At 44.0% G+C, this 68,101-nt stretch overlaps 3 protein-coding genes across 4 annotated transcripts; 2 read left to right on the top strand and 1 right to left on the bottom strand.

The window, feature by feature from the left end:
- The first annotated feature begins 30,892 nt into the window (after positions 1-30,892).
- Positions 30,893-59,105, top strand: notch3 (notch receptor 3). Its single transcript, XM_029508628.1, has 33 exons — positions 30,893-31,148; positions 32,215-32,287; positions 42,448-42,590; positions 42,697-43,032; positions 43,689-43,811; positions 43,913-44,146; positions 44,237-44,392; positions 44,502-44,687; positions 45,755-45,868; positions 46,943-47,056; positions 49,085-49,318; positions 49,491-49,601; positions 49,705-49,897; positions 50,007-50,152; positions 50,361-50,594; positions 50,720-50,872; positions 50,997-51,225; positions 51,364-51,565; positions 51,691-51,847; positions 51,934-52,121; positions 52,211-52,343; positions 52,444-52,701; positions 52,788-52,900; positions 52,996-53,519; positions 53,611-53,937; positions 54,030-54,178; positions 54,267-54,492; positions 54,588-54,678; positions 54,788-54,956; positions 55,086-55,390; positions 55,508-55,655; positions 55,765-55,862; positions 55,953-59,105. The coding sequence occupies exons 1-33, from the start codon at positions 31,088-31,090 to the stop codon at positions 57,480-57,482; spliced, it is 7,458 nt and encodes a 2,485-aa protein (XP_029364488.1). The 5' UTR covers positions 30,893-31,087; the 3' UTR covers positions 57,483-59,105.
- Positions 59,106-60,126: 1,021 nt separating this feature from the next.
- On the bottom strand, positions 60,127-63,635 carry LOC115047635 (retinol dehydrogenase 8). 2 transcript variants are annotated; one of them, XM_029508708.1, is made up of 7 exons: positions 62,984-63,635; positions 61,975-62,122; positions 61,706-61,867; positions 61,431-61,610; positions 61,250-61,343; positions 60,918-61,101; positions 60,127-60,805 (listed from the first exon to the last, which is right to left on the bottom strand). In XM_029508708.1, the coding sequence occupies exons 2-7, from the start codon at positions 62,069-62,071 to the stop codon at positions 60,608-60,610; spliced, it is 915 nt and encodes a 304-aa protein (XP_029364568.1). In that variant the 5' UTR covers positions 62,072-62,122; positions 62,984-63,635; the 3' UTR covers positions 60,127-60,607. The 2 variants fall into 2 exon arrangements, with proteins under 2 accessions (XP_029364568.1, XP_029364567.1); XM_029508707.1 differs by having other exon boundaries at positions 60,128-60,805; positions 62,956-63,635.
- Positions 63,636-65,688: 2,053 nt separating this feature from the next.
- Positions 65,689-67,795, top strand: soul5 (heme-binding protein soul5). Its single transcript, XM_029508714.1, has 7 exons — positions 65,689-65,813; positions 65,933-65,992; positions 66,176-66,257; positions 66,356-66,476; positions 66,986-67,122; positions 67,194-67,357; positions 67,456-67,795. Coding segments are annotated over exons 1-7 (678 nt in total). The 5' UTR covers positions 65,689-65,811; the 3' UTR covers positions 67,568-67,795.
- Positions 67,796-68,101: the final 306 nt, after the last annotated feature.

Genomic DNA, 68,101 nt, shown 5'->3' with positions numbered 1-68,101 from the left:
TCCCTGAGGAGGGGTGAACCATAATGACGGCCTCCTCAGACACATTGCGCAGCCCTGAGCCTCCCTCTCCAGCTGGCCCCTTCAGCCCATCGGGCTGGGACCCCCTGGTCCACGCGGGGAGAGGCGTGAGGTCTAGCCAGGATAGCCTTAACACATTTTGTCCGGTGTGCACACACCCCGTCCCCGTCTGATCTCGCCATGTTTTGCCTCGTCGAGGGGGGATAAAATCACCTCAAGGACAGTGCAACCGGTTGCAGACCTGTGGTTTCTGTGCAATGTACAATGAGCGCAGTGCCTCAGCTCTGTGTATGTGTCTTCATCAGAGGCGACAGCTCCACACAATGGAACAAAGATGCTGTCAATCACAATCAAATGGCTGTGTGTGCAGGGGGGGTGGAGGGGAAGGGGGTTAGAAGATCCAAGGAGGTCGGGGGAGGAGTCTGTGTGTCCTGAATGTTCAGGGGGATGCCAAGGTCCAATGTGGGACGCTGAAGGCTAAGGGCAGGGGGTGGGGGGGTTCTGGGCCAGCAATGGGTGGGGGTGTGTTGCATTTGGGAAAATGAGAATCGGGGTGCCTGGGCTCTGAATGGAAGACCTGTTTGCTAATTGAATGCACCCAGGAGTTAGAGCAAAGTCTCAGTAAACAAGAGGTTTTATCAAACTATTGTTTTGTACCTTTGTTTCACAATGAGGAGCGTAATTGCTGTATAATGTGGTTAGCATGACGTGATTAGGTATTCCCTTATTTGTAACCCTGACACAGTAACAGAGCGGATAAGTATTCATTAGCTCTTTCTACATGTAGCCTCGCTGTATAGTCACCAACATGCCACTTAGATTTTTGGGTAATGACTATGTAAAGAGAAGGGAGAAAACGTTTTCCTGTCATTAGTACACATGTTTTGCACTTAGTCTGCTTCTCTGTTGGTGGGTGAGTGCAGGCTCAGCCATTTTAGCCTATGTACAGTCTCCTTTTCCAGAGAACCACACCAAAGCCTGACTCAAGAGAGTGATGAGACAGACCGCGGCGTCAGGGATCAGAAACATGAAGGGAGTCACAGAAGTATGAGACAAAGAGAAAGTGTGAAAGGAACAGACGACGCAAACGAAAGACAGAATGGTCTGAGTGCAGAGGCATGCTGGTATTACATGTAAGTGGAGCTGATGTCTAGACAGAGTGCTTTGGACTGATCCCAGGTCAAGATGGATCTAAATCAGGGTCCAACTATCTGTTTCTGCTGTCACTCCCCTGTGTGGCTGTGTAGAACCCAATCTGAATCATTTCAAAGAGAGTCACAGAATGGTAAACAGAATCACCATATGACAGATGAATGTTGAAAAACAAGGTGAAGGTCAGCCACCATTTAACACGGCCACATGTGACAGAAGATGTGGCCACATGGGGCATATTACTGCTATCCACTGAGCTGATCGGGGATTTGAGGGGAGCTATCAATCTTTATATAGTCAAAATAGGAGAAGCCAAAGTTGGCCTGTGGCTGCTCCGGGGCAGGCAGGTCTAATAGGGCAGCAGAGGCCACGGGGCAGAAACAAATACACAATGTCCATCTCGCTTCCCTCTCTGTCTCCGAGGCTCACTGTCTGTCTGCCCTCTCCTCGGTCAATCTCCATAACTCCTCTGTGCAGTGACCTTGCACAGACCCAACATGGGTCACTTGTTTATCCACACATAGAAAGGGAGGTGGGGGTCATCATCTCTCTTTCTGAGTAGCGCTGCTTGTTTGCAAGAGCATTCAGGATCTTTTGGAGGTCGGTACATAAATCAAAAACAATCTTGGCTCTCGCTGGCCAGTCGTATAAATTGTTTTACACACACAGAACTGCTATTGTCACAATCCCTCCAACATTAGCGTTGTTCTTTTTCCCCTAATGCTTCTCCGGCACATAAGCAATCCAACAGGAATTTCCAGACTGGGCACCAGTTTTCCCATTACCGTATTGTTGTGTTCTGCTCTGTTCACTTTCTCAAAATTACCAGTTCCAATGACTGTGAAACTGTGATTAGAGGCTTCAATCTCTGCACGGGGATTACAACGCCCCAAAAAGAGGCTGAGGGGGTGATTGTTCTGGGTTTAGAGATGATGTAATCTGACCTGGGATAACACAATCCTCTTGCTTGTATTGTGGACAGTAACTTCAGATTGGTGTAATATTTCACAAGAGGAGTCTAAGAGCAAAGCTTCTGATATCGATGCATGGATTTTTGTCAAAACCTGAAACTCCCGTTTGTGGGCAAGAATAGCTAAGGGCCAAACAAAACAAAACAAAAAAAACTTAAGTCATCAGATAGTGAAAAAATAAAAAATAAAAACAGACATGGCATTGGTACTCACAGAGCATGCAAAGTGGGCAAGCTTGTGAAACAAATCGCTGTTTTCTCACCGTTCTGTGTGCTCGCATTTCTTTCTCTACCATATCATCTTTCCTTTGGTTTCCAACCTCTTCCAGCATGGATCAGTTGTTTCTTTCTTTCAATGTTGTAATTAGATGTCTGGGAATCCCGCGTCTGGGAAGTGTTCATATTTTTGATTTACAGAAAAAATAACGATGTGCTTCGCCTTCTGGTGTGACCGACACCAAGGCAGGAATATTTTACAACTGAGAGATGATTATCCTTTTACTGTAATTAGTTTCCCAGGGATAGCTGTGCTTTACTCTTGTGCCACCAGCAGCCTTTGAGTGAGTTTAGTGCGTATTCTGTATGTGCATGTACGAGCGAGGCAGCGAGAAAGACAGATACTAGATGTAGTAGCTCTACCTATGCAATAACAGGTTGTTTAGGATTCTTTGTTTGTTAGCCGGTGACCTCATCAGAGAGTCTATCATTATTGAAATTTGTCCTTTCCTGGCAACTATGGCTGTATCCCAGACAAATTCCCCCGCCAGACAGAAAAACCTCACCGTAGACCCCATTAGTACTTCCATAGATCTCATCCATTCACTGTCGCCAACCAAAAAGATGAGAAACCAAACAGGGTGTGGGCACACCCATGCCAGGAAGCCTGTCTTAGCCCAAAGAGACCACATCATTGTTTATTCAGCTTGAGTGCATCACGTCTTGGCAGCCAAGATGAGAGTGAATAGATATTCAAAATGTCAGTTAATAACATGGATTCAAGTAAAGGCTCAGTTAAGCAGAGGAAAAATGAAATCGGGTCTTGTGCACACTTTCATGCTCCTAAACTCCAGTTGGCATGCTGGTCATCTGTTTCATTCAAAAGCAGATGAACGGTAAACTTTGCGCCGCATTCAAACACCCAGGCTGATTTTTTTTTTTTTTTTCTTTGCTTCATCAAAACAAAAGAATGCCTCCGTCTATTGACCGTGAAACGATGTTCGTGGACTTGTCCCGAGTGAAGAGATGTCTTTGTTGGTTATCTCCATTGGTGAGCCGCCTCCACTTGGCTCAGCCTAATCAGAACACAAACACGCCTCTGTCATTTGGCTGCTCTCCCTCTCACCCTTCATCTCTCCTTTCTCTGTCACCCTGTCTCTTATTTACTGGCATCACAAATTAGATTCTATTTCTATCCTTCTCTTCCTTTCATTTTCACTTCTATTTTTTAACACATTCTCTTTCTCCCTAGCTTCTTATTTATGTGTGTACGTGCAATAGGAAGGAAAATCACACCATAGTGTTATTCTCTCTGGCCTTTTTCCTCCCACCTTCGTCTCTGATTTATTTTTTCTCTTTCATCTTCCCTCTATCTAATCTATTCATTGAGATGGTGGATGTCTCTCCCCACGGCACAGCGACTGAGGCCTGGCATACATTAACTTTGCTTGTCTGTGCGCAGCCTGGTTTCGGTTGCTCGAGGGGAAATGTTGTGATGTAAAGAGAATCCCTGAGGGAGAAGACTTATGTTGGATTCCTGATGAATACCGGGGGGGTTCATATCCTGAATAGGTTCCAGTTTACAGTTTCTTTACCTTAAAGAAATGTACAAACACTATACTGTCCCCTTCAAATCAATGCTAACTTTACTTCACTTTTTCTACCACTCTAAAACTGCAAGCACATTATTTGCTTTGCAAGTGCTTAATTTTGGAATATTCTGCCCTCAGCTGTCCATATCAAAGTACACCACGTGCCAGTGGTTCAGCACATTTGAATCCTATAGAAGAGCTGTACACCGTGCTGGAAAGTATAGAACTGCGAGCCCTATGTGCACATGTTAGTTCTTGTGGTCGCATTGATGTGGGCACGACGTAACTCCTCGTTCTGCATGCTGTCACATCTCATAGGAAGAAGGATTATTTTTCCTATGCTCTATACACAACCCAGAGCTTGTTCTCTGCTGACTGTACTGAACATTTTTCCTTTTGTTTCACAGATTTTCAGTCATCACAAACTATTTTTCACTCTGTACATAGTCCAGTATGTTGGAAAATTAAAAATGTAACACAGTAGAGGGAATAAAAGGGGGGAAAGCACATTGTCTTCTTTGAGATGACATGTATGTGCACATGTACACTCAGTCATTCATCTTCTTCAGCTCAACACATCGAAAGAGACAAAGACGAACAACCACTCATACTCACACTCAGACCTACAGACAATTTAGTGTTACCAATTAACCAAAACATGACACTGGGAGAACATGCAAACTCTGCACAGAAAGGCCCCAGGCCAGGAACCAGCGCCTCAACCTTCTGGTTGTGAGGCAACGGTGCTAACCACTAAGCCGCCGTGCTGCTCTGGATGTGATGTAATAAAACATATCTGGGTGCAGTTGATTGTTTCCTAAGACACAGCTTTTGGGATTTTCTTAATTAATAATAATCATTAATCAATAGTAATAATTTTCCTCTTTTTTATATTGCCTGTATAAATTTACATTTACATTTGATACATGTTACATGTGCCCACACTGTATTTTGCATAGGCCGGGGTCGAAGCGTAGCTACGCCATTTCTCTGTGTCGTATCCAGGTTCTCACTGCGTCCTCCTGAGTTTCCTTTGGGTGCTCCAGTTTCCAACCACCCTAAAAAACATGCACATTAGGTAATATGAACACTCCCGCCCAGCCAACAGCCAATGGCCGCAGAATTGGAAGTGAGGCTGCCAACTGCTACTGAAATATCTTAGGCTGAATGCAGAGGACAAACTGTTGTGGCAGAAAGAGATGGATCAAAAGAGGAATCAGATAGTCCGGGCACAGGTGTCAGATGGGGAATCTTTTTATTCATAGCAGCCCTACTAGTGACGCAGTCAGAGAAAAAAACCAGCATTACAGATCATGACCCTATCATGACCCATGACCCTAACCCTAAAGACAGGCTGTGTGTTAGTATTGGATAGGCTTCATGCTGATTACCAAACCTTTTGGTCACCATTCTTTCCAAATATTGGGGAAACCATTTCTCAATTTCACTTATCTTGAACTTCAACCTAGTAGGTTATGCAACATTATTTATGTGTGGTATACTTCACTGTCTCCGGGCCCTCCAGATGTTTTCTGGTGGTTGATCTGAACTGTTCAGGTAATGGTGAGCTGGCCATGGCAACCAGACACTCACACTGATGTCTGAACAGGCCCTGGACCCTGGACCCTCTCACTCCCCTACAAAACTCAAACACACAATGAGACACATTTGTGAGAACATAAATAAGACTACTGTGTGCATGAACATTTTCCTGTCTTAGGCATTTCCATAAAGCTTGTATCTGTAACTGTCAGAGAGCCATATTATGAGCCTCAGACAGTGATGTCACACAACGACCCTCACTTATATACATTATTTTTCTCAAGAAGTGAGCTACAGCATTTAACAACAAGACTTAAACAAGTTAGGAAATGTCCATGTTAGTTGCTGGTGCACTGTTGTCACCGTATAGGAAAAGTAACATGGCTGTAATCACTCATTCATTCATTCATTTAATTGATGTTGATTTACTTAATATTTATTGCCACATCAGATTGAAATAGCCTGATAGTTTTATGATTTAAAAGTAACAGTAACTATACTTCTGTCAGTTATTTTACTCTTTAACTGCCAAATACTAGGCCCCCCCTGTATTAAAATCCACAGATCAAAGAACATTTTATGAACATTGCAGAATGCATATCCCATATCCCAGAGTGTAGCTATGAAAACAGTTCAACGAAAAAATATTTCTGATGAAATCAGACATAAATGTTTCTGCTGCACATTAGAGAACACAGACCTTTCAACCAAACCAGGCCCTCTCCATAGTTCCCCTGACCTGCGGAGAATGGCCTAACTGTGGCATTTGCTGAAGGTCAGGTCTGCCATGAGTACTGGGCAGGACCCCACTCATGTGACCGCCCACTCCCTTGGATTTTTGCCAGGAAAGAACAGAGTCATGTATTTGGTCCGTGGTGGGAAAAGCATCCTTTGGAATGCGACTTTGAGAGCACCATGTGGGACCTGCAAGAGGGTCTTCCCTTTCTCAGCAAAGAGACTTCTCCTCCTGAGGCTGTGGGAAGGTCAGAGGTCAGATGTACCCAGTACCCACTCCCTCAGCTGCATACAAAACCCACAGCTGATGTTGCAACTCCATCCAGAATCCCCTTAGGGCAGCAGTTGGGGGGGGGGGGGGCTGCACAGCGACCCACACAATTCTTCGAACAGCCAATCTGTTTGAGCACAAATACACTTTATGCGGAACAGCAGGTGAGTAATGGTTACTCATTGCATGAAACTGACTGTTCAAACTTGCGGTTAAATTTTGGCCGTGTCCAAGGAGTGTATTGTGTAAGTTGGATTCACATGAATGTGTATTATGCAATTTGTATGTTGCTTTATTTTCTATTCTGTCTATTTAAATTTTGTAGCTTTGCTTTGTGATTATTTTCACACAAGGTGAGCGTCCTCCTATTTTTTCTTCGCATAGAGCAAGCCAACCAGTGAAACCACTTTGCTCAAAGTCCAAGCCAACTGAAATAACACACAGGGTTTAAACCGAAATCTGTTACAGAGAATGTATGTTTCCATGTTACCCTCAGACGCTGTGTTTATGATCATGTTCGAAAACCCACTATTCCAGTCTCTAGAGGAATTGTCAGTGAAACATGGGAGAATATTCCCTCCAACTTGACCTCCATACACCCCCCTTTCTCCTCTTACAACACAAGCTCTCACAGGAAAACAATAAACAGATGAGAAGGATGGGAACAGCACTTGGAAAGAGCAGCCAGGCACTCAGGCAGGCAGGCATCGTAGCTTTGGTTCCCAGACTGGAGGGGGAAGAGGGCAGGCCTCAGCTTGACTGTCCCAGTCACTGAGTAGAACCAGAAAAACTGGACAAAATTCACTGTTACCTGTCACTTTCATCCTATGACTTACTGGCTGCACACGCCTCATCGCACAAGTCTGGACACACAAACTGAGAGTAAAACAACCCTTTCTACACTGAAACCAACAGAGAGGATTAGTTGCTGCGGCTTGTGTGCCGTGCGTTTTTGTGAATGTCTGTGATCGAGCATGATAGCTGATTGTGAAAAATTGTGCACACAGTTGGGTAAGAACAGCCTTTTATTCTCTCAGGTTTGTGGCATAGAAACAGAGACTATTAACTGCTCAGTTTCATAGTAACCCCCCCACCCCCACCCCTGCCCGCCGCACCCCCCCCCCATCCCCAAACTCTGTCTCTCCCTCTCTCTTCCCTTGAATTGTCGCACGCACACACATACTGAAACAGGCTTGCACAACTCTTTCCGTGGCAGATACACAGAACCACAAAAATACTGAAAATGATCCTGTCTGTTACAAACGCATAATTCAGAGACGTCCAGCCTCGCTTGGCCTTATCATCCACGACAAAGTTCAGAGACGCTGCTCTCCTTGGCACTCGAACCCACAGGCAATTCTACTGGCCCCCCCCCCCCCCCTCCCTTTGTCTCCCTGGTTCTCTTTCTGTATTCTGGCAAGGTCCGCTTTTGCAAATTAAACACAGATCTCCCATAGATGCTCGCTTGACAGCTCCTGCTACGTGCCAACACTACTAAATGTCTGGAGGTCAGTGGACCTAGGAACACGGGATTATCCCCACTGACTCATTTGAGCCAGACAAGTATTTCAGTTGGCTCTAACCGTATATGTCTTGTGTCACTTGGATCCATTTGTTGGCCAGTGACAGATAAACACAGCAATCATAGTAGGCTAGTGATGATTGCAACCGGGTCGACATCACAGAAAAATTGAATGACTGACTGGATAAAAATGTCATGTAGACATGCATGCTGATGAACGCACACAAACACACACACACAAAGTATAGACAGAGGAAGATACACAGAGAAAGTGTTGGCCTCATACTGTAAGTGAGTACAGACACATAATACAAGCTGATGCAGTGACACCACAGCAGGATTATGACAAAATCAAGAATGTCTGGACATGATCAGTGCACACTTGTTTGTTTGTGAGTCATGTGTGTGTGGGAGGCTCCAGTCCTTCATGTACTTCACTTCTTCTACAGAAGGAAAGGGATTGTTCACCTGTTTGCCCCACTCTGGGTCTTGAAACGTGTTTTTCTGTGTGTGTTTGAAAAACACTGTGTGCATGTGGAAGCAGAGACATGCTTCTTCACAGCCCATAGCTAGGGGCCACTTCACACACTGGATCTTAGGAGCATGTAGATATTTGCTGCAGAGACAAAGTTAGAGAAAACAAAAGAAAAGAACAGATGCTGCCGTCAAATGTGGCTCCATGTGCATTAAGGGTTCGCACATATACACGCGAGAGGATCCCACGGAACAAAAGCTCATTGAAAATGTTCAGAAGCCACAACAGCCTGAGCCACGTGACGGCAGGCTGGTCACTGTGGTGAGTGTGGTGGAGGGTTTCGGCAGGGAATTAGGTACTGGGAACAGGCCCTTGTATGGTGAAAAGATACAGACTTCCATTCCTATGTCCTTACAAAAGACTATTTTGGGGCATTTTGAACTCTCCCACGCAAGCACAACAATTTTGGGGTTAGTTCATTTATTTATCTTTAATGTTTTTCCATCTAATGAAGCCCAAGAGAGGGACTGGTGTAGTTTTTTTTGGCCTTTATGTTAGAGAGAAAGGGGGAGAGAGGACGGATGTGAGTGCGTCTGCATGCCTGAGTGTGACTGTAGTCTGAACAATCGTCTTTCGGCACTCTAGCGCCTTAACCCACTGATGCAGTGGCTCAACCTTCATATCTGTACCTTATTGCAAAGATGCATATCAGCTGTGAGACACAGAGCCTAATGCCCTGTTAGTCCGACAGGGTGAGTTTCTAGCGCTGCGCTGGTTTGAGCTGGATGTGGCTGTGATTTACGGTTTTTTCCCGTATACAGAGGAGGGAATGGGGAGAGGCGGTGTGTGAGAAAGCCTGGGGATAGAAACTTCTCTCACAACCCCACTGCAGAGGGCCAAGAGTGAGGTTATAACCTCAGTTTCTGCTCAGCCTTTTTTTCTATGAATGCGAGTGTGCTACAGAAACACACACACATAGATTACAGCATAAAAACAATACATGCTCATGGCAAAAGCTCCTCTATTCTTGGAGTAAGAGTTTCTGATTTGTTACTAATATTAACATAGTTTCAAGAACATGGATTTTTTTTTTTTTTTTTTTTGCCCCACTTTTTAGAATTGATTTTGTTGTTGTTTTTGTTTTGTTTTGTTTTGTTTTGTTTTTTCCACTGTTGCTGTCACAGCTATAATAATTGCTTTATTACTCTTTCAAACAAGTTCATATAACTCGTCTTGACATATTTATTTGTGGTCTTCAGATTGTTTGGCCATAGTTGACATTTTCAACAAGGCAATGCTGCATTTACTCTCTGAGCAGCACCACAAGAATCTTGGAAGTTTTGATTGTCATTGTGCTGCTCAGTAGCAGCAAAATAAGTAACATCATTTAGACCTCGTCACTTCTTTTTCTGTTATTGAGTTATCTCAATGTAGTCTGTGTCACTACTTTAGTCCATTTATGTTTTAAGTTGTGTTGAAAGTGCCACTGTGGGCAATTGGGATTGTGAGTTATGGGCCATTTCAGGTTTTATTAAATGTTTCTGTGAGACTGAGACCCTCATAGGGATGTATGTTTTTTTTTAAACAGTCAACCATATGAGATGAGGGGCTTTCAGCAGCAGTGATGTGTGACAGCCTGGTGGCAGTTTGGTTGTTGGAACCGAGGAAATATTATAAACATTATACTTTCTATTCCACTGCACTTATTTCACAACTTCAGTTGGCAGTAACTTCCATAATAAGAACTTTCAACAATGAAAAGTGAAAAACACCACCCACTGTTAAAGATTAAAACGGTGGTTTCTGTCTATGAGTCGTTAACAGCTCTACTAAAATGTGATTATCCCCTTTAAATGAGTCATGGTTCCATTACAGTAAATACTAAACGGATCCAACATCTCACCACAGAGTAAAAATTTGAGAAAAAGTTACAGTAATGCACTGTGAACAGTTTGGTTGTTGTGGGGTTTGTTTTTTTCTTACCTCCTCTCCCATTAATTATCCCAGGACCCCTCAGATTTATCTAGTGTTACTATAAATAAAGCCGCGTATCTGAAACTAGCTCCCCCTCCACCAGATACAACAGTAACATGTAACTACTTACACAGTTCGCTGTTACTGAAGTCCAATTTTATGTGTGTTATTGCTGCATTGATTCATTTATTAAGTGCAAAGATCTGAATGTGTGCTGAATCACTGTTGATGTTCCCTTTTTTGTCCTACAATTAATGATTTTACTATTTGATAGTGTTTAATAGTGTATATTTTTTTATCATTGTTCGTCATACGCATTTATTTTCACAACCATTATAGTTTCATATTGTATAAAATGCTACAGCAGAAAGGTGGAATTAGACCAATGAAACTGGAAAAAAACTGCACATTGATTACCTTCTTGTAATTGCACTAGATACAAAGGTTAACGCATTATAGCCAAAAGGATATTTTTATTGTCAGTCGTTGAACATGATGTCGCAAAGTAGTTTTCATTTACTGGTTAGTTATCTTGTTTGGTTTCCTCTCTGTTTTGACTTGCTGTTAGTTATGTTAGTTTTGTGGCTGGTTGTGGTAGACTAACATCACCGCAACTGATGCATCCTATTATTTCATATTCGTGGTATTTCAACGCCGTTAATGTCGGGTTAAAGGTAAAGGTTAAGGTTGGGTTAAGGCAAAAAGTGTAGAACCAATTTTTGTGGTAGTTGCAGTCTATCATTACATATCCTTTTTCAGATAGCCCGTCAGAAACTGTTTGACCACCAGGACTCATCCAGCTGCACATTGAACTTACCGATAACAGTGCAGTCCTCCTGTTCTGTACTCTGTCATGTGTACTGGAGAAGCATATTCTGCCTCCTTGCTTGACCCTGGGTCTTCTCACAATTAAGCTTGTACACACTTCCATGAACCCTGATGTGGGCATACTACACAGTACGGGAGATAAGACTGCGGTTGCGGTGGAGCCTTTCTGATGTCAGCTTTATCACAGAGGCCCCCGTGAATGGGCCAGCATAGTTTCGCCGAAAGTGTAACAATAACACACCTATCACACTCCATTCGCACTCTCTGATTCTGTGCCGGGACTACTCCAAGGGATAAACTGTCAGACTATCTCACAGAGATCAGGTTCCATAACGCACCATCAAGCCTAAAAAAACTCACTGAACAAGATAAAGCTTGCACTGTATATACATTTACAAAGGGCAGGAATACACAGATACACAGTATCTGTATAGTGTTCATGGTAAGACTAATCGCTTGTACGACGACAGCTAAACTCCAGCCAAATGTTTATTCTAACTCTACAACACAAGGCATGTATGCAAACGTCTGTGTTGCTCTATCCTGCTGCACCATGCTCTTCCTGGAGTTCTAACCACCCTGTAAACACTGGCAGGAAGTGATTTCACTAAGTGGATCTATTTCATTCTGTGGAGGAGTCAAACTCACATATCCTCAGGGAACAGACCTCTGACCCCTTTGTGCAGTCAGCCAGGAGGGTCCTACTCCATGCTCTTGCTCTCTTTCTCTTCCTTCCTACTCCTCCAGTCAGCTTGTTTTCTCACTGGAGGCTCCTACTCAGTATGCATCCCACAGAACAACACTGCCAGAGTGTTAACTGCATGGTTGATGGGCAGCCTGACAGGTGAAATGAGAAATACGACAGATTATTTCACTGCAGAAGTGAATTTTCCCAGTGTTTGGGGCCCCTATTAGGATTGAATGAGCATGTGTGTGTTTGTGTGTGGGAGGAGGAAGAGAGAGACAACTTATGGTTGCAATTTACAAAATGCTTTTTTTAGTCACTCTTAAATGTGGGAAATTCAATGTCAACGTCAGTGAGCCCCGGGCGTCTGTGGGAAGGCAAGCTTTGGGATCTGGGAAAAGAAGGAAGTTTAGATCTCCTGATGGAATTCTCTCACTTTCAACTTAGAGGGGTCTTCTGGTTTTCGGGGGGGCCAAAGGTTTGCTGAGAGTTAGGAATGCTTATTTACATTAGATTGATTCAGTCTGTCACAGTAGAGAGGGAGGCATACAATGTGGATCTGCAGGAAACGGAACATGCAGCCCACACCACATGCAGTTCTCTGTAATGTGGGAATCTCGAACCACATGACGCTGTAAATTCTGGAAGAGGGCCTGGAACAGAACCACAGATTATAGTTTAACCAGGGGGTAAAAGTCGAAAACTCTGTGCAATTTGGTACAATCTCGCTGTGTTTTTGTGTGAAAGAGAAAGAGAGGGCGAGAATGAGTGTGAAGAAAGTGAGAGATAGAGAGACCATGCATAGGCTCGTAATAGAGTAAACTGCATCTTAGCCTTTCTTGCTGGTTCCCAGAGTCTGAGCCAGCTGGATGGTAACTGTTGAGTCTTTGCTACACAGCTGCCCTCCAAACTGATTAGAGGGAGCTGGCTCACTTCACCAGCAACCATTGTGTGTCGCTCTGTCCAATCTGAACTTGTAGAAAACATAGAAAATACTTGAAAGATGGCTGGTGCTGTTTTTTCGCTGTCCATTGCCCTCGACACATTTGTGAGTGATTACCATCTGTGAAATTAGAATACCAGGAGTTTGTAAACAGAGGGGGATTAATGTGCAAAATGATCAAGAGCATTTCTTAAAATCCAATTTCAAAAGAATATAGTTGACAGATGTGACAGTTGACCAATGACATTGGTGAAACGTATCTGTTGCGCCCATGGCTTTTCAAAAAGTGGCTGAAATGCAATCTGTCCATCTGTACAGGGGCCGAAGCAGTCTGCTCTCGCCAGAACACAGCGCGATGAAAAAGAGCATCAAATCGGCGTGCTAATTCACGCTAAATCCTCTTAAAAGACCCCGTTCCTTCCTGTCACTCACACACAGACAAGGGTCGCAACCTCCAGAGTGTATGGCTACAGAAGTTTTAAAAACCAGAACGAAAACGTCACAGTCCAGCCACAGGCCTCAAGCTGCAGCATAAGAAATAGGATACCCACAAAACGGACCTGCTGCACAAAAGGGATGGGGGGGTTCAAAGAGACGGGCATACAGATGAGAAGTCATGTTGAGTAGGAAACGTGAGTTGGGCTGATGTGGATGTTGCACAGGCTTTGTTGTGGAGCTCAAACCTGGCCACAACTGGGTGGGAGCAGGTGGCGAGCAGATTTGGTTACCTACAGTAGAAAATGGCTACGATTTCAAAGTGCAGTTGGCTGAAACCAAGCGGCATGAAGAAAACTGGGTTTGGTTTAAACCTCCAGTATTTCCCTCTACAGAAAGCAAAGTTCTGAGCATCTTTTAAGATAGTTGGATTGACTTTTGAGGGAATGTTCTTCAGAAAAAAACAGAACACGTCCTAATTGCAAAGTGCAAATCCCATTCGAAGAACCTATTTTAGAAAATCAAGTGAAGAAGCAATATTTGATTTAACATCACCCTAAAACCGGTTTGTGGCCGCAGAGTAAATACTGATGTATTTATTTATGACTTTGCATGGTGTGAATCTAATTTTCAGGCTGATGCTCTGAGCCTTTCCATGACTTTGTCCACCACTGCCACTATCAGTGTGCATGGTTGGTTTCAAGTTGGCTAATCAGATTCAGTGTTGGTCAAGTTGTGTTATCTGGCCTGCCACGGTCCACCGGTCGGCCCATTCTGTGAGCTCTTAGTGGGAGTGCAGTTTCCATGCAGTCATGAACTATAAAGGGGAAGTCGTGCTGGCCTCCTGCAGCACTGTGGGAAAGTGCAGCTCTTGCGTCCTCTGCTTATTTGGACCAATCTGGTTATAAATGGACATTCACAAGCAGGCAGCCTTGCAGGCACAGCCCAGAGCCCTCCACTCACATTGGCCTCTTTAATATTCCCCATTTCAAGAGACCAGGGTTCTGACGGAGAGGTGCTGAGAGCCAGACATTTTTCCATTCAACAGAGCAGAAAAAAGGCCCGCCAAAATGTTTACCACTGTAATTTTGACTGATTGTTTGAAACACTTAGTCCCCAGAGATCATGTCCAATTTGTGATTTACTCCCTGTCCTCTCCGTTTTCAAATCTCTGCCTTCTCCCTCTTCGTGTTCACTTTATAAAAAGACAAAAGGAAGGCTTTGATAGAAAAATAACGAACAAAAGAATCTGACACAGTTTAGAGCTGGTGAATGTTTTGACACATGTTCGGTTATATGGCGCAGACTTGAAGTGCAACTCCACAAGACTGTTTTGAAATCAAGCAACCTTGTGCAAGATACATTCCTGGAGCAGCTACATCACCATAGACATATTCCATATCATTAGATTACAAGCCTGCTAAGGTCAGAGCAGCCACAGAGGAGCTTCATTGTTATGTGTGGTGTCAGATCAGAGGCCAATGGGAGGGGATGGAGGGAGTTCTGGCCTGTGTTCCTGGCCGAGCTTCAGACTGGACCCACGCAGCTGCACAGGCAGAGTCCTGAAGAATCATGGGCCTCAGCTGAGCCCCGACAGGTGCTGCATTAAAACCGTCCCGAAACCGCTCTCCTTGGCTTACTGCTGATCTGCTCTTGCAGACGCCCATGGAATGGCACCGTCTTTGGCATGCTGTTAAACCCAACGCCGACCTGTGACGAAAGCACAGGCCGGCGTTACATGAAGCTTTGAGAAGGCCACCAGAAAGAAGGAGGACAGAAGTGAAAGAAAAAATGAGGGGGGAAACTAATACTGCAGTGAAGAAACAGGGATACGCTTTGATCTGAGGATCGTCCTTATTCCCTTTTCCTGCCTTATCTTTTGCATGAGTGCACTCTCACTGTCATTTCAGTCATTCAGAAAACCCAATTCTTTCATACATATTCCCTCTTCACTTTCACTTGCTCAGCATCTCATTAACTCGAACTCTGATGTGAAACAACAAAGCAGCACTAAAGATTTGACTTGAGGAAATAGAACAAAGTGCAATTCCCCCGTCTTCGAGAGAAGTTTAGTCTCTGTTCCTAGAATCCCTCAGTTGGATGCAGCAGCAGCAGCTGTCACTGTCACTCTCGCGTCCCTGGCACAGAAGTGAATTATGTGTTTAATGGGTGATTAGTGTCAGATATCTGGCTGTTGTTGCCCAAGCCCCAAGTGTGGGAAATAGTTGTGCTGGTTGCACCTGATCCAGGGCTCAGTTTAGAGTTTCCTCCCATCTAAAGAGGAATACAAGGATCCGGCACACACAAAGCCCGACTTAGAAGAACAACTTCACAAAATGGTATTTCATTAAGATAAAAACTAAAAAGCTTCTACTCAGCTGCAGCCTCTCGAGCCATCACTCGGCCAAAGGGCATATTTTCATTGTACAATATCTCAGCTTGGCTCAAATTGCCTGTGAAACTGAGGCATGCATTAGGGTCAAACAAGGTGAATTCATTGGCTGATTTTATAGCTGGCGTTCCTGATGTGCAAATAACTAGACTCCCCAAACACTCTGGTTTGTCACGGTAAGAAACTTTTTTTTTTTTTTTTTTTTTTTTTTTTTGATTGCTGCAGTACATTATTTGTATTAACAGCATTTCTCGAATGTCAGTTTAATTTAAAACTTACAACAAGTTGAAACAATAAAAAAACCTTGAAACAACAGGATCCCATTGTTTAGTTTTTTTTTCCTAAAGATGACTTTTTCAAGGGGATTACTGTCTAACAGAACAATAGCTCAAATATTCTCCGTCCATTTATCTACAATATCAAATTTACTGGTCTTGGCTCTCTTCCTCTGTGTATTTCGCAAGGATTTGCAAACTCAGCCCCCTGCTGTCTCTCCAGCAGCCATGGTCTGAATCAATCACAGCCCTGACAAAGCATTACCACCTAATCACCTGCATGTTGCACAATAGTCCATTGCAGCTGTTTAGAAAACACTGGGCGATGGAAATAAACAGAAACACAGTCATTCCCATTTGGTTGTTCGGCGAAGCAATGCACATGCAGATTTTTTTTTTTTTTTTTTTTAATCTGCTCCATTTTTCTGCATTTCAAAGCCACTTCTTTGTCTCAGTTGGGCTCTCTCTCTGACTCTGCTGGCACAGCAGCATGTGAATGATGCCCCTCACCACAGCTAAGAGCAGTGGGTAGATGGCAGTCTGCGTGACGGCTGTGGTGTCCTCTCTAAAGACAAAGGGAACTTGGCAAACTGCTGTGCTGCGGCTGGATCAAACAGGCCTTGTTTATTGGACCTCTCCTCTTTGCTCTGCGCTCATCAGTGGCTGTGTTGTGAGACTGCAGCTTGAAGTGTCTGAGAGATCTGCTCACTCCTCGAGGACAGGAACCACTCAGACCACACACAGGGTCACTTCAGCTGCCACAAAGGAGGACCAGAGCAGAGACCAGAGCAGAGACGGACGCACTCACTGTCTTTATGACTTCTTGAAGTCACTCAGTTTGTATCTGTATTGATGTAAAGCAGCTTTAAGAAGGAATTTCTTTCTCTCTCGCTTGACCTTTTCTTCAGTTTTAGCCTGTGGTGTTTTACAATATCATTTTTTCTCTCTCTCACTCGGCTGTCTTCACCAACCCCCTACCTTATTTTCTTTCTGGACTAATACTCACTTTGGAAACAATGTCCTGCTCCTGAGTTCGTGTTTTCCCATGGCGCTAGCAGTGGAATGTGTGCCTGTTAAAGGTGATATATATTTGCTTTCGGGCAAAGAGAGAAGCCCTTCATTACTGTGCAATACGGGAAAAAGTTGAGGTTGAACACTCACAGTTCCCAGAGACATTATTCAGCAGCCTTCATACTGCATCGAGAGATGATATCTGAGAATCATACATTTAAGATTCCCTGTGGTAAATCTTATAACAACATGGCAGCAACAACCGGAGAGGGGAATACGCAAGACAGTGTGCTGAAGAGAACGAAAGTGATAAGAGAGCGATAAGAATCAACCTGATAAGCTTGAGACGAGGATATGGATGGAAAATCACGTATGGGTAGGTTGCTGACATATTGTGAAATCTGCCATTGGGTTCTCAGAGACTCAATGGCACTTGGGGCTGAAACATGTATGGCGCAAAAGATTTGCATGTAAAATTCTGACTCAAGAAGGAAAAGGAGAAGGCAGTTAGGGTTTCTTTCCTATCTGAGCCCCTTCCCTCGAAATGTTGTGTGTTTGACTGACAGACAGTTCTTGTTTTCCCACATCCTCCTATCTCTGCCCTTGGTTCCCACACTAAGCACTATCACTGATGGGAAAGATCCAAAAACACAGGGGCACCCAAAACTTCCAGGATTCTTGTGGTGTGTACAATTTAAAAGGGGAAAGAACGAAGGCAGCACAGTTTCCATAGTTTTGAAAAGGTTTTGATTTACACTCACTCAAACTGAATTTAAAATAAAACTAATGGGGTTTTAGGGGCTGAATTTGATTAGAATCAATTGGAAATGTTATAACATTGGGCTCTATTGCAACCAGAATCTGTTGTTCTGAAGCCAGAAATTTTATTTTGTCCCCAGTTTTTAACAGAATCTAGATTGCCTTACTTTTCAGATAATTACTCAACCACTACTGCTTCAAAAGTACTGTCTAAGATTGTCAGCTAAACATTGAACAGTAATCGCGCTGGCATCCATATTGTCATTTATTTCTGCAGTCATTGACAAGTTTTATAACTTGCCCTTTGGATGATGGAGCTGTCAAGACCATTTGTGGCTCATCCACAAGAATGTTGAAACACAGCTACAACTTTTTGAGAAATGTAAAAACCAAATAGTGTTTATTGGGCTTGTGTTGCACTTTTGGAACCAGAGCACAATTGTTTGGTTTCACAAGACTCTGATAAGACCACATGAGCTGTTTGTAGTAGTCTTATAGCATTTTTGGACCCTGCTGGCCACATCTGTTCTTTTGGAGAAGGCTAAAGTGCAGCAGCTGCTAAATCACTGTATGTCACATTGACAAAAAAACTTCACGGCTGAGGTCAACATAAAGAGTAAAATTGTAGTCTTAAGCTGATTTGGTCATTAGCCCTATGTGATGTCCAATTGTGCTCAGAGGGTGATATTGACGTACATTATCTCATATTATCTAGAAAAGACAACATGGGGAAGAAGTTCTCACTCAAGAAAATGATTTTCATGCATGCTCGAGCAAGGCCACTGAGCACTGTTATCTCTCCCACATCGATCCCAACCAGGGCGAGCAGCTTTTCCCACACAGTCCCTTCACTCAGCAGCATAAGCAAATACACACAGCCTGCCATCTGCACGTGCAGCCGCAGAGCTAGGAGACACACTGAGGCCATTTACTGAAGCATCAAAGCTACTGAAACGTGCACATTGCAGCCTGGCCGTGACATGTCTGGTAAGGGAAGGGGTATAAAGTCTCATTAGGGTATGAGAGAAAGAGTCACAGACAAATGTGGAGAGCTGGATGTGACTGAAAGGTGGAAAACATTAGAATGCACAGGGTGCCAGGCTGAGTCACTTGCAGCAGGAAAGCCAAACATCGGCCCACACAGAGCATGTGTTTCTGTCATCAGCAGGATTGTATGCCACGAAGGCCTGCCACTTTAGAGGTTTTTGCTTTGCTTTGAACATGGCAGCGTTCGAGCTGAATCCCCCATCAGCGCAGAGAGATGAAACGCATTTTGCCCTTGTTAAAGCAGTGGTGAAGCTCTTGTGTGAGCCACATGTGCGCAGAGAAGACCAAAACATAAAAAAAAAAAAAAAAAAAAAAAAAACAACCCTCAAATCCAGAAAGTATAACAATGAAACCAGCACCTGTTCAAAGCATTCACTCACCTTAGCTACATCCACACGTCCACATTTTTCTTTTAACTTTTAATGAAGAACATAAAGCAATGATATCAGCACACCTAGGAAGTCATACGTAGATGCACAATAGCTGTTAGCAAAAAGATAAAAAATTAAATTGGTTATCTGAAAAGCATCAAAGGGAGAACTAAGTCAGCTCTTATTGAAGTCTACGGGAAAATGCCTTCTCATTCGATTTATTTCATCAATAAACATGCACGTGATGTGTTTAGGTTTCGATCACTACTTTCAAGTCTCCTTCAATTTCACATAACGTCGCTTTTAAAATACATTTCTCCCATTCAGAGGAAAACAGATAATGAAGCAGGGCTAAGTGAGAGTGTTGCTACCGTGTGAGACTGCTCTGACTATCAGGGTAGAGCGCAGGGAAAGTCACAGCCACCTCTCACTCCTGCTCTGTTTTTGGACTGTTTGTTTTTTTCAGACAAAAACTAAAAAAAAAAAACAAAAAAAACTTGGGTTGTGGCTGCGAATTTACAAGCTGGATACCATCAAGGTGGAACTTCTGGACAAATCCTCAGACGAGTTCAGAACCGTCCTCTTCAAGTAACACATATTATAAAACCTGAAAATTGCGCTTGGCTGTAATTAGTCATACTTGAAGAATTGCGAACGGGCCATGTATTTCTTTTAGCTTGCACCATCTATTATCACTGTGTAAATTCAGCTATCCACTCAACACTCCTTTGTCCAAGAAATTACATGATGGAAAATGTATTTTGCAAGGGCTGTGCTGAAAAGGAAATCCAGGCATTAGTCACTGGAGCCCCTTCAGTGTTGTCGGAGAAGGGACTTTCTGACTTTAAGTAACCGAAAGGATTCCTAAGGCTTGCAATATTTTGCTCCACTTTGATGTCTCCTTACTGAGTGTCAGATCTTTATTTAAACAGAGCCCCAAATTCGCTCATTAAGCTTTGAATCCAACAACCACAAAGGTGGTGATGCCAAATTGGATTGTATGAACTATGGTTTGTTCTAATGAATTAATTGTAACAGATCCACAGATTCAGTTTTGTGTTTCTGTTGCAGTTTATTTTTTTTATGTCTTCTTGTTGGAAGATGAACTCCCACTGCCTGATCCACATCATTCACAGACACTGTTACTGGGACCAGTATTACCCATGGAACCATTAGGGCTGAGGGCTGACGGCACGCTCTGGAGAATGAGAACCTAACCAAGGACTTAGGTTTCAGAGGAACTTCAAACATTCTGGGACTGAAGGCTAGTATGTGTAAAACCACAAAAACAGTGGACCCCATGTGAAGGAGAGAAATTCTCTAGTATATGAGGGCGTGGGCTATCCATTTCCGTTTTTTGCGACCCCCTCACTCCTGTGCCTCAAGCCCCACTGTGATTGCATTGACCCTCTTCCTCCTTGTGCCCTCGAGGCAGCTCTTATTGTAGAGATGTGGGGCTTCAGAACTTCCTCCTCCCTGTTTGTCCTACAGGACTTTGGAGAGACGGGGGAATTAGAACAAGCTGTCGAAACAGCACTTTCATGGGAGCGCAGGTCAAGGAGACCCCCAAGATGGCCTTTCTCATTTATGTGGGATCCACCTCCAAAGCCCATCGCTAACCAAGAAGAAGTCGATTCAAACAACTTGTAGAAGTTACAGCAATTCAGAACTGATTAATGGGCAGCTAAGTGTTACGGATCTGAAAAATACAGCATGCATGAAGAAGGACTTGCTGGTGTAGGATAACAAAAATAAATCCCTGCATTAGCCAACAATGACAAAACAAACATTTTCTTTGGCACTACCATCTCTGTGATTGCTGAACATTTTGTTGCTATTTTTGACATATTTAGCATGTCTGACTGCATGCATGTGCACCGAAGATGGGAGAGATAAATAAATCAATTGGCATCCACCATTTTGAATCACAGAAGGATTCCTAGTAATTACGTCCTATACCAGAGCCAATAGTGTAATTAGGGGTTGGTGCAGAGCAGAGTGTGGACCACATCTGGGATCCCCAAGGAACTGCGTGTCTCAACATGTTGAGCAGAGTGTGAGAAACTCAGCCCATTAACACACCTAAACACACAGTGCTCCAAACCCAGCACATCATCATCCACGTGACAGTAACATTTTACATCAAAGGACTGAATGGTAAGTGTCAATCTTTCATCAAATTTTCTTAGAACTATTTAACAGCACTCAATAAAATTATTTTTATCGTTTAAGGTTTAACATGGCTCTCTATGTTGGGACGAAGCCACGGCTGCTGTGAGAAGCCTCCCAGGCATGGGCTCTCATAGCATGCAATGTAATCATCACTGACTAAAAGAATATGAATGAATCAAGTAACAGGTGATTCTGTTTTTCTCCTCAAAGCTGCAGGTGCTTGACTCAGTCCAAAAACACAGCAGGAGCCTTTACTATGCAGGGAAGGAAACACAAAGAAGACTGAAGTCCACATGAGTACTGGACCGCATGATGTCTCTAACACTCTCCAAGCCTGTGTTAAAGTCTGGTCATGGCTGCAATAATAATTATGATAGATTTTAAAATTTAGTTTACAAGTCAAAGGTTCCACATATAAATACCAGAGATGTTCAAAGATGGTCACCCATTAATTCCCAGTGGTTTCATATAACAAGTATGTGGACCAGGTCTTAGCTGATGATAGACAAAGGAACATTTCTCTCATAATGACCATCAGTAACAACTGCTCTTACTGCTGGGGCCTGCATCTACGCCATCCTGTAATCTATTCTCTGTCCTACCTGCCACAGGTGTTCTGTTGAGAGTCAGCGTCACAACCTTGGAAAGTGAGAGAGGGGGCATCGTCCTCACACATCCCACCTCCACCTTTCGAGATAGCTTTGATGGTTGAGAGTTTGCAGGGCCTGGCAGCTGCTCTTAAATTAGAGAGTAGGAGAGAACACCAGAGTAACCAAGAATGTTTGGATTCTCTGGATTGCCTTTCTCTTCCTCTGAGTCCTGGGAAGATAGCTGCAGCTAAGTCAAACTTTCGTCAAGATGCTGTACATCTCTGCAAAATGCATTCCTGGCCTCATATTCCAAGCATTCCTTTGGAATTGCCAGCTGGCTTAGCATTGGGGGGCCACATATGCAGGCGATGAAGATTAATATAACTGAACAGCAGGGACAGCAGAATTGAACATGTTAGTTATTTCTGACAGGCTGATGATGTCTGCCCTCTGACCAGTAGTAACGCCATCCTGAAGTGAAGCCTCCTCTCTCATGCATTTATCACACTCCCTTCATCAGTTGCTGGGGAGACAGTGACCAGGTCACTGAGGTCAGTGCTGCCAGGGGCATGGCTGTAAAATTACCCAGACAATAAAGGCAGCCTCAATAATGGTGTAGTGACCATTCAGGAGATATTAGCACTACACAGCCCAGGACCCACCCAGGAACACAACCTTCACCTAAAGCTGCAGAACATTAGGCAAGACAGAGGATGAGATAAGCAATGTGGGAGGAGCACCACAGAGTTTCCATAAGGCAAAATCTGTGAGTGCTGCATGTGTGACTGGTTCACATGAGTTGGATGAACACAGATAGCAAGGCATGAGAGAGGAAATGGAGGAACAGGAGATTGATAGAGTGGGGGTGGTAGGATGCGGCGGATAGAACAAATGAAGACAGAGAGATTAAAGGAGTAGGTTGAGTAGGTGGCTGGACAGCTGTTTGAACGAGAGTAGATGGAGGTGGGGAGAAGAAGAAGAAAAATAGGAAGGGGAGTGCTGAGAGGAAAAGCTGGAACCTTCATGCTGACTCAGAGGCACAAGCTTCCAGAGATTGGCTCAGGCTGTCATGGTGATTGTATTCCTCTTCCTGCCACAGACCAGCATGATGTTTTTCTTGAATATGTTTTAATAAAAGTGGAATTACGGCAAGGCCGCCTATCTTCTCTGCCCCTCGGTGGTGTGGTGTGGAATGTCTGCTGTTGTTAGCCTGCCCTTCCACCCACCCTTCTCCACAATCAAGTGTTTCTGAAAAGGGGTTCTCCTTCTAACATGCACTTGACCCACATGACCCATATCTGAAGAGCAAAATAATAACAGTAACAGAGTAACAGAAAGTGAGCCAGACTTGAGATTTTCATCTCAGTGTCTGAAAACAAGATGCTGAGACGGGCCTGTCACCAAAGATCTATGATGATGCGTTGGTGCCTGGGTGTGCATGGATGATGTGGTGGGAATAAACTAAAAACAGTGTGGTAAACAATCCTTGAAGAGTTTCCTTTTTAAAGCAAGATAGTCAGCCCTCAGGCACCAGGCACTTAAGTCCTATCGACCCCAAGCGCTTCACTCCAGACCAACCCTGTCTCGTCCCATGACTGATTTTCTTATCACCAAAGTGTGCCTCTGGGCCAGTCATTGCCTGAGGAAGGAATGTGGTATGGACCTATCAATCTGAGTCCAGGAGTCCTGCCATTTTCCAAATGTTTTCCTTTTATTCTTGAATTTATCCTCGCCTTCCCTGTGCATGCTGACCACGGAAGAGTATGGGCCAGTAGCGGCTGTGGTTTGTTTATGTGCGATAACATCATGGACTTCATCTATTTCTGCTCCTGCCTGCTCCATCCAATCTACTGTGACCAAGAGGAAAATGGTCTTGGGGGGGCACGTATGGGGCACAACCATACATGTAATCTCACACTGCTTCAGTGAGTTTGGACAAAAAGGCCGATGGCTTCCATTGCAGATTTTGCGATCAGAGACGTCTTGGCTGACAAAACAAGCAGGTCTGTTGATTTTGGAAGGGAATCAGTCTCCGATCGTACAGCAGCGGAAAGATTCATGCCAGACACTGTCCATCTACGGAGCCATAACATCATAGAAGCATCAAAAGTCATTAAAAATTCCTGCACTAAAAAAAATAAAAATGAAAACGTCTACAGCACCTTTGATGCAGATAGAGATTTATATGATGTTCAGGGAAAAAAAACTTGTATATGTATATGTGCATGTGCAGATGAAGCAGAAGGTGGTTTTTTTGGGGGGGTAGGCAGGTAGAAGCTAATTATCCCATTCTTGGCTGCTTTAGTAGTAATTATACCTTGGTGATGCACTCAAATTGATACTCACTGGCTGTTGTTTTGATTGCGCACTAGACAGGTTTAGTGTTTTCGCAGTGTTCTTTTTCTTGAGGAAGATCCAGGCTCACAAGGACTCTGCTGGGACATGTAGAAACACAGGTGGGGCTGTGGGTGTAGCTTCTCACCTCCGTGTGTAAGTGTGGGAACCGTTCAGCCTCCAGTAGTGCATGAGTAACAAGAACCCTGAGGGAGTGTGGCGTAATCTCCTCTAACGCTCTCGTCTCTTCTCTTTCTCTCACTTAGCAGAACACACACATTCACTGAGAAGACTGGGTTCGCTCATGCGCTGATCTTAATCAACACGCATTTGCAAACAGCAATCTTCGAATGAAAGCTCAATCTGAAATCACATAGAAACAAACATATTTGTATTGTAAATACACTCACAGCCAGGCAAATACCCTGATTCCATTGTTGGCCCAATGAATGGAAAATGACTGAACCTTGCTGAACCAACTTGCATCACAAATCACATCATGAAAACCAACTATTCGGACGAGTCTGTTATATGAAGTGTGGTTTATCTTTAGCCGATATGCATCAGGTTGCAGCCAAAGTGCTTTTATCAACTTGTCTTTTAGGATATGCTCCAGCCCCAGCAACCTGCAAATGCTATGCTGATATGGGATAGATTAAACACCTGATGACTCAAATAAATATATAAACAATAGCAAGCAGTAATAATCTGATTCCTTCCATGTATCCCTCTGAATTTAGCAAGGATTTTTAAATTTCCAGATGCCAAAAAAAATTACAGCTTTAAAGAATCGTGTGATTCGTACAAACCTTTGGGTCATTACGCCCAGTTTTTACTAGTAGACTACCATCTTCATCTTTGAGAAGAACACTATTAATGGCATCAAACCAAATTAGCCATCCAATGATAGAAAAATGACATAATTGCTAGTAAAGTGCAGGTGAAATGGAGGACGTTTCCCTAAATGAATAACACTTACAAAACCACATCTCGCAGAAAACTGCATACACCAATTTCTAAATATAGTCAGAATGTTGTGGTCTGCAATGAAAAAAATTTGGTTATAATGCGTCCATCTTTGCGGAGGAATGTAAAGGAATGACAATAAATTCCTCTTCTAATACAGGTTTTATAGAGCTGTGTTTGGTGGGGCAGTTGGGGGCAGTGGGCTGGCAGCTGTTGCTGCTGTGCAGGGGCCCTCAGGTCTCGGCCTACCCCTAATGGCCAGACCAGCTGTCGGAGTTCTGTCTGTAGGGGCGCGGGGCTTCAGGAGGCGGGGAGGGCATGAGAACTTCCACCCCCCTGTCCTGGGGGGCGGGTCCCCGCCTTGTCTGTCCTCCCCTGAAAGAGGGTGATTGATGGCGCAGGGTTGACACCATGCTTCCCCAACAATTGACTCAGGAGGGACAGAGGATGAACAGAGAGCTCGGGACCCCTCCACGTCTTTCTCCTCTGGTTTTCAGAGGCAAATGTGGGATCAGTCGCAGTTATAATTCAGTCATTTCTCTCAATATGTCTTTTATTTGACATTTTTAGTGGAGCATATGCCGCTTAAAACACTTTTCAAGGCTGTCACTGTAATGATTCTGCAGACAACCCCGAGTTTGTTTCTGCTTTATTGGTCAGATTACATGGATCAGACCATGTTTTTGTCAAATAGCTTAAATGACCCTTTGCTTTTCGTTAAGATAAGCCCTCTTGTTGGAGCAGGCCTTCAATGCCCTCTTCTTACACAAGATCAATTAATCCTGCCAACAGCGAGGAGATCCACGGTGTCCCGAGGGCAGACAGCACCCCATCCACAAGCGTGTGTGTGTCGGATCATCAGCAGGTATCAGCCCAGAGTCTCGGCACCAGGGCCTGCCAACACAGACCTGACCTTTTGCTCTAAACCCCAGGATCTTCCCTGGATCCCTTTCAACAAGTCGCCAGCACCTCCGTTCTCCTTCAAGATTTACAGCCCCATGGAGGGAGAGAGGAGGTGAAAGGGGGTGGGTGGGTGGTGGTGAGGGGTGGCACTGTCCGGCAGCTGTTCACAGTGGTCTTAAGTAGCTATTTCACACGGAAACAGTGTCATAGCTTTCTGAATTCCTCCAGCTGGCCAGTCTCCAACTCCGTCTGATATACATTCCTGCACAGGGATGTCTATTGCGCACTGTGCCCTCCATTCTCACTCCTCTGTGAATGCAAATGCCCCCAGACCTGCCACTAAGTCTCTCTCTCTCTCTCTCTCTCTCTCTCTCTCTCTCTCTCTCTCCACCCCTCCATAGATTTATATTTCAAAGGGAAGGGACAAAAATTCTCCATCTTGATTAGTGACAGCAGATCCTGATCTCAGAAAGAAGGATACGGCTCCAACAAAGTCCATATTATCTCAGTGTCCCAATGTCTTCTGGTCTGGGGCACCAGTTTAGTCCTGTTTAGTAGGTAGAGGGGGAAAAAAGATTCCCAGAGGTAAAAATTCTATTTTCCTGTCTCTGTCCTCGTCCTCTGTAGGAACAAGACTAGTGTACACATACAGAATTTAATAGCCGTTTAGAGTGCTTGTGTGAAAGTCAAACACTTTTTCCCACAATCCAAAGAACGATCCATCATTCACATGTGTTTACTTTAGGCAAAAAGCTCCAGCCTCTAAGTCACCGTGTGTGCGTATGCTTGTGTGTGTCTGTGTGAGAGTGGGTGGAAGGAAATGAAGAAAAGAATCACGATGAAAGAGGATACAGAAAGTATGAGTGCACACACACAACTGCAGCAGAAACCTCTTTTAAGTATGAATTATGATCAATTTTTAGGCTCCATTATATTGCAGGAGAGACGTTGTTTAATGGTGTATTGAAAGTTTTTGCCTTCACAACACTGTGGCTGTCAAACTAAACAAGACCAGGAGGGGTACCATATGAATGTAATTATAAAGTATAAATCAAAAAGCTTCCTTGTTTCATTATGAAGTAAGTTTTCTGTATTTTTCCTGTGTGTATTTTCTTAAAACAAAAAAGTGTTTGGGGATGTGAGAAAAACAAAAGCAGAGGAGAGTCCAACATCCCTGAAGAGCGTAAAGAGAACTTATCTTTATAAAGTTGTGTATGTGATGTGATGATTTATATGTGCATTGTGGCCACTTGGGCCTTTGTCACATGCAGAGACAACATCAGCAGTGTGCCCGGTATATCCTCAAACCTCTTACCCACTAAACTTGAATCTGAAGTGCTTATCCACAAACCTTGAATTATCATACAAAACAGGAGATTGCATCATTTTCAAACAGCTAGAGCATCAACTTGAACGCTGTGCTCCAATTGGCTCCAAAGTCTGTCTGTAGGGGGTCTCAGCTGCTGATTGGCCGTGACCAGTTTTGTAGAAGGGCTTCTAATCCTCTCCACACTCTCTGTGGGTGCTCTTAGGGCTTTTCCCACATAAATCAGTCTGGCCTGGGTGGTAAAGTCATCACGTCCTCTGTGTCCGCACATACAGCCTGTTAGCAGCCCTATCACATGGAGCGTGCTCGCTCTGAAAGGCCACGGACCATGAAAGGAGGGCACCGGCTGACCACATCGTGTGTGAAGGCCTCTCAGCGGCAACACCACTTGACACTGTACTCTTATGAGAGAGATGCAACGCTGTATGTAACACGTGACTAGGAATTCCTCGCTCCTTCACTGCCAACGGGGAGCTTCTCCTCTCGTGAATGCAGCAGGCCAAATTGCTGGCGAAATTATATGTTATATTGGTCAAAGTGACCCCTGCAGCGCATGGACACACTCCCCCGCTGTGTGAGCGCAAGGAAAACTTGGGTTACTAACTATCAGGATAGCACAGATACACCGTTCTGCCTCTCGCTCATGGGTGGTCTTCACCTCACAGGCTATGGTTAGTTTTCTCGGCGCTGCAATCGCGCAGTATCATTCACGTGCGGTTCTGTATAAAAGCTGCTCTGTTAAGAATGTGTGCCACAATACAGCACGTTATCCTAAGGTATCAAACGCTCAGTGAGAGGATTTGCAGAGTACTTTGTACAGCTGGGTATACACGAGCATAAAGCTGCTCCTTGACAGGCAACATCCACGTTAAATGTATACACTAAGATGTCCGGATGGGCCTGCTATGTCCTCATATTTACATCTATTGACTATGAGCCATGCCAGCAATTGTTCAAAGACGGCGTGTTGCTGTCTTTCCAACAGAGAAAAGAGTTATAAATTCTGACCCGTCACATCTTTGTTTGTTTGATTGGAGATTCCCCTTGAGTCCTGCGCGAGAATTCTGTCGCCAGGGCTTCTAGTCTCACACTTTCTCTCCAATACAAACACTTGCTTATTTGTTCTGTTTGTGTGTGTGTGTGTTTGTGTGAGTGTGTGTGTGGAAAGGCAGAGGGCAAGACAAAGAGGAGATAACACAACAGATAAAGCAAATACATGGAGGATAAAAACTGATTAAGAATTTATTAAAATGACGCATTAGACACCACTACTGCTGTTCAGGCAATATTTTTTTTCTTCCATTCACTTCTGAAACAACAAAGGAGAGGTCATATTTCCGGCGGTAAAGGCTGGAGCAGCCACTTCCACTGATCAGATAGACGGGAGACAAACATGCGTTTTTTTCTTTTTTTTCTGGAGTTTAGCAGAATAGCTTGAACTCCTAAGGAAAATTGAAAGTCATGTGGGCATATCATCTGCACTCATTGGAATGGACATGGAATTCAATCAAAACACAATTTTTTTGTGACTGTCCACCTTTGTATTGCAACTGCTTTTGTATGCAACAATTATTAGTATTGATTCCTTCATATAGACAATCAATGTCTGTTGAAAACAGCCTCCACTTTTGAAATTGTGTTGCGTTAAAGCTGAAAATGTCAGTCAACATTTTCCATGCAGTGATGGAGGCCTTCAGCTTTTCAGACTGATGAGGCACATGAGGCATTTGTAGACTTTGAGTGCCTAGATAACAACATACTGTAAATACAACTGTCTGCCCTTGAGTACACTGAGAAATCTCTCCTTGAGACCTTTTTCCAATTGGAAGCCAGACAAAATACTGCCAACACCTGCCAGAGTGAACTGGGAGTGCGTCTACTACATCCCCAGGGGGCCAGAGGCATATTTCACAGCCAGATGAAAGCAAAAAAATCAGCTTTTTACACCTATTTGAAATAAAACCTAAAACCCTCATACACCTTGCCCCTTGTCTCTATCGAGTTTTCACACGTAGCTGAGAGCACACATGCACATATCATCCTGGACGCGAGCCTGCACTTGAGGTTTTGAAGAGGATTTTCAATCAGTTGAAGCAATATACTCGAGCCAATGAAGAATACAGGATTAAGTAATTATATCATTGTTTAAAGAAAAAAAAAACTAAATCAAGCCATTGAAATCTTTGCACTGGCCAATTTTCAGCACACGGTGGGTGCCAAATGAAGCAGATGTCTGCAAGGGCTAACAAGCTCTTTTCACTGACCCCTATAGATGACGTCACACCCGCTAACGAACTTCATTAGGAACCAGGGAGCTACATTCACGGCCCTACCTATGCCTGTAATTTATTCAAGGCCGGGAACAGAAATACTGCGGTGAAGAAGGGGAGACAGTGGGGCAGGAGCAGTGGGCTTGAATATTAGTGCGCTGCTCTCCCCTGCAGAGAAAAACTGTGTCATAATGCCGGACTCCTTTTATGATTCAAATCAAGGCTATTGTCTCTGTAAGCAACCGGCTCCGCTCTGTGCCGCAGAACAACTGAGGCACTATACGCCGGCTGCAGAAAATGAGTGCACTGCCACAGGCCTGCAACCCTGTGCGTGCAGAGGCCACGGGGATAATAGGAATGCCGGCTGCCTCCCTGCCACCGATTCACTCTCTTATCTGCAATTCATCAACTGTAAACACACAAACAAACAAGTAAGCTCACACACAGGCAAAACTCATACTCTCAAACAAAAGCTCCTTCGTCACTTTTGCGTTGTTTATAAACTCCAGACAAGTATTTGATATGAAACCATCAACTTTGTCCCATCTCATTAAAGCCATTTCACAGCCCTGTACATTTTGATTATTAATACTGATAAGTTATGTTGCCTCCAAACCTCTGTTTTTGTATCAATACAGACCATCTGAGGTTCAGGACATGGAGAGAAGAATTCTAATTTAATTTGTAGCTACTTGGCCCTAAGATCAGCTGTTGATTGATTGTTGAATAAATTGTGCAACAAGGTTTGAAGACAGATTCTTTCAAATCTGATTTGGCTACTAAAATGTTCCTATCTTTTGGTAGTTGGTGCGAAACTCTTTGACTACCTCAAAAGTTTTTCACTTTTTATTTTCCCAAATCTGAGTCTCTAGGGATTGTCTACATCAAAGTATACATTGAGTTTTTAGTGTGTGTGTGTGTGTGTGTGTGTGTGTGTTGGGAGGGGGGGTCGTCCCTGAAGGGCCTAATGTTGGGAAGCTTTGCCTGGGGACTATCTCTTGTGGAGCAGAGAGAGAGAGAGAGAGAGGGAGAGGGACATAGAGAGAGAAGGGGCGGGGACTCCGGGCGCTGGGACAGATCGGAAAAGAAAAAGTTTTTCAGAAGTTTCAGGAGGTGAACGGAGAATCACAGCAGCCGGGGCCGAGCTGCGCAGGATAATACGGGACTGGGATCTAACGCTCCGCTTTCCGGCTGTTTTTATGAAAAATCCCCCATCGATTTTGGAGCCTTTATTTTTCTGTGTGAACTTAACAAAGGATGTATTTCTACTTCTAAGAGGCCAACTTGAAACGTTGGAAACTTTTCCACCGAAATGGAAGGAAATATCCCATGGATTATTTTGTCACTTTTACTTTTTATGCATATTTGTGAAGGTGAGTCTCACTGAAAATAATTATTACCCGGCATCATAGGGTTTGCCCACAACCATAGGTAGGCTGGACATGTCCCGACAGCCAACTAAATAAGTTCATTGAACGTGGTCCACGACCATGTTTTTTAGTTTGTTTGGTTTTTACACTTAATTGAATTCTCAATTAATTAGTTTTTGCCCCCACAATTCAGTGGTTTTGGACGCATATTTTTGCGGTGCATCCAAATCTGAAGGTCTTGTCCTTTGGAACAATGAATTAACAGATAATAGTCACCAAAGACAGTTTACGTCCATCACGTGCCAAACAAACACGCACTGTGGATAAATCTCACATTACTGAATATGGTGTGGGGGGGCACTCGGTAGATATTTCTACAAATGACATCTGATCTCTGCAGGGTTTTCCTCTGTGGGAAAAGTCTGATGATAGAGACTCAGACAGAGTTAAACCAAAGTAGCTCTGCTGCTCACGCAGAAGCGCCAGCATGTGCAATGATGTATAATACGTTCCCAGGACATTTATTTTCACTATTATGATCTTTAAATTGTAGGCCAGGAGGGTGATGAGCCAGAGCCCTCCCTCCCCTCGCGGGTCTCTCCGAACAAAGGCCTTTTAAGCAGCTGAATGATTTTTTTCCCTCGGAGCTATAATGATGAGTGCCTCGGAAATCAACTTATTTCCAAGCCTAAATAAATAAATACATAAATAAACAAATCTATCAATTTTAGTATGTTCATGCCAGCCTGTATCTCCATCAAAGAAAGTTGAAGCTGTATCTGCAATTTGACAAAGTAAACAACAGCCATGCGGGTGTGTCTGCAAGATGCCACAAGTGGCCAGGGCCTACTATCTGGAAGGATGATCTCTAAGAGGCCCTCAGATCAATATATGATATTTACAGGAGATCCCCATGTTGTATCATGAAGTGTTTTTGTTGTTGTTGGGGTTTGCTTGTTTTTCCTTTGTTTTGTTTTTTTGTTGTTGTTGTTGTTTGTTGTTTTGTTTTTTGTTTTGTTTTTTGTAAATCACCATTGGCTCTCTAACCTATTTTGTCCAATTTCCACAGGGTACCGTTGCCTGGATAAATACAGATCTTGTGAAAATGGAGGGACATGCATAGATTCGCCCACTCAATGCATGTAAGTGAAACAAAACTCAAAGATGTACCAGAAGTTTTTACCTTCTTTTTACTAACCCTCCAATCAGAGGTTCCTCTTGCCTCAATACTTGGTCAGCTCTGACCAAGTATTGAGGCAAGAGGTCTTTTAAAGACATCCGAACCCGGGGTGTAGGCTTTGTGTGTAAATTGACTTACCCAGATTTGCTTTTTGTTCTTTAAAGGTTCAGTGGAGAGACTGATTCTCAGCCTGCCACTCAGCCTTAAACAATGTGAACATTCCCTCTTTCTATTCTGCTGGGTGCTCATTTAAAACATTGACATTAAACTGGTGAAAGATACGACAAATTGATTAGGACTCCACAGATTAGCATCAGCAAGCAGCAACATGTTTGGCTGCTACACTCATCTCCTGCACCTGTCAGGGAGCTTTGTCAGACATAAATCACAGCATTATGCTGCACATAGCATGAGTAAAGCTTTCCTTCGGTCTTCTGTGTTGTCCTGATTTTTATTTATTTATTTTTTTTATGTGGGGTATACTTACCGACAATGTGAGCTAGTTAAAAGAACCATTTCTTCTTTTTTTTTTTTGATGAACTGTCTTTGTTTCCCGCCTGCCGTGGGTATGTTTGTGCTCTCACATCTTTTGGCAGTGATAAGGCTTTTGTTTTTCAAATTGGCAAGGGGGTGGTGGGGTGGAACCTGTTAGCATTGTCAAGTTAAATAGCCTGAAGTACTTAAAAAAAAAAAAAAAACTGCCTCGGCTTAGGTGTTTCAGAGGGGTTAGGGTTAGTCATTTCTAGATCAATAACCTCCTTGATTGCCAGTTACATCCACCCAAAACAATAATTGTATTATTTTATTGGTCTGAGCTGGCAATTTACCCCACTGCAGGGTTCAAAGTGGAGCCAATGCCATTCAAATTTCACCAGAAAATAATAAGACTTTTATATTTATGTGTGTGTGTGTGTGTGTGTGTGTGTGTGTGTGTGTGTGTGTGTGTGTGTGTGTGTGTGTGTGTGTGTGTGTGTGTGTGTGTGTGTGTGTGTGTGTGTGTGTGTACACACACACGTTAGTCATAACCATTGCACACTAGACAATGTGTAACTTGACTGCGTGTGGAACAAGTAACTATCACCCACATTTTTTCAATTATTAGCTGAAACCAAAATGGGCGTGTGTCTTCAAGCAAGTAAATGTATAATTTTCTTCAGACCTGCTTTCTAACATATTTGACATGATTTTTTTTGTTTATATTGTTGATTTTCAACACCACAGAAATATCATTTGTCTTTCTTCTAGTGAAAACTGATTAGTGTTTATCTCAGTGTGAATCCCCTATGAATCACTATGCTGGTTGAGTGCCAAGAAAAAGTGCAAAGGGACAGGAAAGCTTTTCTAATGGAAGCGGACAAATTTCATAGCACACAGGGCAGAAAGAGTCCCATAGCGGGGCAGAGCATTGGAGCGAAGCGTGGCCACATCAGAGTGGTCAGACCAGTCCTAGACGGAGGTGAGTGTTGGAGCCACTCCACCCCTTCCCCAGGGAGCACAGAGAAACAGGAGATCCCAAACAGCGAAAAAGATCCTTTCTTTCACTAGATACCTGGCTGTAACCTGGCACCAACCGAGCAGGGCATAGAGAGAGAGAGAGAGAGAGAATAAAGGCCACTGCAAAATAAGGCCGGTATGGAGTAGAAAGAAAAAGAACAAATGCAAATACACACGTTTTGGCATTTGACAAAAAGTTAGAGAACCAGTAGAAAAAACTGTGAGAGGAATCACAGAACTACAACCATTGTTCCTAAAAAGAGATTGGTCAGTGCCATTGTTACTGTCCCAAATATTTGCGTATGCATTTCTTCTTTGAAAACACAGTGATGGCACCACGTGACATAAGTTTGGCATGTTTGTTATCAAGGTTCTTTCAGAGTACTCCTTGCTAGCCTTGTTAGTTTCTCTGAGTTTGTGATGGTGCCAACTTCCTCTTCAGGTGACTTAATACAGAATCCAGAATTGTTCCTTATAATTGCAAACAAAGCATAGTCCTGTTACTCACATGCAGGTGCCTATTTGAAACACTTTACAAACTACAGTTCTAACCAGGGTGAGATATGAGGCAACATGTTAACATAAAATAAGTTTGAAGATGTATTCCATTGCTATTGGGGCTTTTAATAGCTGTGTGAGATATATTCTGAAGCAGGATTATGAAGCTGCATCTGCAAACACTTTTGTGTGTTCAAGTGCAAGTTTGGCTTTTGCCAAACCAGGATTTGAGGCCTGCTGATAAATACAACATTAGTAGTTCTGCATGTCCGCTTTAGAGATAAAACGGCTCAGAAAAGGCAGCCTTGACGGGTTATTAGTTCGATAAACTTCATTAAACTCATCTTGCAGTTTCAGGTTTTATGTGCATTTTCTGACACAATCTTCTCGTTACACAATAAATATTTTTCAAGTACTCTTCTTACGTGGCCCAGAGTTTTGAACTTGACAGTGAAAGGGTGTCACAGAGAGTGCGGCCCTCTAGGTGAGCAGTCAGAAAGTCCTGTTCAAGTGCCTTGGGCCCCTCAGCTCTGTCCCGTGAGCAGAACGCGCTGCCTAGAGAGGGCCACAGCGGCATGGTCAGAGGAGAGATAATTAGGCAGATTGAGAGGGTGTCATTCAGAGAGGATCCAGCTGGAGGGATGAGACTGGGGGTAGGGAAGGGGTAGTGAGGAAGGGTAGGAAGCAGGAGGTGGTGGTGGTGGGTCGGAGGGGAGGGGGGGAGCTGCGTAGAGGACAGCTGGTGGATGTTGTGATGGTAATCCAGTGAAGTCAGATCTTGACAAAGGGGAAGCATAGGGCCAGGTGCTGCCATTGAGCAGTCAGCCGCCCCCATACTGTGAGAGACAAGCTCATGGAGGAATGAAGCCGGTTGCTCACAGCCCCTCTTGCACATGTTGCTTCTCTCACAGTGCAGCAACACCGAGTCCACTCTTTTCTTTCTCTGCATGTTGTCCCAGCTCTGGCAGCTCCTACTCTGCCTCCATCTCTTAACTCAGTGCCAGATTATGAACAAGTCTTTCCTCTCAGATCCTCCCAAGATGAATGGAAGAAAATGTGGCGATTCTCCGCTGTGTGAGGCCCATAGATGGAGACACTGGTCCTCTTTATGTTATAAATGATTTGCCCTCTGCCTCAGTAGCAGAGTTGCCATATAAATTGTGAGTGTTTTGTTATGACCCCGTAGAAACTCCCAGCATCGTAGAAGATGATGGAAGAGGACATCTTTCTCTTTGATAGGGAGCAGGCTCTCCAGGCAGTGAAGAGTGCTATTTAAATAGTCTCATCATCTACCCACTTTATCTCCTAAAGAAAAAAAAAAAAAAACACATGTTTTCAGTTGAAGAAAGAGCACATACTTTTTCTACTTTTGTCAATGAGAAAGATACAACGTTCTCAGGCTACACTCCAACCCTTTCAAAGTGGAAATACTGCACTTAAATGTGCAACATTACAACAGAAACAGATGAAAATGGATTTTTGAGGAACACAGCTCCAAACCCCCCAGCCCCCCAAAAAAGAAAAAAAAAACTGACTGAAGTATACAAACATGCCAAGGCACATACAGAGAGATTATACTGTTAGTTTAGTTCAGAGCACCTCAGGGCTAGTGTTTTCTTTGGCATCTTTATGGTGGATTAGAAAGGAATGCTTAGTAAGATTCCTCCTGTCCCTCTGGTGCTTTCAGGTTATTGTCCATACCTCCCATCCATTCACCCTGGTAGCCTCTTCAGGAATGCCTTTAACAATGCTGTCAGCCTAGCTTCATTGAAAAGGGGATGTTTGGAGTGACTTGTTTGATTTGCAATTAGTTACTCTGCAATTTCGTGAAGCAGCATGCAGCCCATATCACTCAGGCTGCCCTGAAAGACAGATGGAGCCATTGTCTAGGCATTATTCAGGAAAAGCGATGGACTGCAGATCTCGTGGTTAAAAGTGAGTTGATAGGAGGACTGTGGTCATAACCATGAGCTGTTAAACCATCACAGAATTTGTTGTCCCTTCTTCACTCTCGGTCATGGCTACAGACTGGGAGCTGTGGTTCCCAGGCCCCGTCACAGGAAGTAGTGCCTTCTGACCTCCCTGCTTCGCACATCCTGTCTTATCAGAAAAGCTTAAGCCGCTTACACAGTGCGCCCAGGTCTCCATGCTACTCAACAAACTCATCCTTTACTTCATTTGGTTCATCCTCTCTGCTTACCGTGTGGCGACATTGTGCTAAAGTTGCTTAATCCTTTATGACTTAGATCTTAAGTCTGTGAAGAAAAAAAAAAAAAAAAACAAAACTGTAGGCCAACTTGTACATCAGAAAATCCAACCTTGTGTTATAGTTGATATCATTATTGTCAGTCAGCACAGGAACCTCCACTTGGGTTTTATGATAATCATTCTATCTGGAGTACATGTATGTCTGAACCACATGCTTATGTAGGGATAAGCCTGTCTCTGAAGTCTCATCCCCTGGCTGTTGGTTCTTATCCAGGAGACAGTGACTTCTGTGGAGACATTCAAGCAGGCCTGATTGAAATAACTGAGATCCGCCAGCAAAATTTCCCTCATCTCTCCCTCCCATTTTAGAAAAGGAAGGGATGGGTCCATCATTAAATGATTCAGGAAAGGCACTCGCTTTTCCACCAAGCACACTTTCCACTGACATCTTGATTTCAACCAGGCAGCATTTCCAGTGTTTACCTTAATTTGAGATACATCAGAGGTTTAGACTTAAATACTTTGCCACATGAAAAATGCTGCATCGTGGTAATTAGTTTTAGTTCTTTTTATTGTTTCATTGGATATGACTTGCCTGTGCCCCATGAATAAATTTCATTCTTTATGGCCATAATCATGTCATAGGCAGTCCATGTTAGTCTAAGTCAATCTGCGCAATGGTTTCTGTCAACATTATTAAAGTGTGTGGTTTATTAGCCATGCTATTGAATCCACATTCATTGTGCAGCAAATGTTTGCTGCACAATGAATGGCAGCGCTGGCCAGAAACTCAAGATATTTACTCCTGACATTATGATCCACTGAGGCTAACTTGAGAGAAAATATTGGACAAAGTATTTAAGTAGGTTTTGGATAGGGTCTTTTAAATTTCAATTTCAAAGTTTTACAGAAATCTGGTTCAGTTTAGGTGGTTGGGTGGGGTTTCTGTGGTTGACTCCAGCGGAAAATGCTTTCAAAGGCCTCGACCCTTGGATTCATGCAATGAGGTTATGGGCAAACGCATTGCTATTTGAAAAATGTCAGGGAGGATTCTTCCCGGAGTCTGTTGACACTTGGGCAGATTTTCTCAGATAATACAAGTGTAAAAAATTAGCAGCTTATTTAAAACAGTATAGCTGAGCTCTTTGTATCAAGAGTGGACTTTAATTGCCTTCATTGCTTCTAAGCTGTGCAGTCCACACTGCTGAAGATCTAAGTGTTGAGGGACTGTAAGGGAAGGATGCACTGACAGCCTTTTAGTCAGATTCATCTCAGCTTCTTCTTAAGAGAAAGTTAAATGTCCTTGTATCCCCATGTTTAATATTCATGCTCACGGGCTGCACTGGAAACCTTCTTTCAATACCTCCATTGTGTCTCTAAGCACAATTATTGAAACAAACTTTACGTTTTGCACTTCCACTGTGAAGCACTTGTCCTTTCAGAGGTGATCATTGTTAATTATCAGACTGGGCGTGCTACCTGCACTAAGTCCTATAAAGTGCTCCAACTGTCCTTACGAAACCCTGTCCTTCATCATCCCCTTTCTCTTGCTCTGGCTCTGTCTCACCATGGGTTACTGTTGCCAGGCTACAGCCCAGGCCTGTTGGTCCGTGTAAACCAAGGCCTGAAAGACTAGCTGTTTGGGCCACTACCCACCCCCCACCCCCCCAACCAACACTTTTATACAAAGGAGTTCTGACTACTTTAGCTCTTTTATTTGGGCCACAAAACACTCCCCAACCACCAATCTGGCTCTTTGCTGAGAAAGGGAGAGCCAAGCTGAGGAGAGCAGAGCAGAAGAGGCTGTTGGAAAGGGGTGGGGGGATGTGGATGGGCTCCTGTTGGCAGTGTGGTGTCAGTATAGACTCTCGTAAAGGACATGAACAGATTCTTGCTTGCTTGTGGAAGGAGGGGATGAGGGAAAGAAAGCTGCATTGACAGAAGGGGTTTCTGTTGAAAAAGCGTTCCCAAAGATTTTAATATTGCTTTCTAGAAACCTCAGATTTGAAAGAATTTGGAAAACTTTCAAGTAGCTCCTCTAAAACAAATGACCCAACTCAAAAGACAGCACCTTTGTTGTTGCCCTTCCTCTGCATTTGTCACAGGAAATGTCCCTAAAGAGAAGAAGACTCCTTTATACTTGTTGCTTTGTGGAGCATGACTGTGTGTATGAACCATGTCAGAGATTACAGCCTCTTTGTTCACAGGTGAGCCACCCTCTGACCTCTGGCAGAGGAGCAGCCATTGTATAGGAAAGGATGAGCTCAGGTTACACTGCTTCAGTGACCCAGAAAGCAGGAAAAATGGCATTGTCTTACACAAGTGTAGGTGACAGAACTCACTTTGTATGCATAAATCCAATAGTTTTTCTCAGAAAATCCTTGACCCTTGATTCAACACACTTGAGAAATGACAATACATAGCTAGAGGGGTATATTTCTAATGAAACGTTTTCTATTTTACTCTATAAACTTTTCCTCATTGCATATTTGACATTTTATCATTCATTCCTCAATGGATCTTCTCTTTCATGGGTTCACAATACTACTCCGCCCCAGACACTGAGACTGGCTGTAAGTTTTTTTTTTTCTTTGTGTTTGAACGTGCAGTGATTGTTGCATGTGTTTATTGTGTTGCAGTGCAGATGTTGTGTTAAGATGAACTGTTAATGCATGTGTTTTTTGAAGGATGACCACATCTCTTGAGTGGTGTGATTTGGCTCATGTGTGTGTGTCTGTGTATGTTGTGAGACTAGTCCCATGAGCTATGTTGCACAGTTGTTTTGGCTTAAAGTCTGGCAGGGGAGGTAAATGCCAGACAGCCAGAGGTATACTGACAGATGTGGACAGATGCACGTTGCTGGGCCAGCAGCTGGCTAAAACCCTCAAATGTGTTGACACGAAGAGATTACCCGCTCTGGCCATCCCTCCACTGCACTCAAAGACCTCCTCCTCATCTGCTGCGCTCTCTTCCTCAAAGGTCAGAAGTCGATCTTCACCAAATATGACTCACAGGCCCATTGCACAACAGCAGCCTGCACCTGCCTTATACACAAAAAAGGCTGGGCCCAGGCGCTGGCATAGTCCCTGCCCCGCTGTTCCCAGAGGTGGTGGAATCCACAAGGTTGTAAAGAGCCTGATAAGGAGGGTTGCACCAGGACAAAGCTGTATGTCTCTCACAGTCTCTGCGCTGATAGTGCTCTGGTTTGTGTGTTATTGGAGTAGTATGTTGGCAATGAGTCAGGTCTAGACAAAAGAATGTGTGTTTTAGCCTCCCTGTTCAATGTGCATTTATAAGGGAGGACAAATAATTTATCATTACCGCTATCGTCATTATTACACGCCCAACCACATACACACTTAAAAAATAAGACAAATACTCACCACTGCACTTAATTCCCATAGCTGAACACACCTTTATTCCAAGTACCTTGTATTTTAGTATCTGTATTGCAACGTCCAGCTGTACTTGGATGCACAGTATTTCCATGGATCAGTTTAAGTGTTGACGTTTTAAGACTGTAGCCCTGTGGCTTTCATTGGCAGTCAAATATCCACAGTGCGCAGTGTCTCCAGGAGAATTTGACCGTAGGTCTGTGCAGTATTTCTCAGCTCTAAAACGCTCTTCCTCACTCCTGTCAAAGACCTCTTTGTGCCTCAATTTTGCTTCATTTTTTTAGTGATACCCTAGATTCCAGACATAGTTAATTTGCTTCTAAATAAACCCAGCCAAGCCATGACAAATAGCCATGGGGACCAGGGGTGGGTGGCGGGTGTGTGGGGGGGTGATTGGTTGGGTGTCATGCTTGCTTGTTCGTCTGTGATGTTGCCAGGGCAACGGGGATTGTGCATTAGGAGTGAGTGCGGTGTTTTCAGAGCAAGGGACGAGGGATTACAGGAAATATGACATGACATTCTTTGCCGGACCAGACCGCTCTTTCCTCCTGTTCGTCACTCTCTGCACCAATTCCACCTCCTAAAGACATTCTCCCCTGCTGAGCAGCCCCACCCCACTCCCTGCAGCCATGACATTATCATCACAATCAGACTGGAGACCTCTGACATCTGACCTCTCTGCGCGTGAGAGGAGGGGGTTGTTCGAGGGAAAGGCAAGCTGGCATTTGGGGGCAGGGTGAGGGGGGCTTTAGGAGAAGGAAGAGTGGCTGTTGTAACTGTGAAAACTCTCCCAAAATGTCACCTCTTCTTCTCCTTCAGTTTTGATGTAAACCAAATCCTAGCGCCCGAGTCCCAACCTTGTCGTCGTCATGCATCTTCTTTCCGTGCTGGACAGCTGTTGTGCTTCGATCCTTGACCAAAAACTTTTCAAACATTACGTTTCAGAGATCACACTTTTTATGTGCTTTCATTATATACATTCGCATTCCTCTGGATATTTCTGTGTGCCTGGCTCCGTCGTGCTTAGCCTTGTGTCTCCTCAATTTCACCATTGTCTTTATATGACTGGAACAAAGGCCAAAGAAAACTCAGCAGTCTCCACGTTTTGTGAGCCAACACAGACCAGTCACAAAGAAAACAGACTATTTCAGTGAAAATCTAGATTATGATCTGTTCATCCTCTTCAGCACAACCTGGAAGTTCCTCAATCACCTGGAGGCTAAGAAAATATTTTGGCCTTGTTTTAGGTTTTTTTTTTAGAGGGGAAGAGCATATAAAAAAGTAGAGGATGAACTAGCATCAATGTAGTGGTAATGCTCCTGAAAAAAAAAAAAAAAAAAAAACACATGAAGGCCCATTGTTGATTCTGCCCAGGGGTTCCTCTCCAAAGAAAGAGATGACAGAGCCCAAGGGTGGGCCAAAACCCAGCCGTCGTTGCCTTGTCATCAGCATCAAACAGTCTGTTTGAAGAGGGGGCATGTCCCCAGCCGGTGGCTGGAGTCTTGGTGTAAAGTTACCAACTCACGCTGACCTCCCCCATTAGTCCAAAATCTTGACTAAAATCCCATAATACCTCGAGAGGGCTATAGGAAGTCTTGTTTATATGTTTATCTCACTTTCTTACGGGAGTGGGTTTAGATCAGGCTTAGACAATGTCAACAGAGCCCATGTAACCAAAACATCTGCATTTCTCCACCTGTATCCACGCAGGATGGCTTCTGACACAGTATTGAGTGGAAGTCATCCGCTTCTTTGCAGCACTCAGAGTGAAATACACTCACGCTAACTGCAAATGTCAAAAGGAATCAACAAAACTTCAAAATACTTCTCCGGTCATGTTGTGCATACATACTTTGAAATGTATGTACACACTAAAATGGAGTCGCTCCCTTTTTTTTAATTTGCACACCACAGAGTACCACTCCTATCTAGTTTATGTGTGCTGTGTGTGTTTTGTCCCCAATATTCTTTTTTTTTTTTTCGTGTCCACATTGGTTAGCAGTTTTTAAGTTTCCCGACTGCTGTTTCTGGGTGTGTTCTTATTAGAACAGAAACAAGAGCTGAGGTGTGGAAAAACTGTAATAGTGGAGGAATGTTTGTCCACATGAAGAAACTGAAGCTCTCCAGCTGGAAATCTCTGTTTTAAACAACACAGAAAGATGGCCTCCTTCCATCATCATAATTTAAGGGTTGTTAGTGAGCTATGCCGGTGTGTGTGTGTGTGTGTGTCTCTCCTTCGATTAACGATGCGTTGCATGATTATTGGGCTACTAAGCTATGTTAATGAAAAATCGGGACCCAGAAGCACTTCTTATGCCAAGGCTTGAGTCAGGCAGTAGGCCCAGCCAAGGTGTCATTGGGCCTATATTTCCAAACCCAGAGCATGCTGGAAATTGGTTTAAACTGGTAGTACAGTGTCACCACTCTGTCTTAAATTTGTCCTGAATAGTTTGTCTCGCTTGTGACCTATTTTGACCAGCAGGCCAAAAACCTCCTAATATTTGTATGTGTCAATTTGTTTGTTCAGATGTCGGCCCGGATTCATCGGCCCGCTGTGTCAGCACCAGGATCCCTGTCACCGGTCGCCATGTCTGAACGGAGGAGCATGCAAGAGCCAGCTTGTTAATGGTATACCACAATACTCCTGCGTGTGCCAGAGAGGTTTCAGAGGTACGGTGCATCCATCGGAATTTGGCTTTAATAGAAAGATTTGTTCCGCGCAATGAATTTAAAAGTCCCCATGTTAACTGAATACTATTCCCGATTTCATTTCCAGGCCAAGACTGCGCAAACATTGATGCCTGTGCCACGAGCCCATGTGCCAATGGAGCTCGTTGTGCCAACTGGAATAACCACTACAACTGCTCCTGCCCACCTGGCTACCAGGGAAAGAATTGTCGCAATGATATTGATGAGTGCCGCAAGCCTGGCGTGTGCCTCAATGCTGGCATCTGCATGAACACCCAAGGGTCATTCCGCTGTCAGTGCCAACCTGGATATAGCGGCCATACATGTGAGGTGTCCACCCTGCCGTGTGCCCCATCTCAGTGCCTTAACGGGGGCACCTGTCGGCAAACCAGCGACCATTCCTACGCGTGCGCTTGCCTACCAGGTATAGAGCAGCTCTTTGTCAGCGTAACAGAACACACACAGAGTTAGTCACACTGCAGGGCCCACTGTTTTCCCAGGCTCTCAACAGAGCACTAAAGGCATACAGGTTTTCTCAGGATGATGACGTCTGTGTTAGTGCTGTTGCTGGGATTTATGTTTCTGTCCCAGGTCAGCTTCCTGTCTGCTATTAATAGCTGCTTATGTTGCATGGGATGGTGGGAGTGTTGAAGAGGCAGCCCGCCTTCACTCTACTCCTCTTTTCTCTGCTCACGACTGAAGGAATTTACTTTATGGGCCTCCTGGTTTCCCACTGGGGAGCAGGCAGGAAATATCTCTTGCCAGAAAGGAAGTCATTGAAACTGTGAGAGATTATAAAACAAGCAAACACTGTGGGGAGTGTGGACCTCTGAAACGGGCAGGAGTCACGGCTGTTGCTGGCATCATGTGGGAACCGTCATGTGAACATGTAAACAACCAGACACCCTCTGAACCTTTTCACTGCCCACTTTGCCCCACACTTCCTCCAGTGGGGGAAATACAACTCAAGGTTGTCGATAGAATAGTGAAGTGTCTGGAGCAGGGATGACTGAATGTTTGAAGAAACTCTTGCGTGTTATTTCGTCCATCCTAATTCTTCCGTCTCGTCCTCCCTCTCAGGGTTTGAGGGACACAACTGTGAGAATAATGTGGATGACTGTCCAGGGCATAAATGCATGAATGGAGGAATATGTGTCGATGGAGTCAACACATACAATTGCCAGTGCCCACCAGAATGGACAGGTACAGCTCTGTTTATATGTTTAAAATATACTTGAATATATTAATCATTGGGGAATATGCGTGAGTCCACACTCGTATAACATTTCATGTAACCTCACTAGGTCAGTACTGCGCAGAGGACGTGAACGAGTGTCTCATGCAACCAAATGCCTGCCATAACGGAGGCACTTGCTTCAACACCATTGGCGGTCATACCTGTGTCTGCGTTAATGGTTGGACTGGAGATGACTGCAGTGAGAACATCGATGACTGTGCCATAGCCGTTTGCTTCAATGGCGCCACCTGCCATGACCGCGTGGCATCCTTCTTCTGCGAGTGCCCAGTTGGAAAGACGGGTAAGCGGACCCCCCCCAAAAAAAAAAAAAAATGCACCTTTTAATCCTTGCTGCTAAACTGTTAGTAACCACCATGTGCTTTCTTCACAGGTTTGCTATGCCATCTTGATGATGCATGTGTGAGTAACCCTTGCAATGAGGGGGCAGTGTGTGACACAAATCCGCTTAACGGACGTGCCATTTGCACTTGTCCTGCTGGATTTGTAGGAGGTGCCTGTAACCAAGACATGGATGAGTGTTCAATTGGTAAGGTTTTTTTGTTTTTTTGTTTGTTTAATCATTGCCAGACTCATCTTTTTTTTTCTTTTTCTTTTAAATGTGCTTCACATACTGATCACCAGCCGTTTAATTGCAGGTGCCAACCCATGTGAGCATTTCGGGAAATGTGTGAACACAGAGGGCTCCTTCCAGTGCCAGTGTGGTCGGGGATATGCTGGGCCACGTTGTGAGATTGACATAAACGAATGCCTGTCCATGCCATGCCAGAATGATGCCACCTGCCTGGACCGCATTGGAGAATTCACCTGTATCTGCATGCCAGGTATTCAGATCATTACCCGCCAATAAACAATACAGAGCACATCTTCTTTGGCCTGACATCTCCCTCACATGGGACCATTGAAAACCGAAATCACAGTGAAACACCTCATTCTGAAGACGCATTGTCTACGGTGCTGCCACACCGACTGCCAGTGTAGCCTATTATGTAATACATTCCCATTAACATTTGGGGTATGGGGGCACTTCTCTACACTCAATACACTGTACAGCCAGACAGGGTATTAGCTTGGACTAAGTGATGGTTTGGACACTTGGTGACAAAAACACAGTGAAACTCTCACGCACAGTCCTACATGCATCCTGGGGTTTTGGGAACTATACAAATTAGAGCTGGGAGTTGGGTCTATAGGACTGGATGTGAGAGAGGGCGAGCAGTTAGGGGGAGGAGTGTGCTGTGAATACTAATGAGTGGTAGAGTGGTGGGAATGGAGCCGAACAATAGGGCCCCTCTGTGCTCCACTTTGCACCCCTCATACACACAGAGAGGGAAAGAGGCCTTTTCCCAGAGCCTCTATCCCTCCCCCTTCATTTCCAGACCAGAGCCTTCCTCTTCACCCTCCTCATCGTCAGCCAGCCTGGCAAAGCTCATGTGGAGTGGCTGATTATTTCTGATTCCACGCTAGCCTCTCCTCAGGGGCAGCACTCTGATCCACACTCTGTTTCACCTCAATGAAGGAGCCCTCCATAGTTTGCTAACAAAGAATGTATAACATGCATCTGGTGAATGGGAGACTGACCTGGGGAGGGTTTCAGCTCTAGGGACAGTAAGGCGAGGTGACTTCAGGTCAGAAGAGTAGGAACACCAAGGCTGCTCTGGGGATCTTTTCCCTTTTGTAAAGTGAACACAAAACTGTGCACATAACTAAACTGGCCTAATTTGACATCCTGTACATTTCATTTTCCTTCATTATATCATCTGTCAATGCTGTGAGAATCTGACTTCAGGAGTGATCTGGCCAAGAGAGCAACAAGTACATACCTGAACACAGTGAATCAGTTTCATGTGTACCAACATATGGGAATTCAGTTTGAACTTGTGTCTTCCAGGCTACATGGGGACATACTGTGAGATCGATGTAGATGATTGTGAGAGCAACCCCTGTGTGAATGACGGCATCTGTCGGGACATGGTCAATGGCTTTACATGCACCTGCCAGCCAGGTGAGACTTTTATGACTTGTATTTCTTGTATGTCCATGTGTTTACTTCTGCCTCTGTTAATCACTCAAACTCTGTGTCAGCAACACTTGTGAAGAACGTACTGAAAGCCAGTGTTTAAATGTCCAGAAGCAGAGGAGGGAAGGTCAGCTATGCTACTTGTGCCTGCTGGTGTTTAGAGCCACCACTCTTATAAAAAAGGCAAGCCCAAAAGGCTGCCTATCCCCTAGCCTGAACAAAGACACTATTGTGACCCCCGCTCCCCTCCTCTGTGGAATGTGGAAGGGACAGCAGTCTCCCTCATCCTATCCTGGGGTGGGGGGGAACAGCAGTCCTGCTAATGAGATTCTTTTCCAGATCCGCAATTTACATCTGGGACAGACGTCCCCCCTCCACCCCCTATCTAGCTATTGAGCCTGTGTAGCTGATGCAGGAAGGAGGGGTGGGGGTTCCCCAAAAGAGAAAACAATCGCACTGTCTCCTCTAACCCCCCTCCCTGCACCAAATGTACCAACACACAGAGTGTTCTGACACTGTTAATCAACTGAGTGGTGTGCTACCAATGCACCAATTCACCCTGGTCTGGGCACAGTGCCCACTGATTTCAAGCCGGCTCACTTTCTCAAGCTTTTCAAACAAGTACGTTTGAGATACTTTATTATTATTGTCTCTGTTAATATTATTTCACTACACATTGAGTGGTGTCATTCTAGTGTAGATTACATTTTCTGTAGACACCCTGAAATCTACCATAACAAGTGCGAAGAAAATCCACAGTGTGCATCTTGCGTTTCATTTCACCTGATTGTCAAACTTTATATGCGCTGTAAAAGAATATCAAGGTCACAGGTTTCGTATTTCATTTTGTTCTGGTCATCTCAACACTGGCCCAAGTGCATGGACAACATGTCCTTAACCAGTTGAGACACTCTCAAACCCAACGTTAGTCGGACATCACTAATCTTGCCAAAGACCCCTGCCCCTCTAAGAACAGACAAAACTGCCCTCTGACCTGAGCATGGGCCCTTCCACTGGACCTTCTTTCTGACCCCTCACCCATCTGTTTGTATGTCCCAGGGTTTACCGGCACCATGTGTCAGATCGACATAGATGAGTGCGCCAGCACACCCTGCCAGAATGGAGCGAAATGCTACGACCGACCCAATGGTTTTGAGTGCCGCTGTGCTGAAGGTAAGGGCTTCTGTAGCTAATAGCTGTCAATGGCCTGTCAATGGACAGCCACCGCATGGCTTAATAAGTCCTCTGAAGCAGACGAGCAGATGCGCCTTAACCACTTGATAGTTGTCTTTGGTCATTGTTAAGTGTTCAGTGTTTTGGGGGGTCAGCCATTTCTCTGGATGTCTGCTGGCAAAGCAGACTGACTTGAGGCCCCTAATCCCCCTCTTTCCCTCATTGGCTCTCAGGATCACGGGGTCACTGAGGACCAGCAGTGGCCAAGAAAGGAGCCTTGGTCATCACCTCGACATCTGTTCATCTGTTAAACCCCCACACGGCACCTTGTGCTGTATCTTAGCTTTCATTCCTTTACATGGATTCATGTCCATGTGTGATTATAGGGATACATATAGTGAACCACAGCGCAGTTGCATGTTTGAGCTGACTGTGTGTTTGTACTGATATTTAACACATTTGTTTGGACCGATGCCTATGGAGGAGCCTGCTTCATTGTTTCAGTGGCCAGCTGCTTGGTATTCCCTGTGTTTCTGGGCCCCTTCTGTTGAGTGAAGTGGCCCTGTTTGACGTGGCGCAGTCTATTGTTACCTCCGCCACTGAGAACAAAAGCAGGGCTGGGAGGCCTGTGTAAGGCTCCTCTTTACTGCTTTGCCCAACTCAGCATTGCACTGCACACAAACAACACAAACCCAGAAAAAGGAGGAGGAAAAAAAGAGAAACAGAGGAAGAGAAAATAACATAAATTGGGTAAAAGATCAAAATTTCAAAATAATAATAATAAAAAAACTTAAATGGAACTTGGAAAATTACAAGATTAATGTTTGCCCTAACATTCAGGATGGGACTGTGTGTTATTTTCTCAATACAGCACATGATATGAAGTTTTACAAATTCAATCAGGATACAGTTAACAGTTGATTTGCTGTCCTCATACTTCCTTATAGGCCATCATTTGATATTCAAAAAATATGCAACATTTAAACATATAAAATATAAATAAAAACATTTAAATATGAGTACATTAACACTAAATAAGGGTAAATTGATAAGTTAAATTAATTAAACCAAACTTCTTCTTTCCAGTTCAGCTGTCAGATACCACTGCAGAGATGAACTGATCAAGTGCATCTTAACACAGGGGCCCAGTGCTGCAATGTGGACTCTCCAGCTCTGTGGTCCACTTATTTGTCAACAGATACAGTTAGCTTCTGCAGCATTTTGAATGCTTTCCTTTGTTAAGATTTAGTCTGTACTTGTGAAAAGTACTGGTTGGACAGAGGTTGGCATTCTAACTCTGGCCCTGCAGGCAATGCTTGACTGCTCGAAGTGGCTATAGGTCAGTTGCGTTAAAATTGCTAATTGCATGAGTTATTTCTTTGCCTTGATCACTGGTTTGTGTAAAAAGGGGTTGGAGATGATTTCTATCATATTATTTATAGTTCTTTAGTCTCATGATTGTTTCCCCTGTCCTGTGCTGGGTTTTTTTTAATCATATTGTCTCACACAACTTACAACATCATAGCAACTATTTAAGTATTTTGCCCACATTTTACAAGAAAGCTTAAATATTGCCACACCCATGACTTCAATGCAAGTGGAGCATTTTGTGTGTGTGTGTGTGTGTGTGTGTGTGTGTGTGTGTGTGTGTGTGTGTGTGTGTGTGTGTGTGTGTGTGTGGTGTGTGTGTGTGTGTGTGTGTGTGTGTGTGTGTGTGTGTGTGTGTGTGTGTGTGTGTGTGTGTGTGTGTGTGTGTGTGTGTTTCCTGCTGCTACCATCTTAAGAGAGTTGCTCCCAGGAGGCTGTTGTTTATAACAAAGGCAGGTGCGCCCTCTGCAGTTCAGAGTGTGGAATAGGTCATGTATGGCTGACACTGAAGGGCTGTTTTACTTCTCTGTTTTCTGAGGGGTATGACAAAGATACTAAGCAGCTGAACTTTGTTAAATTTTTCTTACATCTCTGTGTAATCATATTCAGGATTTCAATACATTTTCGGCACTTAACGTGAATGTCCGTGTATGCCTTTAGGTTATGAAGGAACACTCTGTGAGAGCAATATCAACAACTGTCAGCCTGACCCATGCCACCATGGTACATGCATTGATGGCATTGCGAGCTACACCTGTAACTGCGATGCTGGCTACACAGGCTATCGCTGTGAGAACCAGCTCAATGAGTGCCACAGCAACCCCTGTCAGAATGGAGGCAAGTGTGTGGACCTGGTCAACAAGTACATCTGCCAGTGCCAACATGGAACCTCAGGTAATGAGAAAAAACCTTTTCAATTCAAACCTTTAAATTTTATGTAGATTTATTTAATTACTAGGCTAAGTTGGCATATCACACATCAGAAGGTGTATATCATGACTCAAGTACACTTTCTGCTTATGGCTTAAAGTGTTAATAATATTTCCACAAAACTTTGTCAACACAGGCACGAACTGTGAGATAAACTTTGATGACTGTGCCAGTAACCCGTGTGACTATGGCATTTGCAAAGATGGCATCAATCGCTACGACTGTGTTTGCAAACCTGGCTTCACCGGTAACGTCCTCTGAAAATAAAAGCCTGAATATAAAATAATATAAATCAGTCCTGGTTAGGAGTGTTGACAAACTAACTCAGCGACCCACATCTCTACTCCCAGGTCCCAAATGCAATGTGGAGATAGATGAGTGTGCATCTAGCCCCTGCAGGAATGGGGGGACATGTGTAGATGAAGAGAACGGATTTCACTGCCAGTGCCCTGAGGGCTTCAAGCCCCCCTACTGTTACTCCCAGGTGGATGAGTGCGGCAGCAGCCCATGTGTCCATGGCTCATGCAGGGATGACATAAATGGGTATGAGCTGTTACAACTTATCTCGCAGTTCAATCTTGAAGGTGAAGTGAGCTGACTTTTGCACGTGTTTACTCTAATTTGCCTTTTCCAACACATCTACATTTTACAGTTATCGCTGTGACTGTGAGCCAGGGTGGGTGGGAAAGAACTGTGACCTGGACAGGAACGACTGCTTGCCGAGTCCCTGCCAAAATGCTGGCACATGCATCGACCAGCTCAACGGCTTCACTTGCAAGTGTCGCCAAGGCTTCAGAGGTGAGAGGAGGCAAAGTAGCACAACACACTGACCACCAGAGCTGTAAAGAGACTCCAGCAACAGAACCAAAGAGAGAATGATGTTTGCAGCGTATGTAGGGAGTGAAATTAGAACTTATAGCTATTACCCTTAGTGATATATTCATCGCGCTTTCATCAGTGTTAAAGTCAGTTCTGTTTTTAAATTTCTCCGCTGTGCCTCCAACAGGTAACCTCTGCCAGGTGAACATCAACGAATGTGCTTCCAGCCCCTGTCTGAACAAGGGCACCTGTGTCGATGGCGTGGCAAGTTTCACCTGTCTGTGTGAGCTTCCCTACAGTGGACCCACTTGTGCTGAGGTCCTCACGCCTTGCGCTCCTAACCCCTGTGCCAATCACGCCGTCTGCACCCACACGCCCGACTACCTGGGATACCAATGTAACTGCCAGCCAGGGTGGCAAGGTTAGCAAATAAACTACTTCTTATGTCAGCGTTTTCTCGTGTATTGTGAGATGACCTGTCTGGATGCTCAAGGAAAGTCTTTCTACTCTTACAATGTTGAGTCCAACCTCTTTTTCATTCCTCAGGTCAGCTGTGTAATGTAGATGTGAACGAATGCATCTCAAACCCTTGCAAGAACCGTGGGACTTGCACAAACACACTAGGAGGTTTTGTGTGCTCCTGCAGAGCTGGATATACTGGACTTACCTGCGAAACGGACATAAACGACTGTTCTCCAAGTCAGTAGCCATGAACACTTGCATGTCAAACTACTGTAATCTTCTGTTCATGTCAAATGCAATAAAAGGTCAATGCACGTTTACTGTTCTTGACCAAAACTGTGCTTTCCTTTTGATCCAACAGATCCATGCTTAAGTGGAGGCTCTTGCACAGATGGTATGAACTCGTTCCACTGTAGCTGCCTGCCGGGCTTCACTGGGCCCCGCTGTGCTTTAGAGATCAATGAATGCCAAAGTTCACCTTGCAAAAATGGAGGCACATGCACGGACTACGTCAACTCCTACACCTGCACCTGCAGGCCCGGCTTTACTGGCATTCACTGTGAAACTGACATCCTTGATTGTACTGAAAGGTGAGTTTATTTGTGCTTTTGTCCCGGAAATACCTCGTAATAAATTTGATCAAGGTGCTTTTGATTAAATGTATGTAACGGATAAATTAGAATGATACTTGAAGATGTGAATCCATATTTTTTTTCTAATGTTCACAGCTCTTGCTTCAATGGCGGGACGTGCACAGATAAAGTCAACGGTTATACCTGTACCTGCCGCCCAGGCTTCACTGGTTCACACTGTCAATATGAGGTCAATGAGTGTGACTCCCAGCCGTGCCTCAATGGGGGCATCTGTCAAGATGGGCTAGAGTCTTTCCGTTGCTCTTGCCCCAAGGGCTATACTGGCAACCGTTGCCAGGTACACACACACATTGTTTTGTTTTTTTTTTATCTTTTCTTTAATCAAGACTTTACTGCCTGTATAATTTTGGAATAATTATTGATGAAAATCTTTTTTTTTTAATCTACCCCTTGCCTATCCAGACGCCAGTGGACTGGTGCAGACGCTCATCTCCCTGCCAAAATGGAGGACGCTGTCGCCAGAAGGATGCATCCTTTGTCTGTGATTGCCCTAATGGCTGGTCTGGGCGTTACTGTGACATCCCCAGGGTCTCATGTGAGATGGCTGCTCGCCAGAGAGGTATTTTGATGTTCTATGTAACGTGACATTTGATCTATTGCTCTGTTTGTGTGTAATAATTAAACATGCATTTTCTCCAAAATCAGGGCTGCAGAAAGATGACCTCTGCCACCATGGCGGTCACTGTGTCAACACTGGGAATTCCCACTATTGTAAATGTCCTCCCGACTTCTACACTGGGAGCTACTGCGAAATCCAAGTGGACCACTGTGAGGACAAACCCTGTCGTAATGGCGCCACCTGCAGGGGATATGTGGGAGGGTACCAGTGTGATGTAAGTCTGTTGCCTGGTCACTGTCGGTATACAGGTGCTTTGACACAGTTCATGGAAATTATATGATTGTTACCTGTATGTCACTGCAGTGTATGCCAGGATACACAGGACAGAACTGCGAGATAGAGATCAACGAGTGTCAGTCTCATCCTTGTCAAAATGGAGGCACTTGCATTGATTTGGTGGGACACTACATCTGCTCCTGCCCCCCTGGCACATTGGGTATGCAAGCACTTGCAACAGAAATACATCTGTCACAAAAGAGAATTGACTGCCTCGAAAATCATGACTAATATTGTATCCCAATTGTGTACTTTTAAAGGTGTTCTGTGTGAGATCAATGAAGATGACTGTGCTCCATCTCCGAGGGCACGCAATGCTCCTCCTAAGTGCCTGAATAATGGCACCTGTGTGGATAGAGTGGGTGGACACCGTTGCAATTGCCCCCCTGGATTCACTGGAGAAAGATGTGAGGGAGACATAAATGAGTGTCTCTCTAACCCGTGCAATCCCTCCAACAGTCTTGATTGCATCCAATTGCCCAATGACTACCAGTGTGTCTGCAAACCTGGCTTCACAGGTGAGACAACTGCCTGCCTGCCTCCCACTAGTTGTGTCAAGCACTGTTCAAATTGTCAACCTTTAACATTGATGTGTTATTTGTAGGTCGGAGGTGTCAAAATAGGTTCAGTGTATGCGAGTCTCAGCCTTGTCAGAATGGAGGAGCCTGTTCTTTATCCAGCACTTCTGCACTGGGATACACTTGCACATGTCAGCTTGTAAGTGTGCATTCATTTGTAGTCTGTGCTCTACAGATTTTCTTGTTTGATGTATTGAAACTTCATAATTCAAGTGCATAAATGGTGTCCTTTAGGGTTATACCGGGCCCAATTGTGAAAGAAGCCTGTCTTGTCGGGAGCTGTCTTGCTACAACGGAGGTAGCTGTGCGCTTACCACAAGGGGGGCGCGTTGCTCCTGCCCTCCAGGTTACGGCGGGCCCCAGTGTCAGCATCGTAGTAATGAAGGCTGCTCCTCCCAGCCCTGTCGCAATGGAGGGTTGTGCACTGAAGAGACCAGCTTCCCGTACTTTCACTGCCAGTGTCCCAGCGGCTGGTCAGGAAGACGGTGTGAGGCGAGATCGCCCAACCCCCTACCGCCGTCATGCCCTCGAGCAGACTGTCACGGCAAAGCCAATGATGGTGTGTGCGACAAAGAGTGCAACACATTCCCCTGTCGCTGGGACGGTGGTGACTGCTCTCTGGCAGCGAACCCCTGGGCTAATTGTGCAGACTCTCACTGCTGGCGTGTCTTCAACAACAGCCATTGTGATGAGTCGTGCAACAACGCCGGATGCCTATATGACAACTTTGACTGCAAAAGCAAGGAGAAAGTCTGCAAGTAAGTTAATTCTTGCTTTTAACAGGATGTCCTTGTTTTTTTGGGCTAATTTAACCAAGAAATTTGAACCATCTGTTTGTGTCTTCTCCAGTCCAATTTATGAAACCTACTGCATTGACCACTATGCTGATGGGCGCTGTGACCAGGGCTGCAACACAGAAGAGTGTGGCTGGGATGGCTTGGATTGCGCAGGGAAGGTTCCAGAAGAACTTGCTGAGGGGGTTTTGGTTTTGGTTGTCCTACTGCCTCCAGAGGAGCTTCTCCGCACCAGCACAGCTTTCCTGCAAAAACTGAGTGCTATCCTCCACACTTCACTGCGCTTCCGTCTTGACTCCAATGGAAAAGCCATGATTCTCCCCTACACCCGCAAAGAGGCACGCTTCAAGAGGGAGCTGCAGCCTCAGCATGAGGTTATCGGGTCAGTCAGGCATATATTCAACATAATAAGTAACATAAAAATCCTGCCTGCTGATTGTACATTACACTAATCACTCTCTGTTATTTCTTTAGCTCCAAAGTGTACCTGGAAATAGACAACCGCCTGTGCTTCCAGGACTCAGTGGACTGTTTCCCTAGTGCTGACAGCGCTGCAGAGTACCTGGGAGCCCTCTCAGCAGTGGAAATTCTCCGCTTCCCTTATCCCATCAAAGAAGCCCGTGGTGAGTAGGGATTCTTCAAGAGCACACTGAGAGGTCGCAAAACTAATAAGACACAACTAACTAACTGCTACTTGTCTTCACGCTACAGGTGAAAAGATCCCAACTACTGATTCTGTCCCTCAATGGATCAAGGTGTTGATGGTGGGTTTCGCTACGCTTTTCATCCTCATCATCCTTGTGATAGGCATGTTGATTGCTCGTAGAAAGAGAGAACACAGCACCCTCTGGTTCCCCGAGGGCTTCTTCCTGAAAAAGGAGCCCAGCAGCAACAAGAACCGCAGGGAACCTGTTGGCCAGGATGCTCTGGGAATGAAGTAAGTCATTTGTGAATAGCTTTGGAATTGTTACAGTATTTTTTTTTTTTTTTTTTTTTGGTCTACCATTGTTGAACATATTCTTCCATTAACAGACACATGCCTAAAACTGTGGAGGAATCTCTGCTAGGAGATCACAGTGACCAGTGGATGGATTCAGACTGCCCAGAGGCAAAAAGGCTAAAGGTCATAACCTCACATTTATGAATTGTCCTAAACAAACTAAATTTGTCTGTAAATGTGTTTGCATTTTAAGTAGCTAATGAAATTGGGTTTTCTCCTCTAATGCACTCAGGTTGAGGAGCCAAGTATGCTTTCAGACAGTGAAGATGCAGTGGACAGCAGACAGTGGACACAGCATCACCTGGCAGCTGCAGACATTCGTGTGCCTCCCACTATGGCCCTCACGCCACCTCAAGGAGAGTATGAAAGTGACTGCATGGACGTTAATGTCAGAGGCCCAGGTTAGTAGACGCATACATTTTTTCAGATAATTCAGTTATTAATTAAAATTAAGTAATTAATTATATATATATATATATATATATATATATATATAAACTCACCTGTTTCCTGATTCAATCGCCTATCAGATGGCTTTACACCTCTGATGCTGGCATCGTTCTGTGGAGGCGGCTTGGAGCCTGAGGTGACAGAAGAGGAAGAGAATGAAGAGTGTTCAGCCAACATCATCTCCGACCTGATCTACCAGGGCGCATCTCTTGCTGCCCAAACAGACCGTACTGGTGAGACAGCACTTCACCTGGCTGCCCGCTACGCCCGTGCTGATGCTGCCAAAAGGCTGCTTGATGCCGGGGCAGATGCCAACGCTCAGGACACCACAGGACGTACGCCGCTCCATGCTGCAGTGGCTGCAGACGCACAGGGTGTCTTCCAGGTAAACTCATTCTGCTTAATAACCAGACCAAGAATGGAAATGCTATAACTATTATTTTAGCTCCTATGTTTTAGAGATCAAAACTTTTGACACCTTTTTTGCCGTCCTCCATCCTAGATTCTGATCCGAAATCGGGCCACAGATCTGGACTCCCGTATGTATGATGGTTCCACCGCACTGATTCTTGCTGCACGGCTGGCAGTGGAGGGCATGGTGGAAGAGCTCATCACTTGTCATGCTGATGTCAATGCAGTGGATGAATTGGGTAAGTGTGTGTATTTTTTCACTCGGATGAATGTCCGGAGTGTGCTAATTTTCCTGTTCGGTGTTGAGTCCATAGATTTCTAATCTCATTGTTTTTCTATCTCTTTTAGGTAAATCAGCCTTACACTGGGCTGCTGCAGTTAATAATGTGGATGCAACGGTTGCCCTACTGAAGAATGGTGCAAACAAAGATATGCAAGACCTCAAGGTATGGCGTCAGAGATCGCAGATGTAAACCGTCAAACGTGACATGAGAGATTTATTTGTTTCTGACAGGCTCGGCTTTTTTACTTTTTAGGAGGAGACCCCGCTGTTCCTCGCAGCCCGAGAGGGCAGCTGTGAGGCTGTAAAGGTGCTGCTGGCTCACTTTGCCAACAGAGAGATCACAGACCACATGGACAGGTTGCCAAGAGACATTGCTCAGGAGCGTATGCACCACGACATTGTTCAGCTTCTCGATGAGTACAATACAGTACGAAGTCCCCAGGGCCACGCAGGGGCTGGACACCATCTCACAGGGGGACACACTCTGTCTCCTCTCATGTGCCCTCCTAGTGCCTTTTTGCCTAGTTTGAAGAACACCCCACAGGGCAAGAAGAATCGCCGGCCTGGGGCCAAGGGTTCTGGCCTGGGAAGCCAGCATGCTTCCAGTTTGAAGGATTCGGTCAAGGCTCGCAACAAGAAGCTGACCTTGGACATGCAGAGTGCCTTACTGGAAAGCTCAGTTACCTTGTCCCCAGTTGACTCACTGGACTCACCCCATGGGGGAGCTAGCAATGCTGGCTACATCACCAATCCCACTTCTCCTGTGGCGATGCAGTCGCCAGGGCTATTCCACTCCTCCATTTCTGTTCCAAACACCCCGATGGTACATACTGGCATGATGGAGGGAGGTGGCCCCTTTGCTGTTTCTCTGGCACAGCTCAATGACCTGGGAGCTGGAGGAATGTCCTTGCAGGGACGTGTCTCCATGGCTTCTGATGTCAACCACGGCTATGTGCTGAGTTCAGGCCAGATGGGGATTAACATGGGCATGGTCAGTCCTGTCAGCGTGCCCTTTGACTGGCACAACCGAATGCCCTCCTCCCAGTGCGGTCAGCAGGTGGTGAATCTTGTGCAAAGCAGCCAGGCAGGCATGCACCCCCAGAGCCCAGCCATGCAGCAGCAGAGCATGCTGATGCACCAACAACAGATGTTCCGTAATCCTATGCTGCAGCCCACGCCTGTGACCTCCACTCCCACCATCAGCCCTGTCAAACTGCCCTCCATCGCTGAGCAACAACAACAACAACAACAACAGCAGCAGCAGCAGCAACAACAACAACAACAGCAGCAGCAGCAGCTGATCAACCACACCATCAGCAACCAGCAGAGCATGGCTCGCATGGGCACCTCCACCCCACCGACTCCCCAGACCTCACAACCTCCTCCATCCTTCTTCCAGCAGCAGCAAATGCCACAGCAGTCTTCTCAGCCCCAGCCTCCTGCTCAGCCTCCTCAGGCGGCTACACCGGCAGCCCAGCCCTCTCAGGCGCTGCCCTCCCAGCCAAGTAGCAGCACCACAGGAACGGAGGATTACCCAACCCCTCCCTCCCAGCACAGCTACTCATCCGCACTAGATGCCACGCCCAAGCATTACCTCCATTTGCCCAGTGAGCATCCTTATCTCACCCCCTCCCCAGAGTCTCCTGAGCCCTGGTCCAGCCCTTCTCCTCACTGCGTCTCTGATTGGTCAGATTCCACACCCAGCCCAGCAGTTGCTGGGTCTTCCCAGACCCAAATTACTCAAATCCAAGAGGCCAATGGCAAGATGCAGGTGTTTGCATGAAAATCCTATGGCCTCTATTTGAATAGTGACCTGGGGTAAAAGAATATGTGAACTGGCTCTTGGGCCTGTCTTTGTTTATACGTGTCAACCTGTTTCCAAGATTTTCATTGGATTTGGATTGACTATGTTTATCACGAGGACCGTCTGCTAGTGATTTTTGCAGAGAAAAAGTAAAGGGAAATTTGTGTTGTCTGGAAAAAAAAAAAAAAAGCAGACAATTTAATGAAGTAATTCTGTCACAGATGGACTTGTTTTTTATTATAAAAAAAAAAGTATATGAAGAAAACCAAGTCTTTCATTTCAAAGACTTAGGGATGCTCTCCTTAAAACTAACAAACATTTAAAAAGTAGATAAGTGAAAAAAGTAAAATGTTGAAGGGAATTCATTTATTTTTATTTATTGTTTTTATCTCTTTGAACTGCTTTTTTCTTTAGTTTTTTTGTCAGCCTCTTTGTCCCCCAGCTTCTCACACAATGTGCCACCCCCTCTGATATTATGCAGACTGCCTTTATTTCTGCTAAGCTAATTTGACAAGAAAGAGAATATGATTCATCGTTCAAACCAGTTAACAGACTCTCAACTGATATTTATTCAGGTCAACAACAGCAGGTAAAGGCAATAAACTGATCCTAGCAAATGCCTAATGAGAGTTGCTCCACAGTAGCGATGTGTTCTGATTTAATTGAATTGTGATATTTTCCATATGAGTATTATGAATAAGAATGTAGATGAGTGTCTCTGAAGCACTTCCAGTGGCCAGCTTCATAGGGCAAGTGTCTGTAAAATCCAACATTTAGCTGCAATGGGTATTTATAATCCACCAATGGCATTTATTCTATGGTAATTTTACTGATGATTTTTGAGCAGAGTACATTTTTGTTTTAATCCGTAGCTTCTCACTGACTTTACAGGACTCTTACCTCCAGGTCTACTGCCAGCCCTGAAGCCTTCCACTCGGAAGACTGTTTTCATTCACTTCAACAAACTGTTTCAAACAAACCGTTGTTTGCCTAAAATCAGCCTCTCACTGCCCTTTTTTAGTTGATGTATTATTTTCGTTGTTCCAGTTGTTTTATATTTTGTATATTTGTGGAAACCATGGATACTTTTTTTTTTTTTTTTTTTTAAAAACATCACTTCAGATGTACTAAGCTATGCTTGTCAGCTGCTATTTTATATCACTCTTCCCTGCAAACATTCCTACATTTTTGCCTGTCTTGTTGAGTCTGTTCTCTTCACCGGTATCCAGCACAGAGAACAACAACAATGGCAGACAGGTGGAAGTTGAATTCTTTTTTAGCCCACATTACGTCTGTTAGCTGGACTAAATGGAAACATTCCTTGACTATCTGGGGCAGTTGAGGTCTCACTGACGCTCTCGCCTTGTTTCTGGTAGTGTACGTTGTGGCCAAGTGGTCATTGTGAGGGTGTGGCTGCTGGGCTGTGACTGCTTAAGCCCTGTCACTCCTCAGGGAGGTATTTTTATGGCATGCAGTGGGACAGTTGCCCTGCATCTACAGTAGTTTCCAGTCGCAGAGGTCATGGAGTCGCATCTTAAGATGACTGTTAGAAGAGACTGAAGTAAAAAAAAAAAAAAAAAAACACAAAAAAAAAAAAAAACACTACTATGTAGTGCTGCGCCCTTAAACTTTTTTTTTTTTTTTTTTTTTTGCAATATTTTGAAATGACACTCCCAGTCATCCAACTAACACCTTGTGTAATGTCTGACCAAGTCTTTATCCTGACCCGAGTGTGTGGGACAGAGGTCGTTCTCACCGTATTATACTGTGGACATCTGAGAATGAAATCAATATATAACAGTAAAGTTTAAAAAAATGAAAAAAAATAAAAAAAGGAAACATCGTGTCATCAGAAATCAGAACTGAAATGATTAGGTCAGCATGCCCTAAAACAGCCCTTTACTGTGTCATAGACCGAGTTTATTCCACATTCATTGTTTTACTCTGTTCTCTGTAGACTCAGTCGCTGTGTTTGGACCTGTGGAACATGGTCACAGTCCAGTTCAAAGGTTACTATTAATTGTTTCTTTTTATTATTATTTTTATATATATCTGGTCAATTTCAATTTCCCTACCAGGTCGCACTAAGTGTTTTTGTACATTTCAAACTCCCAACTTCTGTTTGTAAATATGTTTGCTCTGGGTAGATCTTTGCTTGAGAAGTCTTATGTTTCTAAAATGATTATGTACTAAAAAGGACAAAAATAAAATGTACTTCATTTAGCATTATTTGAAGCTAAGGCTGTGACTGCTATTTTATTGGTCTTGTTTTATTAGAACAGTCATAGATATTTTCTATCATTATTAATTTCAATACTTGTTTAAATGTAGGTCAAAATCATTGTACATAAAACTTTTCCAGTTTTTCTTTCTACGGTCAAAAGTTGGAAGATAAGTTACTTATAATAAAAACTGTAGGGAACTACATTTCTGTGTGTCCTCGTGTTCAGTGATTGTTTCATGTTTTTAAAGGAGAACGGTGATGAATTCTGATCATAACTATAATAATGATGATGAACGACTCTGCATTCTTACTCATTCAGTCTAAACAGCCCTACAGTTGCTCTGAAATTGACTTAAGTTTAATAATACATTTTTTGATCTTGAAAAGTCCCAACAACTTTCTGTAATATAAGCTTCAAAATGTTAGCACTGTTTCAGTCTTGTATTACATTGAATCATATATGCAGGTGATGTCGACTGTATGTTTGTTATAAACCTGTAAGTTGGATAAGAAAACGGGGATAGCCTTATTTTTCAGCTGTGGCCAGTTGCTGCTTCACATGAAATCTTCATTACACTGCAGGACGATAACTTTTGGGTGGCTTTTATTTTTCCTAAAATGAACAGTCCAACATGTAATATTCACACTTGATGAGACCAGAAGAAAGGGTGTCTATGCCTGTGCATGTCAGGCTGATTAATACAGAACACATAAATAATTTTTAACTATTACTGTAGTTACTGTCTCACATAAATAAGACATGAAATAATCCAATCCAAGCTCCTTAGAATTAATCATACAAGTTATGTAAAGTAGACTACAATCAAAAGCTAAATGTTTAGAGACTTTCCTGCTTGATTGTCAGGTCTTTATTTCCTCCCTATCTCCTCTGAAGCATGCGCAGCACCCCGAGAGTAGCATTGAACACGCTGTCATGTTTAAAGATCATCTTATAAAAGGTGTCCAGTGGCAGGCGGCCGGTTGGGTCTGCATGTTTCAGTGTGGTCATGGGCATGTACAAGCGGTTGGTCTGGTGGCGCAGAGGGGGATCCTTGGCTGCGATCACTTCGACTGTTTGCTGAGTAATTAAGAGAAAAAAAACAAACAAACAAAAAAAAAACAATCAATACCAAAGTGTCGTCATTGGGCATTTTCAAAGACCTTTCCACTCGCTCTGTGACAGCACTTGCCTTGGCCACCTCCTCCGGGGTTTGGCCTAAGGAGGCAAAGACCTTTTTTGAGTATGGCAAGTAAACTTCTCGAAAGATTTTAGCAGTCTCCTCGTCAGTTCCTGAGAGATCCATCTTCTCGGCATCTTCATACACTTTCCTTTCAAACTCTGTCACCACTGGGCCAGGTTCCACAAGCGTTGTCCTTGTGACAGATACAACAGGACACATATAGAATGGCTGCTCCATTATAATTGACAAATTGGAAAAATCTAACTGAAGTGTAAGATTTTAGATGTACAGGGGCTGGATGAAGTTACTTAAATAAGTGTCATTTTAAGATATGTAATTACTTGATGTTAAATTTCATTGCTTGCACTGCCAGACTTTCACAAAATCCTTCAACAGCAAATTTGGAGGCAGAGTAGACATCATTGAACAGAAGCCCTGTGTAGGAGTATAAAAAATCTGTTAAGAACCTTTAAGATCTCTTTCAATTGAGAGCTTCTCCTGAGATTTCACTGCCAAGCGCACCTTGTATTCCCATAACGCTGCTCATCACCACAATATGGCCGTTTTTCCGTCGCTTCATGTCCGGCAGCACTTCTTTCACCAGCCGTGCCAGGCCAAAGAAATTTGTGTCAAAGAGCTCCTTCATGGCAGCGATACTCTGGCACTCCAGCGGTCCAATCATGCCGATGCCTGCATTGCTGACTACAGAAGCAGAATATCCCATGTCATCATACGGTACTGTATGGCTGAGGGCAAAGCTTAAATTCACTTGTCTTTGAGGATGAGATGGTTCAGACCAAGAATATCCACCCTTCTGTCTGGCAGGCTGTCGACACACTCTCTGATGGAGGCTTCACAGCAGGCGTCCAGCTGTTTGATTTCCAGGGTTTTGTTTAAGGAATCGCCAGCTGCTCTCTCCAAGGGCCCTCGTTTCCCGAGATCCCTCATTGTAGCAACCACTGTTTCAGATAAACGACAAAAACACTGGTGTCAGTACCTGTGGCTATTTCTCTTACCAACTGTGGGCCCATGTTTGTTATTTGGTTGAGGAGACTGAAAGGCTGACCTTTAAACCGTCTGAACTCATCTTTAGCCAGACGTGCAGCCACAGCCAAGCCAATGCCCGAGGAGCACCCAGTCACCAGCACCCTCCTGGCACCCATGGCCCTTTGACCTCACAGCTCGGGAGGATCTGGTGTGCCTATCTAAAAAAGCTTGTGAACAGCAAAAAGGAATTGAAGGACTATTCTTATGACAGCATGTGATCAGATCTCCTGTTTTAAGTCGATGTGCTGTAATCTGCCTTCTAGCTAAACCCCTCTCTCCTTAATGAGCAAATGCAGTTCTACTATTTAAAACTCTTCAGAGATCTCCATGGAAACTTGAATTTAGAATAAAAAAAAAAAATAAAAATGAATTATACGAATCTGCTCCAACATTTAATGGGTTCTTCCCTCACTCATGACCTTTGTCTCCATCAAGTCTACCCCAGAATAGCCCCTGCAAACATCTGTATACTAAATTAGTCAGACTTAATTTGGACATTTCTTACACATAAATAAGCACATTCATGAAGTCACGGGATGGCTGAAGCCAGTCACTGCCTGTGAGGCACCAGTGAGGTCAGTTTGGTATTTGGTCACTGCCTTGGTTTATGTATCCTGGAATGTTTTGCTGCTTTCAGCGGCTCCAGTTTTTGGCCCACGCAGGTTTTTCTTTCATACTTAAACCTTGAAATAACCACAACAAGTGTCCATGCATCATATCTCTGGCATGCACCAGTTGGTAGTGTAATAATCAGTCCAGACCAATGAATGTTTAGAAAAGTGTTCACGTGCAATTTGATATGCCACTGTGGCATCTAGCTACAACTCAAGCCATTCTTTGCTTCCTCCAGGGTGACACCAAACGTACAAACCACTGGGTAAGTTGACCTGCAACGATGTGTCCAATAATAAAGAACAAACCGAGGAGTTCAAATACATGCATGGTGTTACTGAACAGCAGTACAGTGTGTCCTGTTGATCTGTATGTTGGGACTAAATACCGTGACCTCCCCAGCAGGATGAGCGCACCACGGTCCAGTCCGGGCTCAGGGCTTTGCTTGCAGGTGGAGCAGCAGTCCTCAGGCCTGTACGGAGTCCTTCTCTGCGGCTGATTGAGGGAAACAGAGTGCACAACAAAGCTGCGGGCCAATAATCTGACCGGAAGGCGAAAAGCCGACCGGAGGGACCAGCCGCTCCGTAACGCCGGCGATTACCTAAATAGGTCAGTGAGGCCGCCCCGGACAGTGGGAGTTGTAGTTCTTTAGGTCACACCACGCCTACAAGCCTGGAGCCAATGACCCCGATGTTTTCACAGACACTTAAACAAGTACAAGTTCTGACGCATACTGTGAGCCAGTTTAACACTGGACGATCATACAACTGCTACTACTAATACTATAATAGCAACAAGGCCAATGTCTTTTGTCTGATAATGTCTTTTAAGAAATTATCAACTCTAAAATTAGTCTTTGTTCAAGTCTAAGCAGATACATCTGCATTAGATGCAATAAAACGATGTGAAAATTTTAAGTCATTCCTATTTTGGGTTTGGTTTCTTTAATTTGAAATTATGAACCAGAAGTGTTGATATATTACCGTGTTTGCCCCGATGTCATGAATATTTCCAGTGGAGAGAAGGCAGTTCATTTTTCTGTCCGCTCTTTGTTTTTGGTTTAAATGGTGAGACTCATGAGATTTTGAATAATGAGACTTAACAACAGACAGAAGTTTATATTTATATACTACATTCTAAAAACAAACAAATAAAAAGAAAATATTCTGATAAATTTATTTACTAATTAATTAATTCACAAACCTATTGTTGCTAATTCAGATGATTTATTTAGTTACACAGTTCCTGGGTTTGGCCACTACAGGGCAGCAAGGCCTCAGCTCAAGCGGCAGCTACACAGGATGTATTGGTTCAAAGAAGAATCGGAAAACAAACTTTCCTTCCTATTTGATTATGTCATATGCTGTTGGTGTATTTAATGATGACACCAATAACAAAAAATATGACAACCACCGTATTTGGATGTCACAGGCCACTTTATTCGTGGTTCTGATTATGTCGCCTATGACTTCTCCTCTTTCACAGTCAAACCCAGGGTTAGCTAAATGAGTTGATAGCCAGGCTGTCCGGGCAGTCAGTGTTTGGTTAAGTCAAACCAGCCAAGGGAAAGATGCTGTCAGTATTATGAACAAGCCTTTAGTGTGGTGCCTGAGGGAGACTGTCATACATCTCTCTATATTGTCCCCTTTTGTTGTCACCAGTAAAAAGAAAGAAATTTTTTAAGTCTCAGCTTATACTCAGGTTACAACATCCCTATTCAGCATTTGTCTGCAAAACAGCCATAATGGGTTCTTTTATGCAGCTTAAGTCAACATTGGGTTTTTGCGTGTGAGCTTCTTTTTCTTCAAGCCAATTACATTTATCGAGTGCAAAAGAAAAAATCTCATCTGGATAAAGGATAAAGCTTTTAAAAAGTATAAGACAAACTCATACGCACATATTAAAAGTAAGTTCCAATGAAATGTGATTAAAGCAATTATTAAATGAATAAAACCAAAAAGAAAAAAAAAACAAAACCTTGCCTAGCTGGGGCTGAACATAAAAGAGAAAAGATGGGTGTTAACCAGGTTTTTCATTCTTTCATTATGTATGGTTGTTTACAGAAATACTATAATCAAGGTGCATAAGCGCAGTGGAATTTGAAATTCAATAACTGAAACATGAGATGACTTATTTGAGGATCTACAAAAAGTACTACCTCCCACATGTTTCCTCTTTGAGACGCATAGAAACTGTAATTCTAACGGAATAAAAAGTAGGAAATTGTTGTTTCTTCTAATAATAGTTTGTCCATATAATCTTCATTCGTTAATGGAAAGTAATTCAAATTTGATCAGAATAAGAATGAGACAAATGGGGTAAATAAAGCACACAATGCATTCCTGCAAACCACTTCAAACAATCGCAATTGCATTTCAAGCAACAAAATGCAAATATTGAAAGTAAACCAAAGTGCACCCTGATTTTTGCTGAACTTTTGTCTCTTGGTTGAATGCACTTTCTTAAAATGGGGACAAACTCAAGGAGTTTGGTGTTTTGTAGATACAGAACAGAGTATCATGTTGTCTGTTCCAACAAAAGGTGTAACGTAAGTAAATTTTCTTCACGTGAATGTGAATGTAATTAGTCCCCACCACTGTCAGAGGCTCTTGTTTGTTTCAATACACTTGCAGAGTCTGGGTGGTCATTAGGGACATTCTGTACAATGCTGTTGTAAATAATATCACATGAGAACTGGGCGTTTCACTGATGTCCTGAGAGACACGAAACACTGAGTCACATCATGCGATGTCAGGCATCTATACTTCTTCACCTGTTTAAATTATTAGAATGGAGAGGTACTCTTAGTTATATTTGCAGTGATTTAAAAAAATTGTGATATTTAGATGAGTTTTTCGTCTTTTGGGGCCTTTTAACTTTGCCTAACATCCGTAAAAAAAAAAGTATCAGTTGTATTCAGGTGTATTCAATTGTAGAATTAACCACGAAATGCAGTTTCCAACTTATTTTCACAGAGTAAGATCATCTTAAGACAAGAGATGCCAGTAGTGGGAGAGGTTACACAACATTTAAAATGCACGCACCCTCAAACGTGCTTCAGTTTGTTTCATAAATCTTTCCAGCTGCTCTTGTTTCTGCTTTGTTTTCCCTTTCCAGTGTTTTGTGTTGTTCATCCAGGGCGTGGCCAGTTTTCCTTTCATAACTGCACTTGGGATAAATACTTGCTTTGGACCAGACTGGTAACATCCAGTTGTTCGAAGGCACGAAGCCCAACACTGTCACAATGTAAGTGTGATTGTATTCGTCTCAGATAGAAATGCATGAACTGGAATTCTGTGCACTCTTTTTCCTTGAATGAGCAAAGATGTCTTGTTAAATGCAAACACTGTGCGTGTGTGTCGCAGGATTTATCTTTCAGGGCTCGTTGGCTTTCTGCTGGTGCTGACAGCTGAGGCCAGGGTTGGGTAAGAAACATGTTGGCAGACAGAGAGAGAGAAAAAAGGATTTGCAAATTGTGGGTCAGTGCCTCGACAATTCAAATCTGAAAGGACTAAATTGATGGCTAAATTAGACCTGGTTGATCCGTACATGTCTCTTAATCTCAGCATCAGTAGCCCTTTCAAAGTAACCTCTCTCTAATTTCACAGGAACTCCTCTCAGCTGAGGTTCTGCACTGAGACAGAGCAATGTCTCCTGTTTGATCTGATCTGTCAGAATTCAGACTATCAGGTGAGTATATCTGAGCAAAGGGGAGAAGCCCCCTTTCACATTCCAGGTAGAAGAAATGCTTGAACTCAAACTCCGTCTGTTTGTTCCTGCACTCACAGGTCCGTTACTACGACTCTGTCAAATGGGTTTCCACCGATGAGACGTCCTTCTTCATGGAGTTTGCATCAATGAAAGCATTCAGACGACTCTTTGAATACATCTCCGGTGCCAACGACATGGGTGTGTCCTTCTATGTGTGTGTTTGTGTGTGTTTATGCTGTATTCCTAAAAGATTCTGTTAAAGTCAACATTTCTATCAAAAAAAAAAAAAAAAAACTTTTAGAACAAGAGACATACAAATCAAAGTGTAAGCACCGATTCTAAAAAAAAAAAAATCTTCAGCTGATGCAGATTAAAGAGTTACATTCTTAATGCTTGAGTAAAATCTAAAAAAAGGAAACAGCAGATCCTGCTTGCTGTGAATTTCTCGGCTTGCAGGGGGAAAGTATTTAAAACGCGTCTGCTGACCTCTGTCTGACCGTGTGGTGCAGCTAAAATAAAATATTCTCTGACACAATATTATAATTATTGTATTCAGTTGTGATCAGACGGCAGTTTAGCGGTTTTAGCGGATATTCCCGTCCGAACTCCTTTTATAAGCTTCTGAGTCTGCTGCGGATGTCTGTTTGTTTTCTCATGCATTTCACGTTTGTGGTGCTTCTAAATATGTTTCCCAAATCTACCCTTAGGAAAGAAAATTGAAATGACATCGCCTGTTATCGTGAGAGTGCCTGACAAGAGATTTTGGGAAATGGGCGTTTACACAATGAGTTTCTTGCTGCCAGCTGACTGTCAGGCAAACCCCCCCAAGCCCACTGATGCCAAGGTAAGCTCCTGCGGGATTCTGTGGGTTGTACCGCAGACTCTGGCAGGTAACGAAACTCCGCTGACTTGCAGGTGTACATCAACACCATGCCAAGCATGAAGGTGTACTCACAGAGCTACGGCGGCTGGATGACAACCTCAGCCGACAACGGCGCAGCCGGCAGCCTGTCCGCCGCCCTGGACCTGGTGGATGAGAAGTACAAAAAAGGCTTCCATTACGCAGTTGGATATAACAGGTAGCCAAACCACCGCCGTTTCCTCAGCGAAGATAAGCAAGATTAAAGTTATATTTTTTTTTTCTGCAATAAATATGTGTCTGTGTGTGTGTGTGCAGTCCCATGACCATCTTTAACAGGCACAACGAGGTGTGGTTCGTCGCTGCGGATGAGCCGGCCTGCGGAAAGTCCAGTTCCAGTGAGGAGATGAACTTTGCGCCTTTCTCCTGAACGCCCTGAGCTCTGTGCAGTGACGGCTTAAACGACCAGATATTGTACTTGGACTATTTCGTCACTGTTGCTTTAAATCAGAATGTGGCACGTAAGTAACTTTCCAGCGACGGCCCAGATTATCAACATTTCGAAGATCTGAGAACGCACTAACCTACTTGTGGTGATGGTTTTACATAAGATTGTTGCTTTTTGTTTGCATTAAATAAAATTACCCCTTTGCAGTGATGTCTTGTGGGTGTTCTTAGTTTGATCCAGCTTCCTTGGACCACCTCAAATGTGTCTAAATCAGCTGGTTCTGTTTTTTGCTCACTGCGACCTCACAGAAATGATTTTTGGCCTTGAATTCACCAAAGAAAATCTAGTACTTCCTAAGATAAAGAAGATAAAATGGTCAGTATTATTAATCCCCTATCCTTAGTAATTGGAGAAGTGGACAAACTGTTTTCTTGGCTGCCACTCAGACTCTTCCAGGTCATTTCACTTAGAGACACTCTTGAGCCAAAAAAAGCTGTAAGACTGCAGCTCCGGGTC

This window comes from Echeneis naucrates, chromosome 8 (genome assembly GCF_900963305.1).
Source record: "Echeneis naucrates chromosome 8, fEcheNa1.1, whole genome shotgun sequence".
In the NCBI taxonomy this organism is placed as follows: domain Eukaryota; kingdom Metazoa; phylum Chordata; class Actinopteri; order Carangiformes; family Echeneidae; genus Echeneis; species Echeneis naucrates.
Note: the sequence above shows the minus strand (reverse complement) of the source record. Positions and strands in the feature narration are given on the sequence as shown.

Coding starts and splice junctions, on each gene's coding strand:
- notch3 (XM_029508628.1), top strand. CDS start 31,088: ATGGAAGGAAATATCCCATGGATTATTTTGTCACTTTTACTTTTTATG. Junction 47,057..49,084: donor TGAGTGCCGCTGTGCTGAAG/GTAAGGGCTTCT, acceptor GTATGCCTTTAG/GTTATGAAGGAACACTCTGT. Junction 54,957..55,085: donor CGTTAATGTCAGAGGCCCAG/GTTAGTAGACGC, acceptor ATCGCCTATCAG/ATGGCTTTACACCTCTGATG.
- LOC115047635 (XM_029508708.1), bottom strand. CDS start 62,071: ATGGGTGCCAGGAGGGTGCTGGTGACTGGGTGCTCCTCGGGCATTGGC. Junction 61,344..61,430: donor CAGCGTTATGGGAATACAAG/GTGCGCTTGGCA, acceptor ACTCCTACACAG/GGCTTCTGTTCAATGATGTC. Junction 60,806..60,917: donor CCCCGGAGGAGGTGGCCAAG/GCAAGTGCTGTC, acceptor TTAATTACTCAG/CAAACAGTCGAAGTGATCGC.
- soul5 (XM_029508714.1), top strand. Junction 66,258..66,355: donor GTCAGAATTCAGACTATCAG/GTGAGTATATCT, acceptor CTGCACTCACAG/GTCCGTTACTACGACTCTGT. Junction 67,358..67,455: donor TACGCAGTTGGATATAACAG/GTAGCCAAACCA, acceptor GTGTGTGTGCAG/TCCCATGACCATCTTTAACA.